Here is a 72089-nt window from a genome sequence, read left to right as displayed (position 1 = left end):
TTTGCAAAATACATACGGATCTGAATGTCGCATACCCGTTGACTAAACTTCTCTCACAAGCAAAACACGATCACACCTTAGTACTCTTTGGGTGTTAATCACATGGCGATGTGAACTAGATTATTGACTCTAGTAAACCCTTTGGGTGTTGGTCACATGGTGATGTGAACTATTGGTGTTAAATCACATGGCGATGTGAACTAGATTATTGACTCTAGTGCAAGTGGGAGACTGAAGGAAATATGCCCTAGAGACAATAATAAAGTTGTTATTTATATTTCCATATATCATGATAAATGTTTCGTATTCATGCTAGAATTTTATTAACCAGAAATTTGATACATGTGTGAATACATAGACAAAGCAAAATTTCCCTAGTATGCCTCTACTTGACTAGCTCGTTCACCAAAGATGATTAAGTTTCCTGACCATAGACATGTGTTGTCATTGGATGAATGGGATCACATCATTAGGAGAATGATGTGATGGACAAGACCCATCCATTAGCTTAGCATGTTGATTGTTCAGTTTTATTGCTATTGCTTTCTTAATGACTTATACACATTCCTTTGACTATGAGGTTATGCAACTCCTGAATACCAGAGGAACACCTTGTGTGCTATCAAACATCACAACGTAACTGGGTGATTATAAAGATGCTCTACAGGTGTCTCCGATGGTATTTGTTGAGTTGGCATAGATCGAGATTAGGATTTGTCACTCCGTGTATCGGAGAGGTATCTCTGGGCCCTCTCGGTAATGCACATCACTATGAGCCTTGCAAGCAATGTGAATAATGAGTTAGTTACGGGATGATACATTATGGAACGAGTAAAGAGACTTGTCGGTAACGAGATTGAACTAGCTATGATGATACCACGATCGAATCTCGGGCAAGTAACATACCGATGACAAAGGGAATGGCATATGTTGTTATGCGGTTTGACCGATAAAGATCTTCGTAGAATATGTCGGAGCTAATATGAGCATCCAGGTTCCGCTATTGGTTATTGACCAGAGATGTGTCTCGGTCATGTCTACATAGTTCTCGAACCCGTAGGGTTCGCACACTTAACGTTCGACGACGATCTGTATTATGAGTTATGTGATTTGATGATCGAAGTTTGTTTGGAGTCCCAGATGAGATCACGGACATGATGTGGAGTCTTGAAATGGTCGAGAGGTAAATATTAATATATTTGAAGGTTGCATATGGACATCGGAATGGTTCCGAGACGTTCGAGCATTTTTCCGGAGTACCGGGAGGTTACCGGAACCCCCTGGGGAAGTTAATGGGCCTTAGTGGGCTTTAGTGGAGAGAGGGAAGAAGGGCCACGAGGGGTGCGGGCGCAGCCCCCTCCCCCTGCCCAAACTGAATTGGACTAGGGGTGCGGGCGCGGCCCCCTCCTTCCTTCTCCTTCTCCCCTCCTTCCTTTCCCTCCGGTGGAAGAAAGGAAAGGGGGGGGAGCGAATTCTACATGGACTAGGAGTCCAAGTAGGACACGCCTGGTGCGCCCAACTGTTGGAAATATGCCCTAGAGGCAATAATAAAATGGTTATTATCATATTTCTTTGTTCATGATAATTGTCTATTGTTCATGCTATAATTGTGTTATCCGGAAATAGTAATACATGTGTGAATACATAGACCACAACACGTCCCTAGTGAGCCTCTAGTTGACTAGCTCGTTGATCAACAGATAGTCATGGTTTCCTGACTATGGACATTGGATGCCATTGATAACGGGATCACATCATTAGGAGAATGATGTGATGGACAAGACCCAATCCTAAGCATAGCTCAAAGATCGTGTAGTTCGTTTGCTATAGCTTTTCCGAATGTCAAGTATCATTTCCTTATACCATGAGATTGTGCAACTCCCGGATACCATAGGAGTGCTTTGGGTGTGCCAAACGTCACAACGTAACTGGGTGACTATAAAGGTACACTACAGGTATCTCCGAAAGTTTCTGTTGGGTTGGCACGAATCGAGACTGAGATTTGTCACTCCGTATGACGGAGAGGTATCTCTGGGCCCACTCGGTAATGCATCATCATAATGAGCTCAATGTGACCAAGTGGTTGATCACGGGATCATGCATTACGGCACGAGTAAAGTGACTTGCCGGTAACGATATTGAATGAGGTATTGGGATACCGACGATCGAGTCTTGGGCAAGTAACATACCGATTGACAAAGGGAATTGTATACGGATTGATTGAATCCTCGACATCGTGGTTCATCCGATGAGGTCATCAAGGAGCGTGTGGGAGCCAACATGGGTATCCAGATCCCGCTGTTGGTTATTGACCGGAGAGTCGTCTCGGTCATGTCTGCGTGTCTCCCGAACCCGTAGGGTCTACACACTTAAGGTTCGGTGACGCTAGGGTTGTTGAGATATTAGTATACGGTAACCCGAAAGTTGTTCGGAGTCCCGGATGAGATCCCGGACGTCACGAGGAGTTCCAGAATGGTCTGGAGGTGAAGATTTATATATAGGAAGTCAAGTTTCAGCCATCGGGAAAGTTTCGGGGGTAATCGGTATTGTACTGGGACCACCGGAAGGGTCCCGGGGGTCCACCGGGTGGGGCCACCTATCCCGGAGGGCCCCATGGGCTGAAGTGGGAGGGGAACCAGCCCCTAGTGGGCTGGTGCACCCCCTTGGGCCTCCCCTGCGCCTAGGGTTGGAAACCATAGGGGTGGGGGGCGCCCCACTTGGCTTGGGGGGCAAGCCACCCCCTTGGCCGCCGCCCCCTTGGAGATTGGATCTCCTAGGGCCGACGCCTCTTAGGGACCCTATATATAGTGGGGGAGAGGGAGGGCAGCCGCACCCTAGCCCCTGGCGCCTCGCTTTCCCTCCCGTGACACTCCTTCCTCTCCCTGAGCTTGGCGAAGCCCTGCCGAGATCACCGTTGCTTCCACCACCACGCCATCGTGCTGCTGGATCTTCATCAACCTCTCCTTCCCCCTTGCTGGATCAAGTTGGAGGAGACGTCTTCCCAACCATACGTGTGTTGAACGCGGAGGTGCCGTCCGTTCGGCGCTAGGTCATCGGTGACTTGGATCACGACGAGTACGACTCCATCAACCCCGTTCTCTTGAATGCTTCCGCGCGCGATCTACAAGGGTATGTAGATGCACTCCCCTCTCCCTCGTTGCTAGATGACTCCATAGATTGATCTTGGTGATGCATAGAAAATTTTAAAATACTGCTACGTTCCCCAACAGTGGCATCATGAGCTAGGTCTATGCGTAGTTTCTATGCACGAGTAGAACACAAAGCAGTTATGGGCGTCAATATTGTCAATTTTCTTGCCGTTACTAGTCTTATCTTGATTCGGCGACATCGTGGGATGAAGCGGCCCGGACCGACCTTACACGTACGCTTACGTGAGACTGGTTCCACCGATTGACATGCACTAGCTACATAAGGTGGCTGGCGGGTGTCTGTCTCTCCCACTTTAGTCAGATCGGATTCGATGAAAAGGGTCCTTATGAAGGGTAAATAGAAATTGGCATATCACGTTGTGGTTTTGGCGTAGGTAAGAAACGTTCTTGCTAGAAACCTATAGCAGCCACGTAAAAACTTGCAACAACAATTAGAGGACGTCTAACTTGTTTTTGCAGCATGTGCCGTGTGATGTGATATGGCCAAAACGATGTGATGAATGATATATGTGATGTATGAGATTGATCATGTTCTTGTAATAGGAATCACGACATGCATGTCGATGAGTATGACAACTGGCAGGAGCCATAGGAGTTGTTTTTATTTATTTATGACCTGCGTGTCAACATAAACGTCATGTAATTACTTTACTTTATTGCTAAAGCATTAGCCATAGTAGTAGAAGTAATAGATGACAAGACAACTTCAAGAAGACACGATGATGGAGATCATGATGATGGAGATCATGGTGTCATGCCGGTGACAACGATGATCATGGAGCCCCAAAGATGGAGATCAAAAGGAGCAAATGATATTGGCCATATCATGTCACTCTTTGATTGCATGTGATGTTTATCATGTTTTATATCTTATTTGCTTAGAACGACGGTAGCTTAAATAAGATGATCCCTCGTAATAATTTCAAGAAAGTGTTCCCCCTAACTGTGCACCATTGCGAAGGTTCGTTGTTTCGAAGCACCACGTGATGATCGGGTGTGATAGATTCTACCGTTCGAATATAACGGGTGTAAGCCAGATTTACACACGCAATACACTTAGGTTGACTTGACGAGCCTAGCATGTACAAACATGGCCTTGGAACACAGAAGACCGAAAGGTCGAGCATGAGTCGTATAGAAGATATGATCAACATGAAGATGTTCACGGATGTTGACTAGTCCGTCTCACGTGATGATCGGACACGGCCTAGTTGACTCGGATCATGTTTCACTTAGATGACTAGAGGGATGTCTATCTGAGTGGGAGTTCATTGAATAATTTGATTAGATGAACTTAATTATCATGAACTTAGTCTAAAATCTTTACACTATGTCTTGTAGATCAAATGGCCCACGCTAATGTTGCCCTCAATTTCAACGCGTTCCTAGAGAAAACCAAGCTGAAAGATGATGGAAGCAACTATACGGACTGGGTCCGGAACCTGAGGATCATCCTCATAGCTGCCAAGAAAGATTATGTCCTAGAAGCACCGCTAGGTGACGCACCCATCCCAGAGAACCAAGACGTTATGAACGCTTGGCAGTCACGTGCTGATGATTACTCCCTCGTTCAGTGCGGCATGCTTTACAGTTTAGAACCGGGGCTCCAAAAGCGTTTTGAGAGACACGGGGCATATGAGATGTTCGAAGAGCTAAAAATGGTTTTCCAAGCTCATGCCCGGGTCGAGAGATATGAAGTCTCCGACAAGTTCTTCAGTTGTAAGATGGAGGAAAATAGTTCTGTCAGTGAGCACATACTCAAAATGTCTGGGTTGCATAACTGCTTGACTCAGCTGGGAGTTAATCTCCCGGATGACGCGGTCATTGACAGAATCCTTCAGTCGCTTCCACCGAGCTACAAGAGCTTTGTGATGAACTTCAATATGCAGGGGATGGAAAAGACCATTCCTGAGGTATATTCAATGCTGAAATCAGCGGAGGTGGAAATCAAAAAGGAACATCAAGTGTTGATGGTGAATAAAACCACTAAGTTCAAGAAAGGCAAGGGTAAGAAGAACTTCAAGAAGGACGTCAAGGGGGTTGCCGCGCCCGGTAAGCAAGCTGCCGGGAAGAAGCCAAAGAATGGACCCAAGCCTAAGACTGCGTGTTTTTATTGCAAGGGAAGTGGTCACTGGAAGCGGAACTGCCCCAAATACTTAGCGGACAAGAAGGCCGGCAACACTAAAGGTATATGCGATATACATGTAATTGATGTGTACCTTACCAGTACTCGTAGTAGCTCCTGGGTATTTGATACCGGTGCGGTTGCTCACATTTGTAACTCAAAGCAGGAGCTGCGGAATAAGTGGTGACTGGCGAAGGACGAGGTGACGATGCGCGTCGGGAATGGTTCCAAGGTCGATGTGATCGCCGTCAGCACGCTACCTCTACATTTACCTACGAGATTAGTTTTAAACCTCAATAATTGTTATTTAGTGCCAGCTTTGAGCATGAACATTGTATCAGGATCTTGTTTAATTCGAGATGGCTACTCATTTAAATCCGAGAATAATGGCTGTTCTATTTATATGAGAGATATGTTTTATGGTCATGCTCCGTTGGTGAATGGTTTATTCTTAATGAATCTCGAGCGTAATGTTACACATATTCATAGTGTGAATATAGAAAGATGTAAGGTTGACAATGATAGTCCCACATACTTGTGGCACTGCCGCCTTGGTCACATAGGTGTCAAATGCATGAAGAAGCTCCATGCAGATGGACTTTTGGAGTCTCTTGATTACGGATCATTTGACACGTGCGAACCATGCCTCATGGGTAAAATGACCAAGACTCCGTTCTCAGGAACAATGGAGCGAGCAACCAACTTATTGGAAATCATACATACTGATGTGTGCGGTCCAATGAGTGTTGAGGCTCGCAGTGGCTATCGTTATGTTGTCACCCTCACTGATGACTTGAGTAGATATGAGTATGTCTACTTAATGAAACACAAGTTTGAGACCTTTGAAAAGTTCAAGGAATTTCAAAGTGAGGTTGAGAATCAACATGATAGGAAAATCAAGTTCTTGCGATCAGATCGTGGGGGAGAATACTTGAGTCACAAATTTGGCACACACTTAAGAAAATGTGGAATAGTTTCACAACTCACGCCGCCTGGAACACCTCAGCGTAATGGTGCGATCTATGATGTCTCTTACCGATCTACCGCTCTCATTTTGGGGCTATGCTTTAGAGACTGCCGCATTCACTTTAAATAGGGCTCCGTCGAAATCCGTTGAGACGACACCGTATGAATTATGGTTTGGGAAGAAACCTAAGCTGTCGTTCCTAAAAGTTTGGGGATGCGATGCTTGTGTCAAGAAACTTCAACCTGAAAAGCTCGAACCCAAATCGGAAAAATGCGTCTTCATAGGATACCCTAAAGAAACTATTGGGTATACCTTCTACCTCAGATCCGAAGGCAAGATCTTTGTTGCCAAGAATGGGTCCTTTCTAGAGAAAGAGTTTCTCTCGAAAGAAATAAGTGGGAGGAAAGTAGAACTTGATGAAGTATTACCTCTTGAACCGGTAAGTGGCGCAGCTCAAGAAAATGTTCCTGAGGTGCCTGCACCGACTAGAGAGGAAGTTAATGATGATGATCATGAAACTTCAGATCAAGTTGCTACTGAACTTTGTACGTCCACGAGGACACGTTCCGCACCAGAGTGGTACGGCAACCCTGTCTTGGAAATCATGTTGTTAGACAACGGTGAACCTTCGAACTATGAAGAAGCGATGGCGGGCCCGGATTCCGACAAATGGCTGGAAGCCATGAAATCCGAGATAGGATCCATGTATGAAAACGAAAGTATGGACTTTGACTGACTTGCTTGATGATCGGCGAGCCATAGAAAATAAATGGATCTTTAAGAAGAAGATAGACGCGGATGGTAATGTAACCATCTATAAAGCTCGACTTGTCGCTAAGGGTTATCGACAAGTTCAAGGGGTTGACTATGATGAGAATTTTTCACCCGTAGCGAAGCTGAAGTCCGTCCGAATCATGTTAGCAATTGCCGCATTGTATGATTATGAGATATGGCAAATGGACGTCAAAATGGCATTCCTTAATGGTTTCCTTAAGGAAGAGTTGTATATGATGCAGCCGGAAGGTTTTGTCGATCCTAAGAATGCTGACAAGGTGTGCAAGCTCCAACGCTCGATTTATGGGCTGGTGCAAGCATCTCGGAGTTGGAACATTCATTTTGATGAGATGATCAAAGCGTTTGGGTTTACGCAGACTTATGGAGAAGCCTGCATTTACAAGAAAGTGAGTGGGAGCTCTGTAGCATTTCTCATATTGTATGTGGATGACATACTGTTGATGGGAAATGATATAGAATTCTTGGAAAGCATAAAGGCCTACTTGAACAAGTGTTTTTCAATGAAGGATCTTGGAGAAGCTGCTTATATATTAGGCATCAAGATCTATAGAGATAGATCGAGACACCTCATTGGTCTTTCACAGAGTACGTACCTTGACAAGATATTGAAGAAGTTCAAAATGGATCAGTCAAAGAAGGGGTTCTTGCCTGTATTGCAAGGTACGAGATTGAGCACGGATCAATGCCCGACCATGGCAGAAGATAGAGAAAAGATGAGTGTCGTCCCCTATGCCTCGGCCATAGGGTCTATCATGTATGCTATGCTGTGTACCAGACCTGATGTAAATCTTGCCGTAAGTTTGGTAGGAAGGTACCAAAGTAATCCCGGCATGGAACACTGGACAGCGGTCAAGAATATCTAGAAGTACCTGAAGAGGACTAAGGATATGTTTCTTGTTTATGGAGGTGACGAAGAGCTCGTTGTAAAGGGTTACGTCGATGCTAGCTTCGACATAGATCTGGATGACTCTAAGTCACAAACCGGATACGTGTATATTTTGAATGGTGGGGTAGTAAGCTGGTGCAGTTGCAAGCAAAGCATTGTGGCGGAATCTACATGTGAAGCGGAGTATATGGCAACCTCGGAGGCAGCACAAGAGGCAATCTGGGTGAAGGAGTTCATTACCGACCTAGGAGTCATACCCAATGCGTCGGGCCCGATGAATCTCTTCTGTGAGAACACTGGAGCTATTGCCCTTGCCAAGGAGCCCAGGTTTCACAGGAAGACCAGGCATATCAAGCGTCGCTTCAACTCCATTCGTGAAAGTGTTCAAAATGGAGACATAGATATTTGTAAAGTACATACGGACCTGAATGTGGCAGATCCGTTGACTAAACCTCTCCCTAGAGCAAAACATGATCAACACCAGAACTTGATAGAGGCGAGGGTGTCCCGATCTTTCGATGAGATGATAACTATCGATTTGGTGGAGACGACTTTGACGATCTGACTACAAACGTGCACGATGTTGCGCCTTAGCAATCGCTAAACCAATCTCCTGAGGTTATTGACCATGCCGGAAGCACGATCAACCTGACCACGAAGGTCTATTCCTGCAAGCAATCGAAGAACGAGCAAGAATATGATAAAGCAATCTGAATATTGCAAATATGTATGAAGTATTGATAAAGGTGGGGATCCGAAAGCGGTCTTGGTCTGGTCGTTGGACACAAACGAAGTACACGAAGTTGCGTTGGCTAACTTTTAACTAAACAAATCCCAAGGAAAAAGCTACTAGATGGATCTACTTATATAGGAGGAAGGGGTGGCGGCCAAGGAGGTGGGAGAACGTCCCAAGGCATCCTAAAACCAACCCTAGGTCGTACAAGGCCAATGGGCCCAAGTGGAGGTGATGCAACACCTTTGGACTTGTTGTTTGACTCGGATTCTGCTGCAGCGTCTGATTGTTTCGTCGATATCTCAACGCTCCGGACGAATTTGAAGGTGAATCTAATTGGGCTGGAAAGAGCACAAAATCTAGAATCCAACAAAAAAAGAATCACCCAATTCGGAGTCCGTATGAAAAAGTTGTTGGCGTTTTGAGTCAGGTATGTCTGTGCAGTCCGAATCTGAATCCAGAACGTGAGAGACTTGGACTCTATCTTCTCTTGGCCTAAAAGTGACATGAGAGAACTTTTTGAACAGCACTTAAACATCTCTTTCTCCCTTATCTTCATATGTGAATTGTACAAATATCCCATACACCTGCAATTAGACAAAACACAAAAGTGTGTGAAGTATTTTTGTTCTGGATAACCTAAATAGATTATTGAATAGTTTGCACTAGAAATCACCTGACAAATATGCATGTATGCAATATTTTTGGTCGTATCCAAGGTAGTCATGTCCTCATCATCCTCCTCTTTTTGAAAACAAAGCCGTCCTCAGCGTTGCTTAATCTGAAATGTGGCTAACAAAAGAGACAAAGTATACATGTTGTATATGTATATGTCATCCATTTTTACTTCCCTTGATTTTTGCACATATGACACATGTATACATGAGTAACTTTCATAGATCATAAAATATAAAGCCAAAATATTATCATAAGTAGAAGACATGAAAATATTGCAACTCAGTTTGCACATATAAGTGAAGCTCTTATTCATATCAAAAGATTGACAATATTCATCATTAAACCATCCCAACATTGGTGAATAAACCTTACTTGCATCAAATTTACATGCTACAACATGCTTAAATAGGCAAACATGCAGTAAGTCATTGGACACAGAATCATCACCAAGATTAGAGGTCATATCAAAATGATTAAACATTGGTTCTTTTGCATCAATAGTTAATTCAATGGGTGCACTCAAAATTGTTGGTATTTCAGTTGTTTGATCACATGATGCATTCATGATAGTAACATGATTCTCTAAAATAGGTGGCGTGCTCAAATCAACAGGTAACTCAACACATGATGTATTTAAGTTAATTAGGGATGCATCATTCTCATGTGAAGTTATATCATCAATACCTTTACTATTACCTTGTCCCAAAGACGTAGCTGATGTCGGTATGGACAATGACAATGTACCATACACTTGAGATGATGTCGCACTCACAATCTGAGGTGTGGCTGCTCTAGTAGGTGCAACGGTGGAGGAATCAACCGATGGTAGTGAGCATGAATTGGAATAGTAGTTGTTGTAGTCACCCAATGCATCCTCCTGTAACTGTCTCTCAAAGGTACAAGCACGAACATACATACCAGTAATGCAACGAGGAATATACCTAAATCTTGCCTGAATATCATGGTTCAAACCACCAAAAAATCTATTCATTGTATCATCCTCAGATTCTTCTATGTCACGATGATGCATATAAGATTTGAACTCTTGGTAGTAAGCATGAACAGTGTTATTGCCTTGTTTAAATTGTTCAAATTTGCGAAGCAATTCACGACGATAGTAAGGAGGGAAAAATTGTTGTCTCATTACATGTTTCAAATATTTCCAAGTTGTGGGTTGGTTATCAATGTTTTTCTTACAATGCACACTCCACCAAACAGAAGCAAAACTAGTAAATGCTCTAGTGGCAGCTCGTACTCGCTCAAGTTCAGAAAAGTCATGGTAACTAAAAACTTGTTCTACTTCAAGCTCCCAATCTAGATAAATAGCAGGATTAAATCTACCCTCAAATGATGGTAAAGAGATAACCTGACCATGTGCTTGTGTGTGTTGTCCCAACTCTCGTGATGGTGAGGATGTGTTCGTCGTCCAAGAACTTCTTTCTCCGGAACCTGTCATGATTAGTAGAAACAAGAAACAAAATTCGAGAATAATGTTCCTATGAACAACTAGGATGTGGTTGTAACGTGCTCACAGTAAAGCAAATATCAATATCTTACAAGTTCTTACCATGCGACAGGTGGTGACAGGCAACCAGCGGTGTCAAATAACTCCGAAGATTGTGTAAAGCGATTGCCAGGGGAACGTACGTATACACGGTGTAGAAATATGTGGAGCTGGGTTGGCTATATATGGTAGCAAAAGATTAGCAATAATCAATTCAAAGATGCAATGTTGAATAAACGCTCAACGACGGTACTGTGCTGGTCCTAGGCTAGACCGGAACTAGAGACGCGAGCCTAGAACACTAATGAGGTCACGGCATAGCACAACTAGCATCAATGAAGGATAAGTAGCTCTGGACAGCAAGATATAAGTGAAGATCACAACGGCAGTAAAGATAATGATGAATAACAACTGCCAAGCAGGATATATAACAACTCTCTCTTCAACTTTCCTCTTGAAAAGTTTGCTACTAACTCAAGTTTTCCAATGCAAAAAGAATCACTCAATTCCGAATTGATATGAGGAGTCAATTTTAAAACTGGCCTGAAAAATTGGAACAAAGTGTATGCGCGAACTTTGGAGGGCAAAAAGACCTATTTAGAAGCTGATTTTGAGACGCCAAATATTGAACTAGCTTTTGCAACTATTCAGATGCGTCTAGTCGCTAGCTTTAATTTGAGTACTTGTGGAGCCAAAACGGAGTTCGTATGAGGAAGTTATGCCTGTTTTACTAAACAGTGCACAAAACAGATTCCAATCCGAATTCAACTACGAGATTGAGTCTAGATAGATCCGAATTTTGTTTTTTTTTCTTCTCTTTTTTTTCCTCTTTTTTTTCCTCACACTTTTTTTTTCTTTTTCTTTTCTCTGACTTTTTTTTACTTTTTTTCTCTCTTTTTTTTTCTCCGTCTTTCTTTTTCTCCTTCTTTTTTTTCTCTCTCTCGTTCCAAACAAACTAGATAAGATGCAGATTGGATCAAGCGAAGATGTGAATGATCTCAACTATGATTATGACAATGAACGGTGGGTAGCACGTGGTGGAAACTGATGGATGGATGGTGGACAGCGGAAGGGATAACGATGCAGCGGTGGCGTGACAAATGTGAACAGAACTCGAAACTCTAAACGAACTAGACACTAAGACCAGCAAGTCGACACGACGATGCAACCGATAATTCAATAGTGCATACAATGAAAAGAAAATTGCAAAGGCTCAGACTGGCTTGGACAAAGGATGAATAGATCTATCTTTTTTTGTGGCTTTTTCTTGGACAATAGGTAAGAAAATAAATCTAATCTAGGGAAAACTGGAAATTCTCACCGAGCAACCTGAAAACTGATACCACTTGATAGAGGCGAGGGTGTCCCGATCTTTCGATGAGATGATAACTATCGATTTGGTGGAGACACTTTGACGATCCGACTACAAACGTGCACGACGTTGCGCCTTAGCAATCGCTAAACCAATCTCCAGAGGTTATTGACCACGCCGGTGCACGATCAACCTGACCACGAAGGTCTATTCCTGCAAGCAATCGAAGAACGAGCAAGAATATGATAAAGCAATCTGAATATTCCAAATATGTATGAAGTATTGATAAAGGTGGGGATCCGAAAGCGGTCTTGGTCTGGTCGTTGGACACAAACGAAGTACACGAAGTTGCGTTGGCTAACTTTTAACTAAACAAATCCCAAGGAAAAAGCTACTAGATGGATCTACTTATATAGGAGGAAGGGGTGGCGGCCAAGGAGGTGGGAGAACGTCCCAAGGCATCCTAAAACCAACCCTAGGTCGTACAAGGCCAATGGGCCCAAGTGGAGGTGATGCAACACCTTTGGACTTGTTGTTTGACTCGGATTCTGCTGCAGCGTCTGATTGTTTCATCGATATCTCAACACTCCGGACGAATTTGAAGGTGAATCTAATTGGGCTGGAAAGAGCACAAAATCTAGAATCTAACAAAAAAAGAATCACCCAATTCGGAGTCCGTATGAAAAAGTTGTTGGCGTTTTGAGTCAGGTATGTCTGTGCAGTCTGAATCTGAATCCAGAACGTGAGAGACTTGGACTCTATCTTCTCTTGGCCCAAAAGTGACGTGAGAGAACTTTTTGAACAGCACTTAAATATCTCTTTCTCCCTTATCTTCATATGTTAATTGTACAAATATCCCATACACCTGCAATTAGACAAAACACAAAAGTGTGTGAAGTATTTTTGTTCTGGATAACCTAAATAGATTATTGAATAGTTTGCACTAGAAATCACCTGACAAATATGCATGTATGCAATATTTTTGGTCGTGTCCAAGGTAGTCATGTCCTCATCAGAACTGCATGGGTGTTCGATTCATCACAATGTAACTAGACTATTGACTCTAGTGCAAGTGGGAAACTGTTGGAAATATTCCCTAGAGGCAATAATAAAATGGTTATTATTATATTTCTTTGTTCATGATAATTTTCTATTGTTCATGCTATAATTGTGTTATCCGGAAATCGTAATACATGTGTGAATACATAGACCACAACACGTCCCTAGTGAGCCTCTAGTTGGCTAGCTCGTTGATCAAAAGATAGTCATGGTTTCCTAACAATGGACATTGGATGCCATTGATAACAGCATCACATCATTAGGAGAATGATGTGATGGACAAGACCCAATCCTAAGCATAGCTCAAAGATCGTCTAGTTCGTTTGCTATAGCTCTTCCGAATGTCAAGTATCATTTCCTTAGACCATGAGATTGTGCAACTCCCGGATACCGTAGGAGTGCTTTGGGTGTGCCAAACGTCGCAACGTAACTGGGTGACTATAAAGGTACACTACAGGTATCTCCGAAAGTGTCTGTTGGGTTGGCAGGAATCGAGACTAGGATTTGTCACTCCGTATGACGGAGTGGTATCTCTGGGCCCACTCGGTAATGCATCATCATAATGAGCTCAATGTGACCAAGTGGTTGATCACGGGATCATGCATTACGGCGCGAGTAAAGTGACTTGCCGGTAACGAGATTGAACGAGGTATTGGGATACCGACGATCGAGTCTCGGGCAAGTAACATACCGATTGACAAAGGGAATTGTATACGGATTGATTGAATCCTCGACATCGTGGTTCATCCGATGAGATCATCGAGGAGCATGTGGGAGCCAATATAGGTATCCAGATCCCACTGTTGGTTATTGACCGGAGAGTCGTCTCGGTCATGTCTGCGTGTCTCCCGAACCCGTAGGGTCTACACACTTAAGGTTCGGTGACGCTAGGGTTGTTGAGATATTAGTATACGGTAACCCGAAAGTTGTTCGGAGTCTCGGATGAGATCCCAGATGTCACGAGGAGTTCTTGAATGGTTCGGAGGTGAAGATTTATATAGGAAGTCAAGTTTCGGCCATCGGGAAAGTTTCGGGGGTAATCGGTATTGTACCGGGACCACCGGAAGGGTCCTGGGGGTCCACCGGGTGGGGCCACCTATCCCGGAGGGCCCCATGGGCTGAAGTGGGAGGGGAACCAGCCCCTAGTGGGCTGGTGCGCCCCCCTTGGGCCTCCCCCTGCGCCTAGGGTTGGAAACCCTAGGGGTGGGGGCGCCCCACTTGGCTTGGGGGGCAAGCCACCCCCTTGGCCGCCCCCCTTGGAGATTGGATCTCCTAGGGCCGGCGCCCTCCTAGGGATCCTATATATAGTGGGGGAGAGGGAGGGCAGCCGCACCCTAGCCCCTGGCGCCTCCCTTTCCCTCCCGTGACACTCCTCCCTCTCCCTGAGCTTGGCGAAGCCCTGCCGAGATCACCGTTGCTTCCACCACCACGCTGTCATGCTGCTGGATCTTCATCAACCTCTCCTTCCCCCTTGCTGGATCAAGTTGGAGGAGACGTCTTCCCAACCGTACGTGTGTTGAACGCGGAGGTGCCGTCGTTCGGCGCTAGGTCATCGGTGATTTGGATCATGACGAGTACGACTCCATCAACCCCGTTCTCTTGAACGCTTTCGCGCGCGATCTAGAAGGGTATGTAGATGCACTCCCCTCTCTCTCGTTGCTAGATGACTCCATAGATTGATCTTGGTGATGCGTATAAAATTTTAAAATTCTGCTACGTTCCCCAACACCAACCTGGCTGGCCTCCTCTCTCCCTCCCTCCTTTATATACGTGGCTAGGGGCACCCCAATAGCACAATAGACAATCTCTTAGCCATGTGCGGTGCCCCCCTCCACAGTTCAACACCTCAATCAGATCATCGTAGTGCTTAGATGAAGCCCTGCGCTGGTAACTTCGTCATCACCATCGCCACGCCGTCGTGCTGATGGATCTCTCCCTCGTCCTCAACCAGAACAAGAGCTCGAGGGACGTCATCATGCTGAACATGTGCTGAACACGGAGGTGCCGTACATTCGGTACTTGGATCAGTTGGATCGTGAAGACGTTCGACTACATCAACCACGTTACTAAGCGCTTCCTCTTTCGGTGTACGAGGGTACGCAGACACACTCTACCCTCTCGTTGTTATGCATCTCCTAGATAGATCTTGCGTGATCATAGGAATTTTTTTGAAATACTGCGTTCCCCAACAGTGATGGTGTTGCAAGTTTACTTATAACAGAAGGTGAATCTAAAGCAGAACTGGATGGTAGTTCCTAACCTCCCCTTGTCCTAGAGGGATAAATCTTAGTCTTAGCATCCTTCAGATTCTTCATAGTGATAAATTGATAATAATCCCAAGTGGCTCAACAAATATAGCTATGCTCCCCGGCAACGGCGCCAGAAAAAGGTCTTGATAATCCACAAGTATAGGGGATCGCAACCATTTTCGAGGGTTGAGTATTCAACCCAAATTTATAGATTCGACACAAGGGGAGCCAAAGAATATTTGAAGGTATTAGCAGTTGTGTTGTCAATTCAACCACACCTGGAGATTAATTATCCGCAACAACGTGATTAGTAGCAAAGTAATAAGATAGTTTTGATAATAGTGACAATAGTAATATTAACGATAACAGTGATAGCAGTAGTTTTGTAACAAGTGCAACAGTAACGATAGTAGTAGTAACTTAGCAAGAACAATAGAAGATAAATTCGCAGGCATTGGATCAATAATTTGTTGGATGATATTCATCATGTGACAGTCATAACCTAGGGCGATACGGCACTAGCTCCAGTTCATAAATATAATGTAGCCATGTATTCCGTAAATAGTCATACGTACTTATGGAAAGAACTTGCATGCCATCTTTTGTCCTACCCTCCCATGGCAGCGGGGTCCAATTGGAAGCTAAGGGATATTAAGTCCTCCTTTTAATAGAGAACCGGAACAAAGCGTTAGCACACGCTGAATACATGAACTCCTCAAACTATGATCATCACCGGGAGTGGTCCCGACTATTGTCACTCCGGGTTTGCCGGATCATAACACATAGTAGGTGACTATAACTTGCAAGATCGGACCTAGAACATGGATATAATGGTGATAACATAAATGGTTCAGATCTGAAATCATGGCACCCGGGCCCAAAGTGACAAGCACTAAGCATGGCAAAGTCATAGCAACATCAATCTCAGAACATAGTGGATACTAGGGATCAAGCCCTAACAAAACTAACTAGATTACATGATGAATCTCATCCAACTCCTCACGGACCAGCGAGTCCATGAAGCAATTACTCACTCCCGGTGGGGAGCATCCTCGAATTGGCGATGAAGAAGGGTTGGTGATGACGAAGAACGAAGATCCCCCTCTCCGGAGCCCCAAACGGATTCCAGATCTAGCCTCCCGATGAAGAACAGGAGGTGACAGCGGCTCCATCTCATGGATCGCGATAATTCTTTCTCCCTTAATTTTTCTCTGAATATGTGATTTTATAGTATCAGGGTTGAGGTCTGCGGGGCCACTAAGTGGACAACCCACCTGGGTGCGCCAGGAAGGGGGGGCGCCCTAGTGGGTTGTGCCCACCCAGGTGTCCCCCTTCGATGGATCTTGGTTCCAGAAATTCTCTTTATTGATATAAAAATTCCTCGCAAAGTTTCGTTTCATTCCGAGAACTTTTATTTCTGCACAAAAACAACACCATGGTAGTTCTACTGAAAACAGCGTCAGTACGGGGTTGATTTCATTCAAATCATGCAAATTAGAGTCCGAAACAAGAGGAAAAGTGTTAGGAAAAGTAGATACGTTGGAAATGTATCAGCTAGCAGCAACAACAAAAGGCAGTAGTGAGCGGCAGTGAGTGGGGGTGCGAGCAGCAGAGAAGAGCAGGAGCAGGGAGCAGTAGGCAGCATGGGCGGCTGCAGGTGCAGGAGGGCGCCAGCCGCGGGCGCAGATGGCTCGGGTCACGGCGGTGCATGGCCAGGCATGGCAGGGCAGGGGTGGCTGCAGGCGGGCAACGGTGGGAGCGGGCGTGCGCGGGAGCAAGGGCGCAACTGCAGGCGTCAGGGGCATACGGTCACGCGCGCGGACCCAGAGCTCTAGCCATGGAGTCTTGTGTTAGTGGGGAGATGACTACGGCAATGTATCGAGGGGGAAAAGCAGGGCAATCGGGGGAGGAGCTCATTGTGAGTCGAAAGGAGGGCTCAGTGGGCTTGGGGAAGTGATACTTCTCCAACGTATCTATAATTTTTGATTGTTCCATTCTATTATATTATCTGTTTTGGATGTTTTATATGCATTTACATGCTACTTTATATTATTTTTGGGACTAACCTATTAACCTAGAGCCTAGTGCCAGTTCCTATTTTTCCTTGTTTTTGAGTTTTGGAGAAAAGGAATATCAAACGGAGTCCAAACAGAATAAAACCTTTGCGGTGATATTTCTTGGACCAGAAGACAACCAGGAGACTTGGAGATGAAGTCAGAGGAGCCACAAGGCGGCCACAAGGACAGAGGGCGCGCCCAGGGGGTAGGGCACGCCCCCACCATTGTGGGCCCCTCGTGCACCTCCTAACCTAATTCTTTCCCCTATATATATACCCAAATAGCCCCAAACCAATAGGGGCATCCATGAAAACACTTTTCCACCGCCGCAACTGTGACGCCCCGAGACCGATGTGCCAGGTGTCTTCCAGTTATTCGCTGTTATTGCGTTGTCATTGCTTGCGTGTCATGCATTGCATATCATGTCATCATGTGCATTTCATTTGCATACATGTTCGTCTCATGCATCCGAGCATTTTCCCCGTTGTCCGTTTTGCAATCCGGCGCTCCTATGTCATCCGGTGTCCCTTTCTACCTCTTTTCGTGTGCGGGTGTTAAACGTTTTCGGATTGGACCGAGACTTGCCATGCGGCCTTGGTTTACTACCGGTAAATCGCCTGTCAAGTTTCGTGCCATTTGGACTTCGTTTGATACTCCAACGGTTAACTGAGGGACCGAAAAGGCCTCGTGTGTGTTGCAGCCCAACACCCCTCCAAAGTGGCCCGAAACCCACCTAAACCTCCACCATCATCTAGAGAGTTCGATCACGATCGCGTGGCCGCAAACCGCACCTCATTTGGACTCTCCTAGCTCCCTCTACATATATATATATATATATATATATATATATATATATATATATATATATATATATATATATATATGTGATCCCCTCCGAAATATTCGTGGTACAAACCCTAGATCCAACTCCCTCATCACCGCCGGACATGTCCGTCCCGCTACTGGACGTGTCCGCCGCCGCCGCCACGTCGCTCCGGCCAATACCAGGCCGCCACGTCACCGCCTCCACCGCCTCAGCCAACCACGCGCCGCCACCTCACCGCCCTCTCTCTCCTCCCATCGCGGGCCCGAGGATACCCAGATCCGGCCCGCCCGGGCCCGGATCTCGCGCACGAGCGCCGCCCGTGCCCGCGTCTCCTTTCCCGCCGGCCGCCGCCGTTCGCCGGCGCGCCTCGCCGCCGCCGCGCCATTCTCGCCGCCCATGTCGGCTCGTCCCTGACACCGCATCACCGCCTCGTCGCCTGCATCCGCGAGCCGCCTCCGACCAGCCGCGCCGCCCGAGCGCAGGAGCTCGCCTGCGCCGCCTCGAATCTTCCCGCCGGAGCCCTCCCACCGGCGACCCCGCGCCCCGCCGCCGGCGACCTCCTCCACGCCGCCCGCTCGCCCCGGTCGCCGCCACCGCACGCTACTGCCAGGCCGCGCCGCCCGCCGAGCTCGCCGGCGACTTCCCTTTTCTTCTTCGGCGACCGCGCATCTCTCCGGATGCCCCTTCTCCGTCTCCGACGCATCTCCGGTCATCTCCGTCGTCTCCGGCGAGGTCCGGTGGATCGGGACCAGATCCACCAGTTCGTCCAACCACACACCCCGCCCCAATCCGAATCTGCGCCATCCCGCTTCTCTCCATCCCGGGTTGACTTTTGCGAGGTTGAAATTCTCTAAGTCCCAGTAATTTTATGCATATTTCATCGCATCATAACTTCATCACCGTTGCTCCGTTTCATGCGTGTAGCATATCAAATGTTCGTCTCGACGAGTACATCATTTCATCTCATTGCATCATTTTCATTTGAGCTCATCTTGATGCCCGAAATGCTGTTGGAAGAGGGCTATGTGAGGTTTATGTCAGATATGTTTCAGCAAATGGCCTTTTGTCATTTTTGCCATGATTAATGTGTGCATGCTATGACCCCGAGCTCTACATGTGTTTTGTTATATGCCATGCCATCTTTACAGGGGTGTTTGCCATGTATTTTTGTGATCTTTGTGGTGACTAGCACAAACTTGCAAAGTAGCGTAATCGTTGATGCTGATTTCAGGGACTTAGAATTTCACTAAGTCCTTGTCCTGTTCTTGTTTTTATGCCATATGTTCATGTTGTTTCCTAGTGACCCGTGCCTCTTTTGAGGATGATCAGTAAGGATGTTTTGTTAATATTGTGGTGCTCTATCCATCCAAGATGTTGTTTGCAATTATGGAGCATCCTAGCTTGAGTCAATCGAGCTCTACTTTTGCTATAAAATGATCCTGGCAGATTGTTGACATGTTTAGCGATTTTGCCGAGGATGTTGCTATTGATCCGTGCATGCTACATTGTTGTTCTTGCCATGTATAGCTTCTATGCCATGTCTATTTGCTGGGTGTATGCTTAGTTTGTCATGCAATGCCTCGTAGTGAGTGCATCGAGCTCGTAAAGCATGCCTACTTGTTAACTGTTTTGCATGCTCCAGTTTTTCACTAAGTCTGAATCTGTTTATGTTTTTGCTATGTTCACATGCTTGCAATTGTACTTTTTGATCCCTTTTGGCTTATGGTCACTAAGGGACTTTTGTTATATGCTTAGAGTAGCTTCATCCCATGCCTTGATTTGCCATGATATGTTCCTGTAGTATGTAGTTTTCATGCTCTAAACATTGCTTCCTAATGATAAATTCCTGACATGTTAATTTCACTAAGTCTGAAACCTGTTATCATTTGCTCTTTTGCCATGCTTGTTTGAACCTGTTAATGGATGAATTAGCCGTAGCTCAGTGTTCATCTTTTGTCAAGCTTCATGAGTGGATCCCTGCCATGTATCTTGTTGTCATGTTTGAGTGTCGTAGCATATTTATCTTGATGCATTTAGTTGGTCACTTGTTGATTATCGCAGACCGGTGCCATATTTGTTTTGCTTGCCATTTCCAAACCGTGCATCCGATTCCAGTGATCTTTATATCGATTTCAACCGAAATCATCTCCCCTTTCTAGTGGCACTCTTGGATTTCCAATTTGAGGCCAGGTTCAATCATTCCTTGTCAAATCTTGCATATGCATCACATACCACATCCCGCATATCATACCATGTTTGCATCATGTTGTTTGAGCATTGCACGTGGTTGATTGTGTTCCGTTTGCTTGTTGTTCTTGTTTGGATAGAGCCGAGAGACGAGTTCGTGAACGAGGAGCCCGTTGAGTTCGCTTAGGAGGATCAAGTCAACTCTGAGAACTTTGCAGGCAAGATGACCATACCCTCAAAATCACTTCTATCTTTGCTTTCTAGTTTGCTCGCTCTTTTGCTATGCCTATGCTGCGATACCTACCACTTACTTATCATGCCTCTCATATTGCTAAGCCAAGCCTCTAACCCACCTTGTCCTATTAAACCATTGTTTGGCTATGTTACTGCTTTGCTCAGCCCCTCTTATAGCGTTGTTAGTTGCAGGTGAAGATGGGGGCTTGTTCAATGATTGGAACATGGATATTTTATTGGGATATCACAATATCTCTTATTTAATTAATGCATCTATATACTTGGTAAAGGGTGGAAGGCTCGACCTTATGCCTGGTGTTTTGTTCCACTCTTGCCGCCCTAGTTTCCGTCATATCGGTGTTATGTTCCTGGATTTTGCGTTCCTTACATGGTTGGGTTATAATGGGAACCCCTTGACAGTTCGCTTTAAATAAAACTCCTCCAGCAAGGCCCAACCTTGGTTTTACCATTCGCCACCTAGCCTTTTTCCCTTGGGTTAGGCCAGCCCAAGGGTCATATTTATTTTAACCCCCCTCGGGCCAGTGCTTGTCTAAGTGTTGGTCCGAAACAGAGCCACTTGCGGCGCCACCTTGAGGAAACTTGAGGGCTGGTTTTAGCTATATGTAGTGTTCATCCGGTGTTGCCCTGAGAATGAGATATGTGCAGCTCCCATCAGGATGTCGGCGCATCGAGCGGTCTTGCTGGACTTGTTTTACAATTGTCGAGGATGTCTTGTAACCGGTATGCCGAGTCTGATCGGATTGTCTTGGGAGAAGGAATATCCTTCGTTGACCGTGAGAGCTTGTGATGGGCTAAGTTGGGACCCCCTGCAGGGATTTGAACTTTCGCAAGTTGTGCCCGCGGTTATGGGCAGATGGGAATTTGTTAATGTCCGGTTGTAGAAAACTTGAAGTTGACCTTAATTAAAATGCACCAACCGCGTGTGTTACCATGATGGTCTCTTCTCGGAGGAGTCCGGGAAGTGAACACGGTGTTGGAGTTATGCTTGAAGTAGGTTGTTCTAGGATCACTTCTTGATCATAGTTGTTCGACCGTGCTTTTGCTTTCTCTTCTCACTCTCATTTGCGTATGTTAGGCACCATATATGCTAGTCGCTTACTGCAGCTCCACCTCATACCTTTTACCCTTCCTATAAGCTTAAATAGTCTTGATCGCGAGGGTGTGAGATTGCTGAGTCCCCGTGACTCACAGATACTTCCAAAACCAGCTTGCAGGTGCCGTTGAACCGTACAGGTGACGCAACCAAGCTCAAGGAGGAGCTCGATGAAGATCTTGTCATTTGTGTTGTTTCGTTCTAGTTGATCAGCAGTGGAGCCCAGTTGGGGTCGATCGGGGATCTGTGTAGCACTTGGGGTAGTCTTCTTTTATTTTGGTTCCGTAGTCGGACCTTGAGTGTAACTGGTTGATGTAATGCTTTATTCATGTAACTGTGTGAAGTGGCGATTGTAAGCCAACTATGTATCTCTTTCCCTTGTGTATTACATGGGTTCTGTGAAGATTACCTCACTTGTGACATTGCTTTCAATGCGGTTATGCCTCTAAGTCGTGCTTCGACACGTGGGAGATATAGCCGCATCGAGGGCCTTACAGCAACCTTCTGTACCAGTGAGATCCCATCTAGGGGCCTCTTCCAGCGTCCTGCCGGAGGGGCATTCGATCATGGAGGGCTTCTACATCAACTCTATTGCCCTTCCGATGAAGCATGAGTAGTTTATTTCAGACCTACGGGTCCATAGCTGGTAGCTAGATGGCTTATTCTTTCTCTTTGATTCTCAATACCATGTTCTCCTCGATGTTCTTGGAGACTATTCGATGTAATACTCTTTTGTGGTGTGTTTGTCGAGATCCGATGAATTGTGGCTTTATGATCAGCTTATCTATGAATATTATTTGAATCTCCTCTGAATTCTTTTATGCATGATTTGATATCTTTGTAATTCTATTCGAACTATCGGTTTGATTTGGCCAACTAGATTGGTTTTTCTTGCAATGGGAGAAGTGCTTAGCTTTGGGTTCGATCTTGCGGTGTCATTTCCCAGTGATAGTAGGCGCAGCAAGGCATGTATTGTATTGTTGCCATCGAGGATAAAAAAATGGGGTTTTCATCATATTGCTTGAGTTAATTCCTCTATATCATGTCATCTTACTTAATGCATTACTCCGTTCTTTATGAACTTAATACTCTAGATGCATGCTGGATAGCGGGTCGATGTGTGGAGTAATAGTAGTAGATGCAAAATCGTTTCGGTCTACTTGACACGGACGTGATGCCTATATTCATGATCTTTCTATCAATTGCTCGGCAGTAATTTGTTCACCCACCGTATTATTATCTATCATGAGAAAAGCCTGTAGTGAAACGTATGGCCCCCGGGTCTATTTTCCAGCATACAAGTTCTATTTTCCATAATATTAGTTTATGATTTACTATTTTGAAATATTTTACTTTCCGATCTGTAAACCAAAAATACCAAAAATATTTACCTTACCATTTATCTATCTCTATCAGATCTCACTTTTGCAAATAGTAGTGAAGGGATTGACAACCCCTTTATCGCGTTGGGTGCAAGTTGTTTGTTTGTTTGTGTAGGTATTCGACGACTTGTGTGTTGTCTCCTACTGGATTGATACCTTGGTTCTCAAACTGAGGGAAATACTTATCTCGACTTTGCTGCATCACCGTTTCCTCTTCAAGGGAAAAACCAACGCAAGCTCAAGAAGTATCAGGAAGGTCTATAGTCGACTGAGTGGCGATGGCGATCTCTGGCACCCAAGGTTGATGACGATGACGAAGAGCTCGTTGCAGAGGCGCCTAGCTCCCGCTGGTGACCGCAGACGGCGTAGTAGATGATGACGCTTCTCCATGACACAGTGATGTGGTGAACAAAGTGCGATGGCTACGCGGGCGACATGGCCATGGCGACGACAGAGGAGGACGAGCATTGTGGAGACGATGCAGATCTAGGAGGGGAAATAGGGGCTAGTGTTTAACCGATGGGGCAAAGGGGGGTCGGGTTCATGCTCTTGTAGTGCTGGAGGGGTACTGTTGATGTAGGGTAGGGACCCTAATCGCTCGATCTTTGACGAAAGGAGCGGAATCCCGTGAAGAACACGAAGAACACACAGGGGAAAACGAGGGAAACACAAAAGGAGACAAAGAGGAACATTCAAACCAACATGAATAGATCACACATGTGCTAGATCCTCGAATACATAAAGTAAGATACACGATCCACAATCAACTAGGGACGATACACGGTAACCGCTCTTCTCCGTGAGGAGGTCTTGATGTTCTTCCCTAAAGAGGGGTCTTGAATCCGCTTGGGGGATCTTCTCCGTAGGAGGCTCGAATCTGCGAGGATAAGGTAACCAAGTGGATGAGCAAAGCTCTCACACGGTATATGAGCTAATCCTTTGCTAACCCTAGAGAGTTGGGCGAGGTGGAGTATAAATAGTCTAGGGGGGAGAAGGGATACACGGGCCTCGCCCCTTCACTGTGTGCACACAGGGGAGGCCGGATGTCCCGGCTGGTCAGGCCGGATGTTCGGGCTTTCAGGCGATGCCGGATGTCTGGGCTGGGGAGGCCGGATGTCCGGGCTGGAGTGGTGGCATTTGTTGCTCTTGGGTTCGGAGGGGCCGGATTTCTGGGCTGGTGGCCGGATGTCCGGGGGCTCGGGAGAGGCCGGATGTCCGGGCTGTCGAGGCCGGATGTCCAGGGCCTCGGGAGCGGCCGGATGTCCGGGCTATCGAGGCCGTATGTCCGGGGCCTGTAGTTTCTGGCGGCTGTGCTGCTGTAGTGGATGACGCTCTAGGGGGCGGATGTCCGGGGTCTTGGTCGGATGTCCGGGGCCTGGGAGATGATCTTGACTCCTTCCGTTGGTTCTCCACATCCGTGAACTTGGGGACTTGTACATCTTCATGCGCATCTTCGGGAGGTTGATGAGGACATGACTACCTTGGATACGACCAAAAATATAGCATACATGCATATTTGTCAGGTGATTTCTAGTGCAAACTATTCAATAATCTATTTATGTTACCCAGAACAAAAATACTTCACACACTTTTGTGTTTTATCTAATTGCAGGTGTATGGGACATTTGTACAATCCACATATGAAGATAAGGGAGAAAGAGATGTTTACTTGCTGTTCAAAAAGTTCTCTCACATCACTTTTGGCCCAAGAGAAGATAGAGTCCAAGTCTCTGACGTTCTGGATTCAGATTCGGAGTGCACAGACATACCTGACTCAAAAGGCCAACAACTTTTTCATACGGACTTTGAATTGGGTGATTCTTCTTTTGATGGAAACTAGATTTCGTGCTCTTTCCAACCCAATTGGTTTCACCTTCAAATTCGTCCAGATCATTGAGATATCGACGAAACAATCTGACGCTACAACAGAATCCGAGTCAAACAACAAGTCCAAAGGTGTTGCACCACCTCCACTTGGGCCCATGAGCCTTGTACGACCTAGGGTTAGTTTTAGGCTGCCTTGGGACATCCTTCCACTTCCTTGGCCGCCACTCCTTGCTCCTATATAAGTAGATCCATCTAGTAGCTTTTTCCTTGGGATTTGTTTAGTTAAAAGTTAGCCATTGCAACTTCGTGTACTTCGTTTGTGTCCAACGACCAGACCAAGACCGCTTACGGATCCCCACCATTATCAATACTTCATATATATATATATATATATATATATATATATATATATATATATATATATATATTCGCAATATTCAGATTGCTTTATCATATTCTTGCTCGTTCTTCGATTGCTTGCAGGAATAGACCTTCGTGGTCAGGCTGACCGTGCTTCCGGCATCGTCAGTAACCTCAGGAGATTGGTTTAGCCATTGCTAAGGTGCAATGTCGTGCACGTTTGTAGTCGGATCATCAAAGTCGTCTCCACTAAATCGATAGTTATCATCTCATCGAAAGATCGGGACACCCTCGCCTCTATCAGGGAGGGTCCTCCTGGTACCTGATCATGCACAACATCTCAGACATAGGTACTAGCCATGTCTCATGTATAGAAAGTGGCAGTTCGAAGAGGAGTCAGTTCACCTTATCTTCGATAGCCTTGGCTCGGGCTCTTGTCATTGGTCCAAGTGGTGTCGTTGGAGGTGTCGGTGCGTCCATGGGGATGATCATGGGATGCTCCGCATCATCTCCCCTCCCTTGGGGAAGATCCGTCCTCGGATCAAATTCTTCATCACCATGGTAGGGCGAGAGATCTTTGATGTTGAAGATGTCACTCACGGAGTACTTGTCACATGGGAGGTCGATCTTGTAAGCATTGTTGTTGTATCGTGCGATCACCTTGAAGGGTCCATCCACTCGTGGTCGAAGTTTGGACTTGCGTTTTTGGGGAAAGCGGTCCTTACGAAGGTGTAGCCAAACAAGGTCTCCAATGTTGAATATCATAGGGTGCTTATTGACGTTGAGCTTGGTCACAAGGCATTGTACTTGGCGCTCGATGGTGTTTCTTGTATCTTCATGCACCTTCTTGAGATGGGTCGCTCATGCACTTGCGTCCAAATTGATGCGCTCTTGGGGTCGTAGAGGGAGAATATCCAATGGTGACAAAGGGTTGAATCCGTAGACAACCTCGAAAGCGGACTTGCTGGTTGTTGAGTGTCTTGCTCGGTTGTAGGCGAACTCGGTGATAGGTAGGCACTCCTCCCACTCGTTGATGTTCTTCTTGATGAGTACTCGAAGTAGAGTGGAGAGTGTTCGGTTGGTCACCTCCGTTTGGCTGTCGGTTTGAGGATGGTAAGCCGTGGAGAAGAGTAGCTTGATTCCGAACTTGGCACATAGGGTCTTCTGAAAGAAGCTTAGGAACTTGACGTCGCGGTCCGAGACAATTGTCTTTGGCACTCCATGTAGACGCAATATTTCCCTACAAAAGAGGTTAGCAACATGTGAAGCATCGTCTATCTTGTTGCAAGGAATGAAATGTGCCATTTTAGAGAAACGGTCCACAACGACGAATATCGAATCCTTCCCGTTTCTAGTCCTAGGCAAACGAAGCACAAAGTCTGATGAGGACATCAATACCAATGTTACACCCACAGCCCCTGCTGCTATACATACTGGACCAATTACTAGAGCTCGGGCACACCAATTGAATTATCAGGTACTTTCGTTTCTTGGTAACGATTCTAATGTTCATGAGAATATGATGCTGCCTATATAGGATACATTTGTCTTGCTTACAAATGAAGGGCCTAGCTTGGACAAGAAAGATGATCCTTGGAACAAATTCAAGCGTGGAGATGATGGCATGCGCAAGGGGATCCAGAACGTAGTTGCAAGTGATGATTTCAGGACTTTGAAGCCACCAAAAGGAGTGCATGAAGCCTTGGACGAAATATACAAGATGCCACTTCATAAATTTCGTCTAGAGGCTATTTTAGGTGCTGCGTCACCTTATTATTGGGCCAGGCCCATGTATTTTCGAAATACTTAAGGATAGGCTGTTTTTAGAGTCTGTATGTGTGGGGAACCATGAGTTAGGGTTGGTTTCGGACCCCTCTTCCAAGGGCCACGAAATTCCCCCCTCTTCCTCCATATATACAGGCCTTAGGGCGTCATTTAGACTTTGGGTTTTGTTTAGATTAAAAGTTTGCCATAGCTCCAACTTGGCGTACTTCGTTTGTGTCCAACGACCAGACCAAGACGTCACTGAACCCCACCTTGATCAATAAAGCATTCATCTTATATTCGCAATATCTAGATTGCAATCTCAGTTTCTTGCTTGTTCTTCGTTTGCTCGTAGGAAACATGCCCTCGTGGTCAGGTTGATCGTGCTCCGGCGTGGTCAATAACCCCTCGAAGTTACTTTAGCGATTGCTAAGGCGCGACGTTCTCGCACGTTCATCGTCGGATCGTCAAAGTCGACTTCCTCTAAAACAATAGCCACCATCTCATCGAAAGACGAGACACCTTTGCCTCTATCAAAGTCCATGCTAATATCTTCCCATGGTTGGAATGGAATGGGGAGAGGCATATAGAGGCCATGAGATTCAGCTTTCGACTTAGCTTTGCGACATGTAGAGCAACGGTTGGTGAAGCGATTGACGTCGCGGAACATCTTTGGCCAAAAGTAGTTCTTCATGAGCATGGCGAATGTCTTGTCTCATCCAAAGTGTCCCATTAAGCCTCCTCCATGAGATTCCTGCAAAAGCAACAAACAAAGAGAAGACTCGGGGATGCAAAGTTTGTTAGTTGTCATTAGATATCCATCCTTGATGTAATAGCATTTCCAAGAAGTATGCATCAAACACTTGGCATAAGGAGTAGCAAAAGTTGCATCATGCTCATACAAGTATTTTATATGCTCGAAGCCAGTGACATCTAACTCAAGTTGAGTGACAAGCATGCATATGCGGGAAAGGGCATTCGCTACAATGTTTTCTTTGCCCTTAATGTACTTGATGACATACGAAAAAGACTCAATAAATTCACTCCTTTTAGCATGACGCTTGTCCAACTTGGTTTAGCCCTTAGGATACTTGAGAGTCTCATGATCGGTATGAATGATAAACTCATGGGGACGAAGGTAATGTTCCCATTCATGCAAAACGCGGACTAAAGCATATAGCTCTTTGTCATAGATGGGGTAATTGAGTTGCACTCCGGAAAGTTTGTCACTAAAGTAAGCTATGGGGCGATTGTCTTGTGTTAACACACCTCCCATGCCATTACCACTAGCATCGCAATGAATCTCAAATGGTTTGTCGAAGTTGGGTAATGCAAGCAAGGGAGCATGAATAAGCAAATTTTTAAGCTCATTGAATGCGGTATCTTGGGATGGTCCCCAAACAAAAGGCGCATTCTTCTTGCTCAAAGCATGCAAAGGCGAAGCAATGGTGCTAAAATCCTTCACAAAGTGACGATAGAAACCCGCAAGTCCAAGAAAACTACGCACTTGATGCAAGTCGATTGGTTGTGGCCAAGTTTTAATAGCATTGATCTTGGACTCATCAACATGAACACCCTTAGAGGAAACAACAAAACCCAAGAAAACGAGCTTGTCAACATCAAAAGGGCATTTCTCCATATTAGCATAGAAGCGCTCTTTTCTAAGAGTTTGCAAAACGGTGCGGACATGGGTGACATGCTCTTTGACAGATTTGCTAAAGACAAGGATATCATCAAAGTAGACTACAACAAATATACCAATGTAAGGGCGAAAGACATGATTCATAAGACGCATAAAAGTGCTCGGTGCTTTCGAGAGACCCATAGGCATGACTAACCACTCATACAAACCAAACTTGGTTTTGAAGGCGGTTTTCCATTTATCACCCTCTTGTATGCGGATTTGATAGTAACCACTCTTAAGATCAATTTTGGAAAAGATAGTGGCACCGCTAAGCTCATCAAGCATATCGTCTAGGCATGGAATGGGATACCTATATCGAACGGTGATAGCATTGATAGGTCAACAACCAGAGCACATGCGAAAGCTACCATCTCGTTTTGGCACAAGAATGACCAGAACGGCACAAGGACTTAAACTTTCACGCACATGTCCATGGTCTATGAGATGTTTTACTTGCCTTTCTATTTCTTTGGTTTCTTCGGGGTTGACACGGTATGGTGCTTTGTTCAGAAGAGGTGCTCCGGGGATGAGGTCGATTCGGTGCTCAATGCCTCGTAGAGGAGGTAGTCCCGGAGGTAGCTCGTCGGGGAAAACATCTTGAGTTCCTGCAAAAGAGAAGATAACACTAAAGGTAGAGTGTGAGAGGTATTAGCTTTTGGTGCCTTATCCTTGCACAAGAGGACATAGTGTATCACACTAGATAGGTTCTCACACACTTCTCTCACGTTTGGTGGCAAATAGAACTAGGTTCTTCTTTTCACTCATCGTGGAGGCACTCGATTTGGGCTTGTGGCGATCACTCTCTTTTTGGTGGCTCTCTCTCTCACTATGATCTCCACGATGGGTGGCTTGCTTGTCGGTGATCACTTGACTTGGCGGCATTGGACGGAGAACGTACTCCTTGCCCTTCATCTTGAAGATGTAGTGGTTCATTCGGCCGTTGTGATGTAGGGTAGGAACCCTATAGCCCGATCTTTCACGAAAGGAGCGGATCCCGCGAAGAACACGAGAAACACAAAGAGGGAAACGAGGGGTGTCGGTGTCAAAACCAGCGGATCTCGGGTAGGGGGTCCCGAACTGTGCGTCTAGGTCGGATGGTAACAGGAGGCAAGGGACACGATGTTTTACCCAGGTTCGGGCCCTCTTGATGGAGGTAAAACCCTACGTTCTGCTTGATTGATATTGATGATATGGGTAGTACAAGAGTAGATCTACCACGAGATCAGAGAGATTAAACCCTAGAAGCTAGCCTATGGTATGATTGTTCTTCGTCCTACGGACTAAAACTCTCCGATTTATATAGACACCGTAGAGGGCTAGGGTTACACAGAGTCGGTTACAATGGTAGGAGATATACATATCCGTATCGCCAAGCTTGCCTTCCACGCCAAGGAAAGTCCCTTCCGGACACGGGAAGAAGTCTTCAATCTTGTATCTTCATAGTCCAGGAGTCCGGCCGAAGGTATAGTCCGGCCATCCGGACACCCCCTAATCCAGGACTCCCTCACTAGCCCCTGAACTAGGCTTCAATGACGACGAGTCTGGCGCGCAGATTGTCTTCGGCATTGCAAGGCGGGTTCTCCTCCAAATTCCGTGTACCTGTTGGATAGTGTCCAGTTTCTTGTAAATGTAATGCTCCTTGGCTTTTATGCCCAATAGTGGCCGTTTTCCACGTGTCAAACGAATACGAAAAGTCAGGGTGTTTTTTATATTTACACCCCTAGCCGCGTGAATGAGCCGCCTATTTAAGGGGACGAGGATTTAGATCCAAACCACACCTTCTCCCTTCCGCGAGTATTCATCAGAGCGTATCCGACAGAGGTCCATTCTATCATGGCTAGCCGCTGCAGCTCCTCCTCTCGCCCTTCCAGCCCTCAGCCTGGAGATTGGATGAGGTGCTCCATCCCGCACAGCGAGCTAGTGAAGCTCCAGACCAAGGGATTTCTCCCCCTGGCCTATATGGTCCCGGTTCGAGCCGGACTTGCCACCTATAACGGCGGAGAGCAAGCGGAGAGCGCCCCCAATCCCTCCAAAGGAGAGCGAGTATGCCTTGCCCCTTACTTAATAAGAGGGCTCGGATTTCCAATTCATCCGTTTCTCCGGGGGCTTCTGGAGTTCTATGGCCTCCAGCTGCACAACCTCACGCCTGCCTCCATATTGCATATTGCGGGCTTCGTAGCCCTTTGCGAGATGTTTTTGGGCTGTGAGGTTCATTTCACGCTGTGGAAAAGGCTATTCTACGTTGTGCCCCGCTTTAAGGAGGGGTCGATATATCAAGTGGGCGGAGCCGAAGTGCGGCGCATCGCCGGGACCGGATATCTATCCGGAACCCCAAAGAAGGCGTCCGAGGACTGGCCTTCAGAATGGTTTTATATAGAGGATGTTCCGCTGCCGATCCTGTCCGGATCGGCCTCCCTGAGTTCGACAGTGCTCCCCTAAAGAAGCTCCTAAGCTGGCGTCCACGGAGCCCTCAGAGGGAAAGCGACAGGGACGTTATTTACCTGATGGGTCGGATAATATTGTTAGCTCATTCCGGACTGACCATGATCGGGGTCATGGCCACATGCATCATGCGAGGGGTGCAGCCGCTTTAGTATAGAGGCCGCCCCATGTGGGACTTCAACGGGGAGGACGACGCCACCCGCTATGGCCGTAAGGGGCCGGATTTGGCTGCCGCTCTAATAAAGACCTTGTCCGCTTTGTACAAGGGAGAACAGGAGGAATTTCTCCGCGTCAACCCACGGGGTGGATTTTCTATGTACAATCCCCGAGTTGGGTAAGTGGACACTTTTACTTGCCCATTCGTTTTATATTACCATTGTTAAATTTTCAGTCTAACGACTTCAACGCAGGAACTGCGCCAGGCTGTTAAAGAAATAAACAGCCCTCCTCCACAACCCGAGGATCCGGACTTATCTGTGGAGCTGATTGATGGAGTGTTTCATCAATTGAGCAGGGACAACGCCTTGGTGGCCATTACGGCCGATTATCCAGGGCTACTCCCAGCCTCACAGGTAACTGAGATCCGAGTCTCAGCACTTTGAAAAGGGATCTGTCCTCGCGTGTTTTCCATTACCGTATGACAACCATGTTTTGCAGGGGAGGTCCTTGAGACGGGAGGCCGAGCCTGCGGCGACTAGCCAACGAGGGGCCGCAAGGCCCCGCGAGCTGAAAAGAAGTGCGGTCCGGACTGAGGCACTGGCACAAAGGTATAGCGCGCCACCTTATTCCCAGGTGTTACTCCTTCGAGGCATATTAACACTCGTGCTCTCTTCAGGACGAAGAGACCTCACCGGACTATATCCGGAGAGGCTGCCAATCGCGCCTCCACCAGCCAGGCTCCAAAGCCTGGTTCAGAAGCGAAGGCGAACACGAGGCGCGCACCGTACGCTCCTCCGACGGAGGATGCAGATAGGCTGTCTGCCACCAATTCCGAGGTGGAGAGTGCCATGAACCACAGGCGTCGCCGGACAGTTCTTCGCGACGCTTGTTTCTCCCAAGAGGCATTGGATGCCTTCAATTCGGGAGACGCATACCTCCGTGCCGCTCAAAATGGTCTAGCCAGAGCCACGGAGCAGTATGTGAAAGACATACGGGTAAGAAAATTTTGGTAATTATATATGTATACCAGTAGCCCCCGAGACTTGAAACAGTTAGAATAACTGATTTAAGGATCATCTGTTATGCAAGTTCTTACAGAAAAGAATACCCTGCTGTCCCAGGAGCTGGAAGAGTGCAAAGCCCAACGTGAGGCCGCACTAGCCGCGGCAGGGGAGCCCAAGGAGACCCCCTCTGGTAATATACGCTTCGAAAGATAAGTATTTTGCGAAGTGCGCCGTGGGTGCAAATCTGACAAATGAAATTGCAGATGGCGCCGGATTAAATCCAGAAGTGCAACAACTCCGATGCTAGCTAAAGGCTGGTGAGAGCGTGCTGACAAAGGTGAGGCGGGAGAAGAACGATCTCCAAGATGCCAACACCAAGCTAGGCGTTGAACTGAAGGACGTTCGTGCCCAGCTGTTGGACTCCATGAAGGAGAATCAGCGGCTTCGACGCGGCATATATAGTAAGTGCTTAAACGAACTTTGAAAAAAGAGTTCGTCGAGGAAGTCGACTAACAGAGTAATGTCTGTAGGTATGCTGACAGGTCGTCCTGTAGAGGAAATGCCCGGTTCTACGGGTGACCTTCTTCCCGAGCTCTCACAACTGCACGAGCGAGTTCGGCAGGTGATGCAAGGCGTTGCCCAGGCCTTGTGGCCGTCCGTCTGCATGCCCGAGGGCTTTGGAGAGCTTGTAGAGAAGCTGAAGGGAGCGTGGCGGCGCTTCCGATTGTGGAAGATGTCGGCCTGTCGTCAAGGTGCCAGGGAGGCCTGGGCCATGGTGAAGACGCGGTACACGAAGGCTGACCCAAACCACATGGCCGAGGTCGGACCCGTAGGGCCCGATGGGAAGGAGATCCCTGTGAGCTTAGTATACGGCCAAGTAGAGTTGGCCAAAAAGTATTCCCAACAGGACTGTAAACTAGACAACCTGTTAGATGGAATTGAAGAGGAATGCAATCAGTCAGATTGAGTATGTAATTTTAATTGACATGTGTAATGCCTTCTAGCCGGATTGTAGATCGTTTGTCATGGCCGACCTTTTCGCTTCAACCTCGGGACCTGACGGTCTGGAGTGTGTCCGAATACCCTCGCGGTTATATAAAAAACGGGGTATGCATGGAGACCAGGCGTAGGGGTCATTAGTGCTTGAACAGACAAGTGCCCAACTAGTTATGTTATATTACATGGTTAGTAAGAAACATCTTCCAGGGAGAATAGTTCCGTTAGGGGTTACTTTCCCTAGGAGGCATGCCCTAAAGTGCATGTCCATTCTGCGAAAAGAGATGCAGGAAAAACATCTGGGGGCGTATAGATAAATAAGTGAAAGAAAAGATCATCTTTAGTTCACCGACCGAATATTCCCTTAAGAACGCTAGCTTCCGGCTTCACACAGTCTGAGGTACACATCCGGCTGACCCGGCACTAACAATCGCAGAGGTGCTCCCTTTACCACCTAGCCGAACAATCGGGAACGTAGGGGTAAGCACAGGAGCCAGGCAACCCAGCTTGGCCAAAACTTAAGTCATATCGATGCATATAATGGCGAATAAAAGGTACATGCGGAAGTGTGACACATGTGTTGGGCATGAAGCCCGTATAAATAAGCTTATGTTTAAAGAAGCCCCTAGGTTTAATGAGCACGGATAGCGCGTCACTTTATGAGCCTTTAAAGGCTATAAGAGAGAGAGAGAGATGAGAAGGAGAGAAATGTAAGACAGAAAGTATATAAAAAATGGGCAGAGCAAGGAGACGAACACAGAGTCCGGCGCTAGTCATAGAATCTTCGTAGACGGGCTGTGTTCCATGGGTTCGGCTCGAGTCGGTTATCTGATGCATCTCGCAGGCGGTACGCTCCACCAGTTAGGACTTGGTCGATTATGAAGGGACCTTCCCACTTGGGCTTGAGTTTGTCCTTTTTCTTCTCCGGCAGGCATAGAACTAATTCGCCAACATTGTAATTTTTGGCCCGTACTTCTCTGCTTTGGTATCTTCGAGTCTGCTGTTGATAGAATGCGGAACGGGCTTTTGCCACATCACGCTCTTCCTCCAAGGCGTCGAAACTGTCCTGCCAATCGAGGTCGGCTTCTCTTTCTTCGTACATGCGCACTCGAGGTGAGTCATGAATTATGTCGTAGGGCAAAAACTGCCTCTGTGCCGTACACCATGAAGAATGGTGTGTATCCGGTGGTGCGATTCGGCATGGTCCGCATCCCACAGAGTACGGAGTCGAGCTCCTCTACCCAGTGCGTATTAGATTCCTTAAGGGACCGCACTAATCTGGGTTTGATGCCACTCATGATAAGACCATTTGCACGTTCGACCTGGCCGTTGGTTTGTGGGTGATAGACGGAAGCATAATCGAGCTTGATGCCCATGTTTTTGCACCAGGGTTTTACCTCATCGGCCGTAAAGTTCGTGCCGTTATTAGTGATGATGCTGTGGGGGACGCCATAACGGTGTACAACCCCGGATATAAAGTCTATCACCGGTCCAGATTCGGCCGTCTTAACAGGCTTGGCTTGTATCTGATGAGGACATTAATACAATTGTTACACCCACAGCCCCTGCTGCTATACATACTGGACCAATTACTAGAGCTCGTGCACACCAACTAAATTACCAGGTACTTTCGTTTCTTGGTAATGATTCTAATGTTCATGAGAATATGATGCTGCCTAAATTGGATACATTTGTTTTGCTTACAAATGAAGGGTCTAGCTTGGAGAAGGATGAACATTGGAGCAAGAACAAGCATGGAGATGATGGCATGCACAAGGGGAACAAGAACGGAGTTACAAGTGATGATTTCAGGACTTTGAAGCCACCATAATGGGTGCATGAAGCCTTGGACGAAATATACAAGATGCCACTTCATAAATTTCGTCCCGAGGCTATTTTAGGTGCTGCGTCACCTTATTATTGGGCCAGGCCCATGTAATTTCGAAATACATAAGTATAGGCTATTTTTAGAGTCCGTATGTGTGGGGAAACAAGAGATAGGGTTGATTTCGGACTCCTCCACCAAGGGCCACGAAATTCCCCCCCTCTTCCTCCATATATACAGCCCTTAGGGCATCGTTTAGACTTTGGGTTTTGTTTAGATTAAAAGTTCGCCATAGCTGCAACTTCGCGTACTTCGTTTGTGTTCAACGACCAGACAAAGGCGTCACAGAACCCCACCTTGATCAATAAAGCTTTCATCTTATATTCGCAATATCCAGATTGCAATCTTAGTTTCTTGCTTGTTCTTCGTTTGCTCGCAGGAAACAGACCCTCGTGGTCAGGTTGATCGTGCTCCGGCGTGGTCAATAACCTCTCGGAGTTGGTTTAGCGATTGCTAAGGCGCGACGTCCTCGCACGTTCGTAGTCGGATCGTCAAAGTCGACTTCCACCAAAGCGATATCCATCATCTCATCGAAAGATCGGGACCCTCGCCTCTATCAAGTGGTATCAGATTTCCAGGTTGCTCGGTGAGATTTTACAGTTTTTCGTAGTTTAGATCGAGTCTGTTCTTCATACCTATAGTCCACGAAAAAGCCAAAAAAAAAATTAGGGTTAGTTCATCCCATCCGAACCAATCTGAGCCTTGCATAATCTTTTCTGTATTTGCTTTGTTGAATTTGCGGTTGCATCGTCGTGTTCAGTTGCTGGTCTTAGCGTCTAGTCTTTTAGAGTTTCGAGTTCTGTTCACAAGTTGTCACGCCGTCGCCGCACCATCATCATCGCCCTGCCATCTACCACCACCGCTCCGAATCCGTATCCATATACCACCACCAATCCGTGTCCATATACCACCACCGATCCATATCCATATACTACCACCGCTGCCATATACCACCACCATATATCCACCACCAATCCGAGTTCCTTGCTTATTAGGTTTGTTTTCGGGATCAATCTAGATTCCGATTCGTGTTTCCTTGCCGGAATAGGTTTCGGAAAAAAAAAAAAAAAAAAGAGTCGGGTAGCCACGCTCCGTTTAGGCCCAAAATTTTTCGAAAACGCATTTTTCGAAAAATTTTCTGGCTATCCTATTTTTAGGTGTTTCTGAGTGTTTTGAGACAGGTGCCATTATAGGAAGTTTTTTTTGACCCGTTTCCAGTTTTTGGGTCCGGGCAGTCGAAAAAAAAAAAAAAAGAGCGCAAAAAAAAAAAAGAGAGCGAAAAAAAAATTCAGAGTGTGCTTTTCCCTTGTTTACGTGCCGCGCCGTGATTTTGTTGGTGTTCTAGGCTCGCGTCTCTAGCACAGTCTAGCCTAGGACCAGCACAGTACCGTCGTTGAGCGTTTATTCAACTTTGCATCTCTGAATTGATTATTGCTGACCCTTTTTGCTACCATATTATAAGCCTTCCCAGCTCCACATACATCTACGTCGTGTGTTTGACTCTCCCTGGTAATCGCTCTATCCAAGCTTTGAGAGTTTTTGACTACAACGGTTGCCGATCACCGCCTGCTGCTGGGTAAGAACTGGTAAGAATTTGAGATTTGCTTGACGGATTTGTGACACCCACCACCACCACTTGTTCGTAGTCTGTAGGATCATATTCTTGTGTGTTTCTATTGCTGTTAACCATGCCAGGATCACAAGCCGACGAGATTGACTGGGAGAATTTATCGAACAAGGAGCTTCATGATAAGTTTCAGCAAATGATGACTGAACAGGTGCAAGATGTGCTGAACAATTTTGAAGAAGCCATGGAGAAGATCACTGGCTTTGAGAAGACGTTCGAAACAAAGCTCGATAACAAGTTTAATGAATTGCTCGCGCGTCTTCCACCACCACCACCCGCTGCAGCTAACGCACCTCTCCAACAACAACAACAACAACGACTACCTCCACGTCGCGAAGCAGACCTCCGCCGAGCAAGCCGTGTTCCTCTTGCGTTTGGCCAAACTGTTGGTGCTGCTGTTGATACTTCTGTGGCTCCTGCTGCTGATGCGGAGGAGGATGATTATGTGGGAGACTATGAGGATGAGGTTGATCAAAATCAACACTACGTGCAGCCACCTGTACCACCACCAGCAGGTCGACCTCAGGTATATCTTCGTAATGGTAGGCCTGCACCACCACCTCAGGTACGAGATGATGTCCATATTCCTAAACTGAAATTGAATATTCCACCATTTGAGGGTAGATATGTTCCTGATATATATCTTACTTGGGAGTTAGAAACTGAACAACGATTTACATGTTTACAATATCCTGAGGAGAGACGAGTTGCTGCTGCCGTTTGTGCTTTCACTAGTTTTGCATGTGTATGGTGGTCTGAACATTGTAGATTATATCCTATTCCAACTACTTGGGCTGCTTTGAAAACTGCTATGCGTACGCGTTGGGTTCCACCATATTATCAACGTGAATTGCTTCAAAAATTGCAGCGTTTAAGACAAGGGAAAAATTCTGTAGAAGAATATTATCAGGAATTACAAACTGGCATGATTAGATGTGGTATTGTTGAGGAGAATGAAGCTATGCTTGCACGTTTTCTGGGTGGATTAAATAGAGAGATTCAGACCATTCTAGACTATAAGGAGTATACTAATATCACTCGTTTATTCCATCTTGCTTGTAAAGCTGAACGTGAAGTGCAGGATCGACAAGCATTGGGGCGAACTAACTTTTCTGCAGGCCGACCTTCATCATGGACACCACGTGCATCTTCTACTTCAACTGCACCAGCACCTCCATCCGGTGCCACCTCCAGCCGTGATACAAGAAAACAGGCACAACCACCATTATCTGCCAAGAGCGCACCTGCGGGGCCTGCACAGCGTTCTTCTTCTTCCATGGCATCAACAGGGCACACAAGTGATATTATTTGTCGTCGTTGTAAGGGAGGAGGTCATTATGCGAGGGAATGCAAATCTCCGCGTGTGATGATTGCTACCGCGGATGGTGGATATGAGTCCGCTAGTGACTATGATGAGGAGACATTGGCTCTTATTACACGTGAAGAACATGGTGGAGATGATTCTGATCATGAGACGCAATACATGGCTCCTGAAGACGCTGACAGGTATGAATGTTTAGTTGCTCAACGTGTTTTGAGTGTGCAGGTCACACAAGCTGAGCAAAATCAGAGGCACAATTTGTTCCATACCAAGGGAGTTGTGAAGGAACGTTCTGTGCGCGTCATAATAGACGGAGGGAGCTGCAACAACTTGGCTAGCATGGAGATGGTGGAGCAGCTTTCTCTCACCACAAGACCACATCCACATCCTTACTACATCCAATGGTTCAACAACAGCGGCAAGGTTAAGGTAACACGTACTGTTCGTGTGCATTTTAGTATCTCTACATATGCTGATTATGTTGATTGTGATGTGGTACCTATGCAAGCATGTTCCTTATTACTTGGTAGACCATGGCAATTTGATAAAAATTCTGTACACCATGGTAGAAACAATCACTATACTCTTGTTCATAAGGATAAAAATATTACTTTACTTCCTATGACTCCTGATTCCATTTTGAAAGATGATATTAATAGAGCTAATAAAGCACAACAGGAGAAGAATAAGAGTGAAAATCAGATTGTGGCAAAAGAATTTGAGCAACAATTGAAGCATCATAATAAACCATCTAGTGTTGCTTCTGAAATTAAATTGAAAAGTGCATGTTTATTTGCCACCAAATCTGATATTGATGAGCTAGATTTCAGCAAATCTGTTTGCTATGCTTTTGTGTGCAAAGAGGCATTATTTTCATTCGAGGACGTGCCTTCCTCTTTGCCTCCTGCTGTCACTAACATTTTGCAGGAGTTCGCTGACGTTTTTCCACAAGACGTGCCACCGGGATTACCGCCTATTCGAGGGATTGAGCATCAGATTGACTTAATTCCCGGTGCTTCACTGCCAAACCGTGCACCATACCGTACCAATCCAGAGGAGATGAAGGAGATTATGCGTCAAGTACAAGAGCTTCTCGACAAAGGTTATATACGCGAATCCCTTAGTCCTTGTGCTGTTCCTATTATTCTAGTGCCGAAAAAGGATGGTACATCACGTATGTGTGTTGATTGTAGAGGCATTAATAATATTACTATTCGTTATCGTCATCCTATTCCTAGGCTAGATGATATGCTTGATGAATTGAGTGGCTCTACAATATTCTCCAAAGTTGATTTGCGTAGTGGCTACCATCAAATTCGTATGAAATTGGGAGATGAATGGAAAACAGCATTTAAAACTAAGTTTGGATTATATGAGTGGTTAGTCATGCCTTTTGGATTAACTAATGCACCTAGTACTTTCATGAGATTAATGAACGAAGTTTTACGTGCTTTCATAGGACGATTTGTGGTAGTTTACTTTGATGACATATTGATTTATAGCAGATCTTTGGAGGAACATTTGGAACATTTACGTGCTGTTTTTATTGCTCTACGTGATGCACGTTTGTTTGGTAACCTTGGGAAGTGCACCTTTTGCACCGACCGAGTATCTTTTCTTGGCTATGTTGTTACTCCACAGGGAATTGAAGTTGATAAAGCCAAGATTGAAGCTATTGAGAGTTGGCCGCAGCCCAAAACGGTCACACAAGTGAGGAGTTTTCTTGGCCTCGCTGGATTCTATAGGCGTTTTGTGAGAGATTTCAGCACCATTGCTGCACCTCTCAACGAGCTTACAAAGAAGGATGTGCCTTTTGTTTGGGGTACCGCACAGGAAGAAGCCTTCACGGTATTGAAAGATAAGTTGACACATGCTCCTTTACTCCAACTTCCTGATTTTAATAAGACTTTTGAGCTTGAATGTGATGCTAGTGGAATTGGATTAGGAGGTGTGTTATTACAAGATGGCAAACCTGTTGCATACTTTTCTGAAAAATTGAGTGGGCCTAGTCTGAATTATTCTACTTATGATAAAGAATTATATGCTCTTGTTCGGACTTTAGAAACATGGCAACATTATTTATGGCCCAAAGAATTTGTTATACATTCTGATCATGAATCTTTGAAACATATTAAAAGTCAAGCTAAACTGAATCGTAGACATGCTAAATGGGTTGAATTCATTGAGACTTTTCCTTATGTCATTAAACACAAGAAGGGAAAAGAAAATGTTATTGCTGATGCATTGTCTCGCCGCTATACTATGCTTTCACAACTTGACTTCAAAATATTTGGTTTGGAGACCATCAAAGATCAATATGTGCATGATGCTGATTTTAAAGATGTAATGCAGAATTGTAAAGAAGGAAGAATGTGGAACAAGTTCGTCGTTAACGATGGATTTGTGTTTCGTGCTAACAAGCTATGCATTCCAGCTAGCTCCGTTCGTCTTTTGTTGTTGCAGGAGGCGCATGGAGGAGGATTAATGGGACACTTTGGCGTGAAGAAGACGGAGGACGTACTTGCTACACATTTCTTTTGGCCAAAGATGAGACGGGATGTTCAGCGTTTTATTGCTCGCTGCACTACATGTCAAAAAGCTAAGTCACGACTCAATCCTCATGGTTTATATATGCCCTTGCCTGTACCTAGTGTTCCTTGGGAGGATATATCTATGGACTTTGTTTTAGGTTTACCTCGAACAAAGAAGGGGAGGGATAGCATATTTGTTGTCGTGGATAGATTCTCGAAAATGGCACACTTTATACCATGTCATAAAAGCGATGATGCTGTTAATGTTGCTGATTTGTTCTTTCGTGAAATTATTCGCTTGCATGGTGTGCCAAATACTATTGTTTCAGATCGTGATACTAAATTTCTTAGCCACTTTTGGAGATGTTTATGGGCTAAGTTGGGGACTAAACTGCTTTTTAGTACTACTTGTCACCCCCAAACTGATGGACAAACTGAAGTAGTCAATAGAACGTTGTCTACTATGCTTAGGGCTGTTTTGAAGAATAATAAGAAAATGTGGGAGGAATGCTTGCCTCATATTGAATTTGCTTATAATCGTTCAATGCATTCTACTACTAAGATGTGCCCTTTTGAAGTTGTGTATGGTTTCCTACCTCGTGCACCTATTGATTTGTTGCCTCTTCCATCTTCGGAGAAGGTTAATTTTGATGCTAAACAACGTGCTGAATTGATTTTAAAAATGCATGAGTTAACTAAGGAAAACATTGAGCGGATGAATGCTAAATATAAACTTGCTGGAGATAAGGGTAGAAAACATGTTGTGTTTGCACCTGGAGATCTTGTTTGGTTACATTTGCGTAAGGATAGATTTCCTGATTTGCGCAAATCAAAGCTAATGCCACGTGCTGATGGTCCCTTTAAGGTGTTAGAGAAAATAAATGATAATGCATATAAACTTGAGCTGCCTGCAGATTTTGGGGTTAGTCCCACTTTTAACATTGCAGATTTGAAGCCTTATTTGGGTGAGGAAGATGAACTTTCGTCGAGGACGACTTCATTTCAAGAAGGGGAGGATGATGAGGACATTAATACAATTGTTACACCCACAGCCCCTGCTGCTATACATACTGGACCAATTACTAGAGCTCGTGCACGCCAACTAAATTACCAGGTACTTTCGTTTCTTGGTAATGATTCTAATGTTCATGAGAATATGATGCTGCCTAAATTGGATACATTTGTTTTGCTTACAAATGAAGGGTCTAGCTTGGAGAAGGATGAACATTGGAGCAAGAACAAGCATGGAGATGATGGCATGCACAAGGGGAACAAGAACGGAGTTACAAGTGATGATTTCAGGACTTTGAAGCCACCATAATGGGTGCATGAAGCCTTGGACGAAATATACAAGATGCCACTTCATAAATTTCGTCCCGAGGCTATTTTAGGTGCTGCGTCACCTTATTATTGGGCCAGGCCCATGTAATTTCGAAATACATAAGTATAGGCTATTTTTAGAGTCCGTATGTGTGGGGAAACAAGAGATAGGGTTGATTTCGGACTCCTCCACCAAGGGCCACGAAATTCCCCCCCTCTTCCTCCATATATACAGCCCTTAGGGCATCGTTTAGACTTTGGGTTTTGTTTAGATTAAAAGTTCGCCATAGCTGCAACTTCGCGTACTTCGTTTGTGTTCAACGACCAGACAAAGGCGTCACAGAACCCCACCTTGATCAATAAAGCTTTCATCTTATATTCGCAATATCCAGATTGCAATCTTAGTTTCTTGCTTGTTCTTCGTTTGCTCGCAGGAAACAGACCCTCGTGGTCAGGTTGATCGTGCTCCGGCGTGGTCAATAACCTCTCGGAGTTGGTTTAGCGATTGCTAAGGCGCGACGTCCTCGCACGTTCGTAGTCGGATCGTCAAAGTCGACTTCCACCAAAGCGATATCCATCATCTCATCGAAAGATCGGGACCCTCGCCTCTATCAGTATCCATTTGGTGAACTTATCCACCATGACTAGTAAGTATTTTTTCTTGTGGGTTCCGCCTTTAAGGGGTCCAACCATGTCAAGCCCCCAGACCGCGAAGGGCCAAGTAATGGGGATAGTTTGGAGGGCGGTGGGTGGCATATGGCTTTGGTTTGCAAAAAGCTGGCAACCGACGCATCGTTGGAGTAAGTCCTGGGCGTCTGCCCGGCCATCGGGCAATAAAAGCATGTATGGAAGGCTTTCTTACAAGGGACCGAGCTGCAGCGTGATGTCCGCCGAGTCCGGCATGAATTCCAGCCAGGAGGTTCCGCCCTTCCTCTTTGGAGATGCACCTTTGAAGGACTCCAGTAGTGCTTTTCTTATAAAGCTCTCCCTCATGGACTTTATAGGCTTTAGATCGCCGCACTATGCAGCGTGCCTCATTTTGGTCCTCAGGGAGTTCCTGTCTGGTAAGGTAGGAGAGGAATGGTTTTGTCCATGGGGCGATGACGGCCATTATTACATGGGATGAAGGTGTTATTTCATTGGCAGAGCCTCCAATTGTGTCAGAGTGTTCGGTGTCGGGCAGTGCGGTTGGGTCCGGGCTGCTATTGCCAGGTTCCCCTTCCCATACTACGGACGGCTTGAACAGCCGTTCCAAGAAGATGTTGGGGGGGACTACATCGCGTTTTGCATCGATGCGTGCCAGGACATCTGCCGCCTGATTATTTTCCCGGGCTATATGGTGAAATTCGAGCCCTTCGAACCGAGCTGACATTTTTAGGACGGCGTTGCGATAAGCTGCCATTTTTTGATCCTTGGCATCAAAGTCTCCATTTATTTGGGATATTGCGAGGTTCGAGTCCCCGCGCACCTCTAGGCGTTGAATGCCCATGGATAGTGCCATCCGGAGACCATGTAAAAGCGCCTCATATTCGGCTGTGTTGTTGGAGTCTGTGTACATTATCTGGAGTACATATTGAACTGTGTCTCCTGTGGGGGACGTCAAAACGACGCCAACCCCTAGACCGGCCAACATTTTGGAGCCGTCGAAGTGCATGACCCAGTTTGAATATGTGTTGTACTCTTTAGGGAGTTCGGCCTCCGTCCATTCTGCGACGAAGTCGGCCAAAACTTGCGACTTGATACCTCGCCGTGGCTTGTAAGTTATGTCAAACGGGAGGAGCTCAATGGCCCATTTTGCAATCCGGCCCGTCGCGTCGCGGTTATTTATAATGTCGTTAAGTGGCACTTCCGAGGCTACTGTTATTGAACACTCTTGAAAGTAGTGTCGCAGCTTTCGGGATGCCATAAATACCGCGTACGCAATCTTTTGATAGTGTGGGTACCGTGACTTGCACGGAGTAAGGACAGTGGACACATAATAGACCGGCTTTTGAAGGGGGAATTTGTGTTCGTCCATTTCTCGTTCGACGACGAGCACTGCGCTTACGACCTGATGGGTTGCTGCAATGTATAATAGCATTGGTTCGCCAATGATTGGCGCGGCCAGGACTGGGTTTGTTGCCAAGATGGCTTTTATTTCGTCGAGTCCGGCCGTGGCAGCATCCGTCCACTCAAAGTGTTCGGTGCGCCGAAGGAGGCAGTAAAGGGGTAGGGCCTTTTCTCCTCAGCGGGAGATAAAGCGGCTTAGAGCCGCCACGCATCCGGTTAATTTTTGTATTTGTTTGAGGTCCTTCGGGATATCCAATTGTGACAGAGCTCGGATCTTGGCTGGATTTGCTTCAATTCCTCTACCAGATACAATGAAGCCCAAGAGCTTTCCGGCTGGAACGCCGAAAACATAGTTTTCCGGGTTGAGCTTGATGTCGTATGTTCGGAGGTTATCGAATGTTAGCCTAAAGTCGTCTACTAGAGATTCGACATGTCTTGTTTTAACGACCACATCATCTACGTATGCCTCCACTGTTTTGCCGATCTGGTTTGCCAGACATGTCTGAATCATGCGTTGATATGTTGCGCCGACGTTTTTGAGCCCGAAGGGAATTGTGTTGAAGCAGAATGGGCCGTATGGTGTGATGAATGCCGTTGCGGCTTGGTCTAACTCTGCCATCTTTATTTGATGGTAGCCGGAGTATGCGTCGAGGAAACACAACGAATCGTGTCCTGCGGTAGCGTCGATAATTTGATCGATGCGGGGGAGCGGGAAGGGATCCTTTGGGCAAGCCTTGTTAAGGTCTTTGAAATCAACGCATAGGCGCCAGGATTTGTCCTTCTTTGGTACCATCACCAGGTTTGCTAGCCAGTCCGGATGTTTGATATGTTTGATGAATCCGGCCTCCAATAGCTTGGCTAGTTCCTCTCCCATGGCCTGTCTCTTAGGTTCAGAAAAACGCCGAAGAGCCTGTTTGACTGGCTTGAATCCTTTTAGGATATTTAAGCCGTGTTCGGCCAGCCTGCATGGGATTCCTCGCATGTTTGAAGGGTGCCAGGCGAAAATGTCCCAGTTCTCTCGTAGGAACTCTCGCAATGCGGCATCTACATCAGGGTTTAACTGTGCCCCGATGGAAGCTGTTTTATTGGGGTCCGTTGGATGGACCTGGAATTTGACTATTTCGTCCGCCGGTTTAAAGGAGGTGGACTTGGATCTTTTATCGAGTATCACATCGTCCCTATTGACCATGGAGTGCAGTGCAGTCAGTTCCTTAGCCGCTAGGGCTTCGGATAGCGCCTCGAGGGCCCGTGCGGCTGTCTTGTTTTCGGAGCGGAGTGCTATGTCCGGATCACTAACGAGAGTGATGATTTCGTTAGGCCCGGGCATCTTGAGCTTCATGTACCCGTAATGGGGTATTGCTTGGAAGACTGTAAACGCTTCCCGCCCTAGCAGAGCATGATATCCGCTACTGAACGGGGCCACCTGGAATGTGACCTCTTCGGACCTGTAATTATCCGGCGTGCCGAACACCACATCTAGTGTGATTTTTCCTGTACATCGCGCTTCCCGACTAGGGATTATTCCTCTAAAGGTTGTGCTGCTTCGCTCAATGTGGTTCCAGTCTATTTCCATTTTTTGAAGGGTTTCCTCATAAATGAGGTTCAATCCGCTGCCGCCATCCATGAGTACCTTGGTAAGACTAAAGCCGTCCACTATTGGACTGAGGACCAATGCGGCTGGTGCTCGGGCTGTTTGGAATTTAGGTTCATCACTGACGTTAAAAGTAATAGCCGTGTCACTCCATGGGTTTATTGTTGCTACTTGGTAGACTTCGGCAAGGCCGCGGAGTGTTCTTTTTCGCATATTATTTGATGCGAAAGTCTCGAAGACTCTTAATACCATACTGGTTTCTCTGGGGTGGCCTTCTGTGGCTTCTGGAATTAGAAGATCTTCGCCAATTTTTGCCACCTGCCGGAGTATCCAACATGCTCTAAGGCTGTGAGTTGGTGTGGCGCCCTCTGCACTGTGAATTTTACAGGGTCCATCAAGCCATCCTTCCAGTACGGTTCCATGCCCTGTAGAGGGCTTTTGCTTTTTGGTATTGAACCCGGGTGTCTGACGATGATGCACCCTTTTATTTCGAACCGGGTTTGTATTCAAGGCCGGATTGTCACAAAATTTTGTTTCGGTTTTCCAGGCGCTTTCCATCGCACAGTACTTTCGTACTATGGACGCCAAGTCAGCAAAGCGTGTAATATCACGGCGACTTATGGCATTGAGGATTCCCTTGTCCGTGCAATTATTACAGAAGAATGAAATTGCGTCTTCCTCGCGGCAGTCCTTTATCCTGTTCATAACTAGGAGGAATCCGGCCCAGTAATGATGTACTGTTTCTTTGGGCTCTTGCCTAATTTGGGATAGATCGCTTATGTACAGGTGGGTGGGTGGAATCAAATCCGAAACCTCACCCAATCTGAGACCCAGGGGCCAAGGAGTTTCCGAACTCGGACATTGGGATTCTTGGATGCGGCCCAATGAATCTAGTCCGTTGCCTGACTTTAAGTTCAGGTCTTGAGTGATATCCTCCCCTCCGCGGGTATCCGGCTTGGAGGGATCGGGAATCTGGACATAGCTAGTCCTTAAGATAGATGAAGGGTCGCCGCACTGTCCCTCTACCACGGCAACATGATGGGTGACCTAGGGAGAGTTAATCTCTCTCAGATCGGGTTTAGGCCCAATCTGGTCGTAATCCATAGCGACTCCCAGGGCGGCGATGTGATCCAAGAGCTCGTTTAGGGAAGAGAGCTCCATTGGATCTAGCTGCTCAGCAAATTCTGAGCTAACGTGAAGATTGCTTTCGATGACCCAAGAGGTCATCGTCGGCGCAGCAGCCGAACAGGCGGTCATAAGGAAACCGCCTAGCTAGAGATTTTGGCCGACAGCCAAAGCTCCCTTAGCAACGGTGCCGTCTTTAAAGACGGGATGAGGCATCCTTCCTGATGGCGACGGCACAGAGGAACTCTCAATGAAAGCACCAACGTCGGTGTCAAAACCGGCAGATCTCGGGTAGGGGGTCCCGAACTGTGCGTCTAGGTTGGATGGTAACAGGAGGCAGGGGACACGATGTTTTACCTAGGTTTGGGCCCTCTTGATGGAGGTAAAACCATACGTCCTGCTTGATTGATATTGATGATATAGGTAGTACAAGAGTAGATCTACCACGAGTTCAGAGAGGTTAAACCCTAGAAGCTAGCCTATGGTATGATTGTTCGTCGTCCTACGGACTAAAACTCTTCGGTTTATATAGACACCGGAGAGGGCTAGGGTTACACAGAGTCGGTTACAATGGTAGGAGATCTACATATCCGTATCGCCAAGCTTGCCTTCCACGCCAAGGAAAGTCCCTTCTGGACACGGGACGAAGTCTTCAATCTTGTATCTTCATAGTCCAGGAGTCCGGCCGAAGGTATAGTATGGCCATCCGGACACCCCCTAATCCAGGACTCCCTCAAGGGGAAACAGGGGAAAACACACGGGGAAACACAAGAGGAACACTCAAACTAACAAGAACAAGTCACACATGTGCTAGATCCTCGCGTACATAGAACGATACACGAATCCACGGACAACTAAGCACGATACAAGGGTAGCCGGTCTTCTCCATGAGGAGGTCTTGAAGTTCTTCTCCAAAAGGAGGTCTTGAATCCAAAGGGATCTTCTCCGAAGAGGTCGCGGTCTCTCACAAGGAGTAGATCCGATGTGGATGAGCGAAGCTCTATCTCTAAGTATGAGCTAAACCAACGCTAACCCTAGAAAGTTGTATGAGATAGAGTATATATAGTCTAGGTGACGAAAGGGTACACGGGTCTCGGCCCAAGTGGCTGCGCGCAGGCAGGGCCGGAAGTTCCGGGCTAGGCCGGAAGTTCCGGGCGCCGGAGGATCCGGCCTAACTAGAGAGTTGGCACGGTGGAGATGTGTTGGCATCCGGGGGCCGGAAGGTCCGGGCAGGCCGGAGGTTTCGGGCGCCGGAAGGTCCGGGACGGGGTCCGGGCTAACCCGAGAGTTGGCACGCCTGGGCTGGTCGAAGTCATCGGCGGCCGGAAGCTCCGGGTCGATCGGAAGGTCCGGGGGCCGGAAGTTTCGGGCTCTGGCCGGAGGTTCCGGGCTGTCCAGAGTGTTGACGCCTGTCTCTTATTCTACAGTCCTCGGCTCCGAGTCTTGAGCGTTGTACCTGATGACACATAGTATCTCGAACTTAGGCAGTAGCCATGTCTCACTTGAAGAGGGGGAAAACTCAAGTAGGAGTGATGTCACCTCGGATTGAATAGCACGTGCCCTAGCCCTTGTCATGGGTCCACTTGGGGCTTGGATAGTTGAGGTGGCGTCCATGGGGATGGTCATGGGATGCTCTGCATCATCTCCCCTCCCTTGGGGAAGATCCGTCCTCGGATCGAATTCTTCATCACCATGGAAGGGAGAGAGATATTTGATGTTGAAGATGTCGCTCACGTTGTATTTGTTGCGCGGGAGGTCGATATTGTAAGCATTGTCGTTGTAGCATGCGAGCACCTTGAAGGGTCCATCTGCTCGAGGTTGAAGCTTAGACTTGTGTTCTTGTGGAAAGCACTCCTTGCGAAGGTGTAGCCACACGAGATCACCAACGTTGAAGACCATTGGTTGCTTGTTGACGTTGAGTTTGGTCGCAAGGCATTGTTCTTGGCGCTCGATGGTGTGTCTTGTATCTTCATGCACCTTCTTGAGATGGGTCGCTCGTGCACTTGCGTCCAAATTGATTCGCTCTTGGAGTGGTAGAGGTAGAATATCCAATGGTGACAAAGGGTTGAATCTGTAGACGACCACGAAAGGGGACTTGCCGGTTGTTGAGTGTCTTGCTCGGTTGTAGGCGAACTCGGCGATGGGTAGACACTCCTCCCACTCCTTGATGTTCTTCTTGATGAGTACTCGAAGTAGAGCGGAGAGTGTGCGGTTTGTCACCTCGGTTTGGCCGTCGGTTTGAGGATGGTACGCCATGGAGAAGAGTAGCTTGATTCCGAGGTTGGCGCATAGGGTCTTCCAAAAGTAGCTAAGGAACTTGACGTCGCGGTCCGAGACAATTGTCTTTGGCACACCATGGAGAAGCAATATTTCCCTACAAAAGAGATTAGCAACATGTGAAGCATCGACTATCTTGTGACAAGGAATAAAATGTGCCATTTTGGAGAAACGGTCCACAACGACAAATATGGAATCTTTCCCATTTCGAGTTCTAGGCAAATCAAGTACAAAGTCCATGCTAATGTCTTCCCAAGGTTGGTATGGAATTGCTAAAGGCATATAGAGACCATGAGATTGAGCTTTGGACTTAGCTTTGCGACATGTAGAACACCGGTTGGTGAAATGATTGACATCCCAAAACATCTTAGGCCAAAAGTAGCTCTTTGAGAGCGTGGCGAACGTCTTGTCGCATCCGAAGTGCCCCATTAAGCCTCCTCCATGAGATTCCTACAAAAGCAACAAACAAAGAGAGGACTCGGGAATTCAAAGTTTGTTAGCTCTCATAAGATAGCCATCTTTGATGTAATAGCATTCCCAAGATGTGCATCATGCTCATATAATTCTTTCATGTACTCGAAGCCAATGACATCTAACTCAAGTTTCGTGACAAGCATGGAAATGCGGGAAAGAGCATCCGCTACTATATTTTCTTTACCCTTGATGTACTTGATGACATAGGGAAAAGACTCAATAAATTCACTCCATTTAGCATGACGCTTGTTCAACTTGGTTTGACCCTTAAGATACTTGAGGGTCTCATGATCGGTATGAATGATAAACTCATGGGGACGAAGGTAATGTTCCCATTCATGTAAAACACGGACTAAAGCATATAGCTCTTTGTCATAGATGGGGTAATTGAGTTGCGCTCCGGAAAGTTTCTCACTAAAGTAAGCTATGGGGCGCTTCTCTTGCGTTAACACACCTCCTATGCCATTACCACTAGCATCACAATGAATCTCAAAAGGCTTGTCGAAGTTGGGTAAAGCAAGCACGGGAGCATGAGTAAGCAAATTCTTAAGCTCATTGAATGCGATATCTTGGGATGGTCCCCAAATAAAAGGCGCATTCTTCTTGCTCAAAGCATGTAAAGGCGAAGCAATGGTGCTAAAATCCTTCACAAAGCGATGATAGAAACCCGCAAGACCAAGGAAACTACGCACTTGATGCAAGTTGGTTGGTTGCGGCCAAGTCTTAATAGCATTGATCTTGGACTCATCTACGTGAACACCCTTAGAAGAAACAACAAAACCCAAGAAAACAACCTTATCAACACCAAAAAGGCATTTCTCCATATTAGCATAGAGGCGCTCCTTTCTAAGAGTTTGCAAAATGGTGCGGGCATGGGTGACATGCTCTTTGATAGATTTGCTAAACACAAGAATGACATCAAGGTAGACCACAACAAATATACCAATGTAAGGGCGAAAGACATGATTCATAAGGCGGATAAAAGTGCCCGGTGCTTCCGAGAGACCCATAGGCATGACTAACCACTCATACAAACCAAACTTGGTTTTGAATGGGTTTTCCATTCATCACCCTCTTGTATGCGGATTTGATAGTAACCACTCTTAAGATCAATTTTGGAAAATATGGTGGCACCACTAAGCTCATCTAGCATATCATCTAGGCGTGGAATGGGATACCTATAGCGAACGGTGATAGCATTGATAGGTCGACAATCGGAGCATATGCGGAAGCTACCGTCACGTTTTGGCACAAGAATGACCGGTACAGCATAGGGGCTCAAACTTTCAAGCACATGTCCATGGTCTATGAGATGTTTTACTTTCCTTTGAATTTCTTTGGTTTCTTCGGGGTTGACGCGGTAGGGAGCTTTGTTCGGAAACGGTGCTCCGGGGATGAGGTCGATGCGGTGCTCAATGCCTCATAGTGGAGGTAGTCCTGGAGGTAGCTCATCGGGGAAAACATCTTGAAATTCCTGCAATAAAGAAGATAACACCAAGGGTAGATTGTGAGAGGTGTTAGTTTGTGGTTCCTTGTCCTTGCACAATAGGACATAGTGTAGGACACTCGATGGGTTCTCACACACTTCTCTCATCTCATGTTTGGTGGCAAATGGAACTAGGTTCTTGTTTTCGCTCATCGTGGAGGCACTCGATTTTGGCTTGTGGTGCTCACTCTCTGTTTAGTGGCTCGCTCTTTCACTATGATCTCCACGATGGGTGGTATGCTTGTCGGCGATCACTTGACTTGGCGACAGTGGACGGAGGACGTACTCCTTGCCCTTCATCTTGAAGATGTAGTGGTTCGTTCGGCCGTTGTGGATGACTCCTCTATCGAATTGCCATGGCCGTCCAAGGAGAAAATGACAAACAGTCATTGGAACGACGTCACACTCCAAGGTGTCTTCGTAGGCACCGATCTTGAAGGAGACTTGTACTCGGTGCTCGACTTGGATAGTGCCGGAGTCACTAAGCCATTGCACTTTGTATGGATGTGGATGCTTCGTCTTGGACAATTAGAGCTTGGAGCAAAGTTCTTCACTTGCGAGATTGTGACAACTCCCTCCATCGATGATGACCTTGACGGATCGTCCATTGATGCCGGCCTTGGTGTGGAATATGTGGCATCGTTGGTCTTCTTCTTGGTGATGTTGGAGAGTCAAGACTTTGGAGACAACAAGTGCGGGACTTGAGTCTTCATCACAAAAGACTTGTTCTTCTTCATTGTTCACTTGGCAGTGCATGGCGACTTGCTCGAGGGCTTCCATTTCGCCATCGCTCATGGAGTCATAAGTGCCATCATCATTGAAGACCACGGATCACTTGTTGGTGCACTCGTAAGACTTGTGGCCTTGGACTCCGCAAGTGAAACACTTGAAGGAACTCGTCTTGATGGTCTCATCGGTTTGGGTTGATGATGATGAAGCTCTCGGCTTGAAGTTGCTCGTTGGAGGATGGCTTGTAGTTGACGAAGCTTTCTTGGAAGTTGACTTGTCGATGTTGGAAGTAGAAGGTCTTGTGGTCGGTGTTGGAGTCGTTGAAGCTTGGTTATTGGAGAAGCCGTAGGACTTGGATGAGAACTTGACATACTTGAAATCATCTTGCACTTGGCGTTCCGCTTTGGTAGCTTGGTGCACTAGCTCGATGAGATTTGAGTATGGTTGGAAGTCGGCGATCTTCTTGATAGGATGATTAAGTCCATTCAAGAAATGTGCCATTGTTTGCTCATCATCTTCCGTGACAATGGCTCTTACCATTGCAATCTCCATCTCCTTGTAGTATTCTTCAACGCTCTTGGTTCCTTGCTTGAGTTGTTGGAGTTTATTGAAGAGATCGCAGTTATAGTAGGTAGGTATGAAGCGTGCTCTCATTACATCCTTCATTTGCGCCCAAGTAGTGATGGGTGGTTCACCTCTTGCCTCTCGGCGCTCTATGATTTGTTCCCACCAAATGAGGACATAATCTTGGAACTCAAGGGATGCCATTGGGATCTTCTTCTCTTCTTCATAATTGTGCAAACGGAATATCTTGTCAACTTTCAATGCCCATGAAAGGTACTCTTCGGGATCGTTGCTTCTGTTGAACTTGGGCATGGTGAACTTGAGCTTGTCGTAGTGTTGCTCTTCATTTTGTTGGGGTCGGGGATGATGACGCCCATGTTGTAGATGATTGTTCAACTCATGGTGCTCTTGACGCGGAGGGTTGATACCCTCATGTTGCTCTTGTCGTGGAGGATTTCCGTTGTCTTCATGCTCTCGATGAACTTGATGGTGTTGGCGAGCTTGTGGAGGATCTTCGCGAGCTCGAAGAGGAACTTGACGATGCACGCGAGCGTGAAATCTTTGTTCTTGAATTTCTTCGCGATGTGCTTCCTCTTGTTCACGGGCTTGTCGGCTTCGGTTGGCAACGGCTCTACTCGAATCGCGTAGAGCTTGTTGCGCCGCAAGTGCTTGAGCATCATGGAGTTGTTGTGCTTGACGTTGTGCCTCGGCCTCTTGGGCATTTTGGTGTAGACGCGCTCGCTCTTCCTCTTCATGTTGGCGTGGTCGTTGCCGTTCTCGTGCAAGCGCAAAGGCTTCTTGAGTTTGACGTTGTCGGCGCTCTTGAGAGTCGGTGTCTCTTAGGGGATTGAGGCTTGCTTGACGGTCGGCGCGCGCGGCTCGACGAAGAGTGTTTGATGTCAGAGTACTTGAGCCGGAGAGTGTAAAGTCAGAGTGGCGGCTTGAATGGCTCATTCTTGAAGTGGAAGACGAGCGGTTGAGCAACAAAACACGAATTTCGTCCATCCTTGCGTCATTCTCTTGCTTGTGGTCGTCGAGCTTGTGGTCAAAGTAGTCCCTTGTATGTTGCTTGGAAAGTCGCACGTCGGCGGCAAGGTTGTCGATGCATTCACTCATCGCTTGTTGCTCTTGATGCAAAGCACGTTGTGCACCAAAGAGGTGACTCTTGGTGATGAAGGAGTTCATGTCGTCGTCTTGCTCCATGAGGAGTGGGTTGGTAGAAGTACTTGGCCTATCCATCATTCCAAGACAAATGTGAGTGGTAGAAAGAGAAGAACGAGTACCAAATGTACCTTGACCGAAGTTGAAAGTGGATCGAGGATCACTCCAATGTAGGACAAGGAAATAGGACAATTGGTACGAGTTCTTGTCGGTTTCTCACACCTACACAAGTAAAAGCTTTTGGTGGAGCTTGGTTAGGATGGTGGCACAAAATTTGATGTAATTGTAAGTGAGCTTCAATAATGTTGGAAAAGATTCGCAAGATGCAATGTGACAAGTACACCAAGCATATAAGGTACACGGAAACACACGCGCAAAAAGATGAGTGGGGTTGTGCAACCAAGGGTGAGCCAAAATGTGGAATCCACAAAAATGCTCTTGTTGCACAACACTAGAGAGACGCTAGCACAATTGCACGATAGGCGGATACAAGAACTTGTGCACAACCTACTTAGCAAAAATGCAACGACTTCTATCCCAAATATTTTGTATGCAAGGTGTTGCTATGATATGATCCAAGATGATCGAGTATGACAATCTTAGTGTTGTATGATGCTATGGTTCTTGCTTAAAAGCTCTTTGCTTATCTTTTCTCTTTGCTTAAAAGCTTGTTTGGCTCTTTGATGTTTGAGCTCTTTTCTCATGCAATGCTTGACGAACCAAGATAGCAAGTGAGTATGCGAGGACAACTTTGTGACACAAGAGATGATACCAATATAGGAAACAATGATGTATGTACGATATGGGAAGTATGATCACTAATGTGCACAAGTCTCGTTGCCGGCAATACTCAATGGCTAGTCTCGATGGGTAAGCAATGCAAAGGAGTAAGGCTATGATGGCTATCAATGTAATGACAAGAGTGATATGTCCAATACCAAGATGAGGTTACCGGTCTTGCTTCCGGTATGGTGTCAAAATGGTGGAACAAATACCAAGATGTAGTCGAGGTGGTCGTTGTTGATGACGCGTCTGTGGCAAAGATGAGCGGCGGTGATGTCGATGTCGAACCGTACCTAGATAGCCGAAACACAAAAGGATACGGTACCGCAACTCAAATTCTCAAACCTCAAAGTAGCAATTGTGTCAGAGAGCGAAACGGTCCAAAAATAGTTGGGTTATGCGGAAGTGGTGGAGGTATGCGGAAGTATATGTGGTATATGGTGAGCACCGGAACAAAATTTGGTGGAAATTGGGCGGAGTTGTGGAAGTAGTGCGAACTTTCTGTCTAAGCCGGAAGTTCCGGGCAAGACGGAGGGTCCAGGATCCGGAGTTCCGGGGAAGGCCGGAAGGTCCGGGGGCTGGAATGTCCGGGCTAGACCGGAAGTTCCGGTGGTCGTGATTCTGCCAAGAACAGAGACTTCGGGATCGTGGATTTGGGCGGAAAAAGTTGGGGAAAAGCCCAAATCCGAAGGGGAAAAAGAAGAAATAGGAGGAAAAGAAAGGTGGGGGGGGGCTAGATCTACGAGCCACACACAAAATTCGCGGATCAAAACCAACAAAATCTCAACACACCAACAAATCACACACAAAAAAAATTTGGGGCTATTTTTTTGGGGGATTTTCGGATTAGGACGAAAAACAACAAAATTAGGCTAGAAAACGAAGAAGGGGGCTCCGAAATCGTGATCAACCTTGCTCATGATACCAAGATGATGTAGGGTAGGAACCCTATAGCCCGATCTTTCACGAAAGGAGCGGATCCCGCGAAGAACACGAGGAACACAAAGAGGGAAACAAGGGGAAACGGGGGAAAACACACGGGGAAACACAAGAGGAACACTCAAACTAACAAGAACAAGTCACACATGTGCTAGATCCTCGAGTACGTAGAACGATACATGAATCCACGGACAACTAAGGACGATACAAGGGTAGCCGGTCTTCTCCGTGAGGAGGTCTTGAAGTTCTTCTCCGGAAGGAGGTCTTGAATCCAAAGGGATCTTCTCCGAAGAGGCCGCGGTCTCTCACAAGGAGTAGATCCGATGTGGATGAGCGAAGCACTATCTCTAAGTATGAGCTAAACCAACGCTAACTCTAGAAAGTTGTACGGGATAGAGTATATATAGTCTAGGTGACGAAAGGGTACATAGGCCTCAGCCCAAGTGGCTGCGGGCAGGCAGGGCCGGAAGTTCCGGGCACTGGAGGTTCCGGGGAGGGTCCGACCTAACCAAAGAGTTGGCGCGATGGAGATGTGTTGGCATCCGGGGGCCGGAAGGTCCGGGCAGGCCGGAGGTTCCGGACGCCGGAAGGTCCGGGACGGGGTCCGGGCTAACCCGAGAGTTGGCACGCCTGGGCTGGTCGAAGTCATCGGCGGCCGGAAGGTCCGGGGGCCGGAAGTTCCGGGCTGTCCAGAGTGTTGACGCCTGTCTCTTCTTCTATAGTCCTCGGCTCCGAGTCTTGAGCGTTGTACCTAGTATCTCGGACTTAGGCTGTAGCCATGTCTCACTTGAAGAGGGGGAAAACTCAAGTAGGAGTGATGTCACCTCAGATTGAATAGCACGTGCCCTAGCCCTTGTCACGGGTCCACTTGGAGCTTGGATAGTTGAGGTGGTGTCCATGGGGATGGTCGTGGGATGCTCCGCATCACGTTGTCGATGACTCCTCTATCGAATTGCCATGGGCGTCCAAGGAGAAGATGGCATACGGTCATTGGAACGACGTCGCACTCCAAGATGTCTTCGTAGGCGCCAATTTTGAAGGAGACTTGTACTCGGTGCTCGACTTGGATGGTGCCAGAGTCGCTAAGCCATTGGACTTTGCATGGATTGGGATGCTTCGTCTTGGGCAATTGGAGCTTGGAGCAAAGTTCTTCACTTGCCAAGTTATGACAACTTCCTCCATCGATGATGACCTTGACGGATCGTCCATTGATGCCGGCCTTGGTATGAAAGATATGGCATCTTTGGTCTTCTTCTTGATGATGTTGTAGAGTCAAAACCTTGGAGACAACAAGGGCAGGACTTGAATCTTCATCGCCAAAGACTTGTTCCTCTTCATCGTTCACTTGTCGGTGCATGGCGACTTGCTCAAGGGCTTCATTTCGCCTTCACTCATTGAGTCATAAGTGCCATTGTCGTTGAGGATCATTGATGAGGACATCAATACCATTGTTACACCCATAGCCCCTACTGTTACATATACTGGACCAATTACTAGAGCTCGCGCACGCCAATTAAATTACCAGGTACTTTCGTTTCTTGGTAATGATTCTAATGTTCATGAGATTATGATGCTGCCTAAATTGGATACATTTGTTTTGCTTACAAATGAAGGGCCTAGCTTGGAGAAGGATGAACATTGGAGCAAGAACACGCATGGAGTTGATGGCATGCGCAAGGGGATCAAGAACGGAGTTACAAGTGATGATTTCAGGACTTTGAAGCCGCCATAAGGAGTGCATGAAGCCTTGGACGAAATATACAAGATGCCACTTCATAATATTCGTCCATAGGCTATTCTAGGTGCTGCGTCACCTTATTAATGGGCCAGGCCCATGTAAGTTCAAGCATGGAGATGATGGCATGCGCAAGGGGAACAAGAACGGAGTTACAAGTGATGATTCCAGGACTCTGAAGCCACCATAATGAGTGCATGACGCATGGGACGAAATATACAAGATGCCACTTCATAAATTTCGTCCAAAGGCTATTTTAGGTGCTGCGTCACCTTATTATTGGGCCAGGCCCATGTATTTTCGAAGTACTAAAGTATAGGTTGTTTTTAGAGTCCGTATGTGTGGGGAAACAAGAGTTAGGGTTGGTTTCGGACCCCTCCACCAAGGGCCACAAAATTCCCCCTCTCTCCTCCATATATACAACCCTTTGGGCACCGTTTAGGCTTTGGGTTTTGTTAGATTAAAAGTTCGCCATAGCTGCAACTTCCCGTACTTCGTTTGTGTCCAACGACCAGACCAAGACGTCACAGAACCCCACCTTGATCAATAAAGCTTTCATCTTATATTCGCAATATCCCGATTGCAATCTCAGTTTCTTGCTTGTTCTTCGTTTGCTCGCAGGAAACAGACCCTCGTGGTCAGGTTGATCGTGCTCCGGCGTGGTCAATAACCCTCGGAAGTTGGTTTAGCGATTGCTAAGGTGCGACGTCTCGCACGTTCGTAGTCGGATCGTCAAGGTCGACTCCCACAAAAAACGATAGCCACCATCTCATCGAAACATCGGGACACCTTAGCCTCTATCAAGTGGTATCAGATTTCTAGGTTGCTCGGTGAGATTTTACAGTTTTTCGTAGATTAGATCGAGTCTGTTCTTCATACCTACAGTCCACGAAAAAGCCAGAAAAAAATTAGGGTTAGTTCATCATATCCGAACCAATCTGAGCCTTTGCATAATCTTTTTAGGGTTTTGGCTTTGTTGAATTTGCGGTTGCATCGTCGTGTCAAGTTGCTGGTCTTAGAGTCTAGTCTTTTAGAGTTTCGAGTTCTGGTCATAAGTTGTCACGCCGCCGCCGCACCATCATCAGCGCCTTGCCATCTACCACCATTGCTTCTCCGCCACTGCTCTGAATCCGTATCCATATACCACCACCAATCCGTATCCATATACCACCACCAATCTGTATCCATATACCACCACCGCTACCATATACCACCACCGATGCCATATACCACAACAATATATCCACCACCAATCCGAGTTCTTCTCATATTAGGTTTGTTCTTGAGATCAATCTAAATTCTGATTCGTGTTTCCTTGCCCGCGTAGGTCTCGGAAAAAAAAGAGTCTGGAGACCCCCGGGCAGTTTTTAGGCCAAAATTTTCACGGGCATTTTTTTCCCTATCCTATTTTTAGGCTTTTTTGAGTCTTTTGAGCCACGAGCCATCATAGTGATTTTTTGTCGCACTTTTTCGTCGTCGCTGCCCTGATTTCCGAAAAAAAGTGAAAAAAAATTTCGTGCCCATCCTATCAGTTTGACGAGGGAAGAGTTTTGAGACACTCGCCATTATAGTGATTTTTCGGGAAAAAAAGAGGAGCGCAAAAAAAAGGAGCGCAAAAAAAGAGCAAAAAAAAGAGTTCCAGAGTGTGCTTTTCCCTTATTTACATGCAGCGCCGTGATTTTGTTAGTGTTCTAGGCTCGCGTCTCTAGCACGGTCTAGCCTAGGACCAGCACAGTACCGTCGTTGAGCGTTTATTCAACTTTGCATCTCTGAATTGATTATTGCTGACCCTTTTTGCTACCATACTATAAGCCTGCCCAGCTCCACATACATCTACGTCGTGCGTTTGACTCTCCCTGGCAATCGCTCTATCCAAGCTTTTGAGAAGTTTTGACTACAACGGTTGCCGATCACCGCCTGCTGCTGGGTAAGAACTGGTAAGAATTTGAGATTTGCTTGACGGATTTGTGACACCCACCACCACCACCACTTGTTAGTAGTCTGTAGGATCATATTCTTGTGTGTTTCTATTGCTGCTAACCATGCCAGGATCACAAGCCGACGAGACTGACTGGGAGAACTTGACGAACAAGGAGCTTCATGATACGTTTCAGCAAATGATGAGTGGACAGGTCCAAGATGTGATAAACAGATTTGAAGAGGCCATGGAGAAGATAGATGATTTGAAGAGGCCATGGAAAGATAGATGGCATGGAGAAGACGTTTGAAACAAAGCTCGACAACAAGTTTGCTTAATTGCTTTCGCGTTTTCCACCACCACCATCGGCTGCTCCTGCCGCACCTCTGCAACAACAGCAACAACATCGACTACCTGCACGTCGGGAAACAGCCCTCCGCCGAGCGAGCCGTGTCCCTCTTCAGTCGGGCCAAACTGCTGGTGCTGCTGTTGATACTTCTGTGGCTCCTACTGCTGATGTGGAGGAGGATGATTATGTGGGAGATTATGAGGATGAGGTTGATCAAAATCAGAACTACGTGCCACCACCAGCATAGCAACCACCAGGTCATCCACATGCAAATAATGGCAATGGTAGGGCTCACCCTCAGGTACGAGATCATGACCATCTCCCTAAACTAAAATTCAATATTCCACCATTTGAGGGTAGATATGTTCCTGAGATATATCTTACTTGGGAGTTAGAAACTGAACAACGATTTACATGTTTACAATATCCCGAGGAGAGACGTGTTCCTGCTGCTGTTTGTGCATTCACTAGTTTTGCATGTGTTTGGTGGTCTGAGCATTGTAGATTATATCCTATGCCGGCTACTTGGGCTGCTTTGAAAACTGCTATGCGTACTCGTTGGGTTCCACCATATTATCAACGTGAATTACTTCAAAAATTGCAGCGCTTAAGACAGGGAAAAAATCCTACAGAAGAATATTATCAGAAATTACAAACTGGCATGATTAGATGTGGTATTGTTGAGGAGAATGAAGCTATGCTTGCACGTTTTATGGGTGGATTAAATAGAGAGATTCAGACGATTCTAGAGTATAAGGAGTATACTAATATCACTCGTTTATTCCATCTTGCTTGTAAAGCTGAACGTGAAGTGCAGGATCGACAGGCATTGGCGCGGACTAACTTTTCTGCAGGTCGACATTCATCATGGACACCATGTGCATCATCTACTTCCACATGTTCTGCTACACCGGCGCCTCCGTCGGCTGCCACCTCCAACCGTGATACAATAAAGCAGGCACAATCACCACTATCTGCCAAGAGCACACCTTCTGGGCCTGCAAAGAGCTCTGCTTCATCCATGGCATCAACAGGGCAAACACATGATATTATTCGTCGACGTTGCAAGGGTGGAGGTCATTATGCGAGAGAATGCCCATCTAAGCGTGTGATGATTGTTACTGAGGATGGTGGGTATGAGTCCGCTAGTGACTATGATGAGGAGACTTTGGCTCTTATTACACGTGAAGAACACGGTGGAGACGATTCTGATCATGAGACGCAATACATGGCTCCTGAAGATGCTGACAGGTATGAATGTTTAGTTGCTCAACGTGTTTTGAGTGTGTAGGTTACACAAGCTGAGCAAAATCAGAGGCATAATTTGTTCCATACAAAGGGAGTTGTGAAGGAACGTTCTGTTCGCGTGATCATAGATGGAGGGAGCTGCAATAACTTGGCTAGCATGGAGATGGTGGAGAAGCTATCTCTCACCACAAGACCACATCCACATCCTTACTACATCCAATGGTTCAACAACAGCGGCAAGGTTAAGGTAACACGTACTGTTCGTGTGCATTTTAGTATCTCTACATATGCTGATTATGTTGATTGTGATGTGGTACCTATGCAAGCATGTTCCTTATTACTTGGTAGACCATGGCAATTTGATAAAAATTCTGTACACCATGGTAGAAACAATCAGTATACTCTTGTTCATAACGATAAAAACATTACTTTGCTTCCTATGACTCCTGATTCCATTTTGAAAGATGATATTAATAGAGCTAATAAAGCAAAACAGGAGACGAATAAGAGTGAAAAACAGATTGCGGCAAAAGAATTTGAGCACCAAATGAAGCCTAATAATAAACCATCTACTGTTGCTTCTGAAATTAAATTGAAAAGTGCATGTTTACTTGCCACCAAATCTGATATTGATGAGCTAGATTTTAGCAAATCTGTTTGCTATGCTTTTGTGTGCAAAGAGGCATTATTTTCATTCGAGGACGTGCCTTCCTCTTTGCCCCCTGTTGTCACTAACATTTTGCAGGAGTTCGCTGACGTCTTTCCACAAGACGTGCCACCGGTATTACCACCTATTCGAGGGATTGAGCATCAAATTGACTTAATTCCCGGTGCTTCGCTACCCAACCGTGCACCATACCGTACCAATCCAGAGGAGACGAAGGAGATTATGCGTCAAGTACAAGAACTGCTCGACAAAGGTTATATACGTGAATCCCTTAGTCCTTGTGTTGTTCCTATCATTTTAGTGCCAAAAAAGGATGGTACGTCGCGTATGTGCGTTGATTGTAGAGGCATTAATAATATTACTATTCGTTATCGTCATCCTATTCCTAGGCTAGATGATATGCTTGATGAATTGAGTGGCTCTACAATATTCTCCAAAGTTGATTTGCGTAGTGGATACCATCAAATTCGTATGAAATTGGGTGATGAATGGAAAACAGCATTTAAAACTAAGTTTGGATTATATGAGTGGTTAGTCATGCCTTTTGGGTTAACTAATGCACCTAGTACTTTCATGAGGTTAATGAACGAAGTTTTACGTGCTTTCATTGGACGATTTGTGGTAGTTTACTTTGATGACATATTGATTTATAGCAAATCTTTGGAGGAACATTTGGAACATTTACGTGTTGTTTTTATTGCTCTACGTGATGCACGTTTGTTTGGAAACCTTGGAAAGTGCACCTTTTGCATCGACCGAGTATCTTTTCTTGGCTATGTTGTTACTCCACAGGGAATTGAAGTTGATAAAGCCAAGATTGAAGCTATTGAGAGTTGGCCGCAGCCCAAAACAGTCACACAAGTGAGGAGTTTCCTTGGCCTCGCTGGTTTCTATAGGCGTTTTGTGAGAGATTTCAGCACCATTGCTACACCTCTCAACGAGCTTACAAAGAAGGATGTGCCTTTTGTTTTGGGTACCGCACAGGAAGAAGCCTTCACGGTATTGAAAGATAAGTTGACACATGCTCCTTTACTCCAACTTCCTAATTTCAATAAGACTTTTGAGCTTGAATGTGATGCTAGTGGAATTGGATTCGGAGGTGTGTTATTACAAGATGGAAAACCTGTTGCATACTTTTCTGAAAAATTGAGTGGGCCTAGTCTGAACTATTCTACTTATGATAAAGAATTATATGCTCTTGTTCGGACCTTAGGAACATGGCAACATTATTTATGGCCCAAGGAATTTGTTATACATTCTGATCATGAATCTTTGAAACACATTAAAAGTCAAGCAAAACTGAACCGCAGACATGCTAAATGGGTTGAATTCATTGAGACTTTCCCTTATGTCATTAAACACAAGAAGGGTAAAGAAAATGTTATTGCTGATGCCTTGTCTCGTCGTTATACTATGCTTTCACAACTTGACTTTAAAATATTTGGTTTGGAGACCATCAAAGATCAATATGTTCATGATGCTGAATTTAAAGATGTATTGCATAATTGTAAGGAAGGGAGAACTTGGAACAAGTTCGTTCTTAACGATGGATTTTTGTTTCGTGCTAACAAGCTATGCATTCCAGCTAGCTCCGTTCGTCTTTTGTTGTTGCAGGAGGCGCATGGAGGAGGATTAATGGGACACTTTGGCGTCAAGAAGACGAAGGATATACTTGCTACACATTTCTTTTGGCCAAAGATGAGACGGGATGTTGAGCGTTTTGTTGCTCGCTGCACTACATGTCAAAGAGCTAAGTCACGACTCAATCCTCATGGTTTGTATATGCCTTTGCCTGTACCTAGTGTTCCTTGGGAGGATATATCTATGGACTTTGTTTTAGGTTTCCCTCGAACAAAGAAGGGGAGGGATAGCATATTTGTTGTCATGGATAGGTTCTCGAAAATGGCACACTTTATAACATGTCATAAAAGCGATGATGCTGTTAATGTTGCTGATTTGTTCTTTCGTGAAATTATTCGCTTACATGGTGTGTCAAATACTATTGTTTCAGATCGTGATACTAAATTTCTTAGCCACTTTTGGAGATGTTTATGGGCTAAGTTGGGGACTAAGCTGCTTTTTAGTACTACTTGTCACCCCCAAACTGATGGACAAATTGAAGTAGTCAATCGAACATTGTCCACTATGCTTAGGGTTGTTTTGAAGAATAACAAGAAAATGTGGGAAGAATGCTTGCCTCATATTGAATTTGCTTATAATCGTTCATTGCATTCTACTACTAAGATGTGCCCTTTTGAAATTGTGTATGGTTTCCTACCTCGTGCACCTATTGATTTGTTGCCTCTTCCATCTTCAAAGAAGGTTAATTTTGATGCTAAAGAACGTTCTGAATTGATTTTAAAAATGCATGAGTTAACTAAGGAAAACATTGAGCGTATGAATGCTAAACATAAACTTGCTGGAGATAAGGGTAGAAAACATGTCGTGTTTGCGCCTGGAGATCTTGTTTGGTTACATTTGCGTAAAGATAGATTTCCTAATCTGCGCAAATCAAAGCTAATGCCACGTGCTGATGGTCCTTTTAAGGTGTTAGAGAAAATAAATGATAATGCATACAAACTTGAGCTACCTGTAGATTTTGGGGTTAGTCCCACTTTTAACATTGCAGATTTGAAGCTTTATTTGGGTGAGGAAGATGCGCTTCCGTCGAGGACGACTTCATTTCAAGAAGGGGAGGATGATGAGGACATCAATACCATTGTTACACCCACAGCCCCTACTGTTACATATACTGGACCAATTACTAGAGCTCGCGCACGCCAATTAAATTACCAGGTACTTTCGTTTGTTGGTAATGATTCTAATGTTCGTGAGATTATGGTGCTGCCTAAATTGGATACATTTGTTTTGCTTACAAATGAAGGGCCTAGCTTGGAGAAGGATGAACATTGGAGCAATAACACGCATGGAGTTGATGGCATGCGCAAGGGGATCAAGAACGAAGTTACAAGTGATGATTTCAGGACTTTGAAGCCGCCATAAGGAGTGCATGAAGCCTTGGACGAAATATGCAAGATGCCACTTCATAATATTCGTCCATAGGCTATTCTAGGTGTTGCGTCACCTTATTAATGGGCCAAGCCCATGTAATTTCGAAATACTTAAGTATAGGCTATTTTTAGAGTCCGTATGTGTGGGGAAACAAGAGTTAGGGTTGGTTTCGGACCCCACCCTCAAGGGCCACGAAATTCCCCCCTCTTCCTCCATATATACAGCCCTTAGGGCGTCGTTTAGACTTTGGGTTTTGTTTAGATTAAAAGTTCACCATAGCTGCAACTTCGCGTACTTCGTTTGAGTCCAACGACCAGACCAAGACGTCACAGAACCCCACCTTGATCAATAAAGCTTTCATCTTATATTCGCAATATCCCGATTGCAATCTCAGTTTCTTGCTTGTTCTTCGTTTGCTCGCAGGAAACAAACCCTCGTGGTCAGGTTGATCGTGCTCCGGCGTGGTCAATAACCCTCGGAAGTTGGTTTAGCGATTGCTAAGGCGCGACGTCTCGCACGTTCGTAGTCGGATCGTCAAGGTCGACTCCCACAGAAAACGATAGCCACCATCTCATCGAAACATCGGGACACCTTAGCCTCTATCAATCATGGTTCGCTTGTTGGTGCACTCATAGGACTTGTGGCCTCGGCCTCCGCAAGTGAAACACTTGAAGGAACTCGTCTTGACGGTCTCATCAGTTGGAGTTGATGATGATGAAGCTCTCGGCTTGAAGTTGCTCATAGTAGGATGACTTGTAGTTGACGAAGCTTTCTTGGAACTTGACTTGTCGATGTTGGTAGTAGAAGACTTTGTAGTCGGTGTTGGAGTCCTTGAAGCTTGGTTGTTGGAGAAGCCGTAGGACTTGGATGAGAACTTGGCGTACTGAAATCATCTTGCACTTGGCGTTCCGCTTTGGTAGCTTGGTGAACTAGCTCGATGAGATTTGAGTATGGTTGGAAGTCGGTGGTCTTCTTGATGGGATGATTGAGTCCATTCAAGAAACGTGCCATAATTTGCTCATCATCTTCCGCGACATTGGCTCGTATCATGGAAATCTCCATCTCCTTGTAGTACTCTTCAACGCACTTGGTTCCTTGCTTGAGTTGTTGGAGTTTCTTGAAGAGGTTGCGGTTTTAGTAGGTAGGTACGAAGCGTGCTCTCATGACATCCTTCATTTGTTCCCAAGTAGTGATGGGTGGTTCACCTCTTGCCTCACGGCGCTCGATGACTTGTTCCCACCAAATGAGGACATAGTCTTGGAACTCAAGGGATGCCATCGCGATCTTATTCTCTTCTTCATAGTTGTGAAAACGGAAGACTTGTCAACCTTCAATGCCCATGAAACGTACTCTTCGGGATTGTTGCTTCCGTTGAACTTGGGCATGGTAAACTTGAGTTTGCCATAGCGTTTCTCTTCATTGTGTTGGGGTCGGGGATGATGACGCCCATGTTGTTGATGATTGTTCAACTCGTGGTGCTCTTGGCGCGGAGGGTTGTCATCCTCATGTTGCTCTTGTCGTGGAGGATCTCCATTGTCTTCATGCTCTTGATTGACTCGTTGTTGTTGGCGAGCTTGTGGAGGAGCTTGTCGAGCTCGAGGAGGAACTTGACGATGCACGCGAGCTTGAAATCTTCGTTCTTGAACTTCTTCGCGAAGTGCTTCCTCTTGTTCACGGGCTTGTAGGCCTCAGTCGGCGATGGCTCGACTTGAATTGCATAGAGCTTGTTGCGCCGCAAGTGCTTGAGCGTCACGAAGTTGTTGTTCTTGACGTTGTGCCTCGGCATCTTGAGCATTTTAGTGTAGACGCGCTTGCTCTTCCTCTTCATGTTGGCATTGTCGTTGCCGTTCTCGTGCTAGCACAAAGGCCTCTTGGGTTTGACGTTGTCGGTGCTCTTGCGAGTCGGTGTCGCGTAGAGGATTGAGGCTTGCTTGATGCTCGTTGCGTGCGGCATGACGAAGAGTGTTCGATGTCGGTGTACTTGAGCCGGAGAGGGTGAAGTTGGATTGGCAACTTGAACGGCTCCTACTTGAAGTGGAAGAAGAGCCGTTGAGCAACAAAGCGTGAATCCCGTCCATCCTTACGTCATTCTCTTGCTTGTGATCGTCGAGTTTGTGGTCGAAGTAGTCCCTTATACGTTGCTCGGAGAGTCACAAGTCGGTAGCGAGGTTGTCGATGCAGTCAATCATGGCTTGTTGCTCTTGATGCAAAGCACATTGTGCACCAAAGAGGTGACTCTTTGTGACGAAGGAGTTCATGTCGTCGTCTTGCTCCATGAAGAGTGGGTTGGTAGAAGTACTTGGCCTATCCATCATTCCAAGACAATTGTAAGTGGTAGAAAGATAAGAACGAATACCAAATGTACCTTGACCGAAGTTAAAAGTGGATCGATGATCACTCCAATTTAGGACAAGGAAATAGCACAATTGGTACCAATTCTTGTCTGTTTCTCACACCTACACAAGTAAGAGCTTATGGTGGAGCTTGGTTAGGTTGGTGGCACAAATTTTGATGCAATTGGAAGTGAGCTTCCATAATGTTGGAAAAGATTCGCAAGATGCAATGTAACAAGTAGACCAAGCATATAAGGTACACGAAAACACACACGCAAAAAGGTAAGTGGGGTCGTGCAACCAAGGGTGAGCCAAAATGTGGAATCCACAAAAATGCTCTTGTTGCACAACACTAGAGAGACGCTAGCACGATTGCACAAATAGGCAGATACAAGAACTTGTGCACAACCTACTTAGCAAAAATGCAACGACTTCTATCCCAAGTATTGATGAGGACATCAATACCATTGTTACACCCATAACCCATGCTGCTATACATACTGGACCAATTACTAGAGCTCGCGCACGCCAATTAAATTATCAGGTACTTTCGTGTCTTGGCAATGATTCTAATGTTCATGAGAATATGATGCTGCCTAAATTGGATACATTTGTTTTGCTTACAAATGAAGGGCCTGGCACGGATAAGAGGGATGAACACTGGAGCAAGACCAAGCATGGAGATGATGGCATGCGCAAGGGGATCAAGAACGGAGTTACACGTGATGATTTCATGACTTTGACGCCACCATAAGGAGTGCATGAAGCCTTGGACGAAATATACAAGATGCCACTTCATAAATTTTGTCCAAAGGCTATTCTCGGTGCCGCGTCACCTTATTATTGGGCCAGGCCCATGTATTTTCGAAATACTTAAGTATAGGCTGTTTTTAGAGTCCGTATGTGTGGGGAAACAAGAGTTAGGGTTGATTTCGGACCCCTCCTCCAAGGGCCACGAAATTCCCCCGTCTTCCTCCATATATACAGCCCTTAGGGCGTCGTTTAGACTTTGGGTTTTGTTTAGATTAAAAGTTCGCCATAGCTGCAACTTCGCGTACTTCGTTTGTGTCCAATGACCAGACCAAGACGTCACAGAACCCCACCTTTGATAAATAAAGCTTTCTTCTTATATTCGCAATATCCAGATTGCAATCTTAGTTTCTTGCTTGTTCTTCGTTTGCCTGCAGGAAATAGACCTTCGTGGTCAGGTTGATCGTGCTCCGGCGTGGTCAATAACCTCTCGGAGTTGGTTTAGCGATTGCTAAGGCGCGACGTCCTCGCACGTTCGTAGTCGGATCGTCAAAGTCGACTTCCTCCAAAATGATAGCCACCATCTCATTGAAAGACGGGACAGCTTTGCCCCTATCAAGTGGTATAAGATTTCCAGGTTGCTCGGTGAGATTTTACAGTTTTTCGTAGTTTAGGTCGAGTCTGTTCTTCATACCTACAGTACATGAAAAAGCCACAAAAAAATTAGGGTTAGTTCATCATATCCGAACCAGTCTGAGCCTTCGCATAGTCTTTTCAGTATTTTGCTTTGTTGAATTTGCGGTTGCATCGTCGTGTCTAGTTGCTGGTCTTAGAGTCTAGTCTTTTAGAGTTTCGAGTTCTGGTCATAAGTTGTCACGTCGCCGCCACACCATCGTCATCGTTCCAACCATATACAACCACCACCAACATATTCCTTACCGCTGCCATATACATCCACCTGTCCACCACCAATCCGAGTTCACATATACATCCACCTGTCCACCACCAATCTGAGTCCACATATACATCTCTCTGTCCACCACTAATCTGAGTCCACATATACATCCACATGTCCACCACCAATCCGAGTCCACATATACATCTGCCTGTCCACCACCAATCCGAGTTCTTTTCATATTAGGTTTGTTTTCGAGATCCATCTAGTTTTCGTTTTGTGTTTCCTTGCCTGAGTAGGTCCCGGAAAAAAAAATCGGCGACCAAAAATATTTTTTCCCTATCATATTTTCAGGTCCCACGGAGCGTTTTGAGACACTCGCCATCATAGTGATTTTTTGTCACATTTTTTTCGTCGTCGCTGCCCTGATTTCCGAAAAAAAGTCAAAAAAAAAATTCCGTACCCATCCTGTCAGTTTGACGACGGAAGAGTTTTGAGACACTCGCCATTATAGTGAAATTTCGCAAAAAAAAAACAGGAGCACCCAAAAAAATAGAGCGAAAAAAAATTCTAGAGTGTGCCTTTCCCTTGTTTACGTGCAGCGCCGTGATTTTGTTATTGTTCTAGGCTCGCGTCTCTAGCACGGTCTAGCCTAGGATCAACACAATACCGTCGTTGAGCGTTTATTCAACTTTGCATCTCTGAATTGATTATTGCTGACCCTTTTTGCTACCATATTATAATCCTTCCCAGCTCCACATACATCTATGTCGTGCATTTGACTCTCCCTAGTAATCGCTCTATCCAAGCTTTGAGAGTTTTGACTATGATGGTTGCCGATCACCGCCTGCTGCTTGGTAAGAACTGGTAACAATTTGAGATTCGCTTGACGGATTTGTGACTGTCCACTACACCACCACCACCACTTCCTAGTAGTCTGTAGGATCATATTCTTGTGTGTTTCTATTGCTACTAACCATGGCAGGATCACAAGCTGATGAGACAGATTGGGAGAACATGACGAACAAAGAGCTACATGATAAATTTCAGCAAATGATGAGTGGACAGGTGCAAGATGTGCTAAACAGATTTGAAGAGGCCATGGAGAAGATACATGGCATGGAGAAGACGTTCGAAACGAAGCACGATAACAAATTTAATGAATTGCTCGCGCGTCTTCCACCACCACCACCAGCTGCACCTAACACACCTCTACGACAACAACAACAACATCGCCTTCCAAATCAAGTGGGACGGGCACTGCGCATTCCCCTTGAGCCTGGTCAAAATTCTAGTGCCGCTGTTGATGCTTCTGTAGCTCCTGCTACTACTGCAGAGGTGGAGGACCATTACGAGGATGAGGTTGATCAAAATCAGAACTACGTGCAACCACCAGCACCACCGCCACCAGGTCGTCCTCATGCATATCATCGCAATGGTAGGGCTGCAAAACCACCTCAGGTACGTGATCATGACCATCTCCCTAAACTGAAATTGAACATTCCACCATTTATGGGTAGATATGTTCCTGATATATATCTTACTTGGGAGTTAGAAACTGCACAACGGTTTACATGTTTACAATATCCTGAGGAGAGACGTGTTCCTGCTGCTGTTTGTGCTTTCACTAGCTTTGCATGTGTTTGGTGGTCTGAACATTGTAGATTATATCCTATTCCAGTTACTTGGGCTGCTTCGAACACTGCTATGCGTACTCGTTAGGTTCCACCATATTATCAACGTGAATTACTTCAAAAATTGCAGCGTTTAAGACAAGGAAAATATTCTGTAGAAAAATATTATCAGGAATTACAAACTTGCATGATTAGATTTGGTATTGTTGAGGAGAATGAAGCTATGCTTGCACGTTTTATGGGCGGATTAATAGAGAGATTCAGACCATTCTAGAGTATAAGGAGTATACTAATATCACTCGTTTATTCCATCTTGCTTGTAAAGCTGAACGTGAAGTGCAGGATCTACAGGCATTGGCGCGAACTAACTTTTCTGCAGGTCGATCTTCGTCTAAGACACCACGTGCATCCTCTACTTCCACTACACCAGCACCTCCATCAGGTGCCACCTCCAGCCGTGATACAAGAAAGTAGGCACAACCACCACTATCTGCCAAGAGCACACCTGCCGGACCTGCGCAGAGCTCTTCTTCTTCCATAGCATCAACAGGGCACACAAGTGATATTATATGTCGTCGTTGTAAGGGAAGAGGACATTTTGCGACAGAATGCAAATCTCAGCGTGTGATGATTGCTACTGAGGATGGTGGGTATGAGTCCGCTAGTGACTATGATGAGGAGACTTTGGCACTTATTACACATGAAGAACACAGTGGAGAGGATTCTGATCATGAAATGTAATACATGGCTGCTGAAGATGCTGATAGGTATGAATGTTTAGTTGCTCAACGTGTTTTGCGTGTGTAGGTAGCACAAGCTGAGCAAAATCAGAGGCATAATCTGTTCCATACAAAGGGATTTGTGAAGGAACGTTATGTTCGTGTCATCATAGATGGAGGGAGCTGCAATAACTTGGCTAGCATGGAGATGGTGGAGAAGCTATCTCTCACCACAAGACCACATCCACATCCTTATTACATCCATTGGTTCACAACAACGGCAAGGTTAAGGTAACACGTACTGTTCGTGTGTATTTTAGTATCTCTACATATGCTGATTATGTTGATTGTGATGTGGTACCTATGCAAGCATGTTCCTTATTACTTGGTAGACCATGGCAATTTGATAAAAATTATGTACACCATGGTAGAAACAATCAGTATACTCTTGTTCATCAGGATAAAAAAATTACTTTGCTTCCTATGGCTCCTGATTCCATTTTGAAGATGGTATTAATAGAGCTAGTAAAGCAAAACAGGAGAAAAATAAAAGTGAAAATCAGATTGTGGCAAAAGAATTTGAGCACCAAATGCAGCCTAATAATAAACCATCTACTGTTGCTTCTGAAATTAAATTGAAAAGTGCATGTTTACTTGCCACCAAATCTGATATTGATGATTTAGATTTTAGCAAATCTGTTTGCTATGCTTTTGTGTGCAAAGAGGCATTATTTTCATTCGAGGACGTGCCTTCCTCTTTGCCTCCTGCCGTCACTAACATTTTACAGGAGTTCACTGACGTCTTTCCACAAGACGTGCCACCGGGATTACCACCTACTCGAGGGATTGAGCATCAAATTGACTTAATTCTTGGTGCATCATTACCCAACCGTGCACCATACGGTACCAATCCAGAGAAGACGAAGGAGATTATGCGTCAAGTACAAGAACTGCTCGACAAAGGTTATATACGTGAATCCCTTAGTCCTTGTGCTGTTCCTATCATTTTAGTGCCGAAAAAGGATGGTACATCGCGTATGTGCGTTGATTGTAAAGGCATTAATAATATTACTATTCGTTATCGTCATCCTATTTCAAGGCTAGATGATATGCTTGATGAATTGAGTGGCTCTACAATATTCTCCAAAGTTGATTTGCGTAGTGGATACCATCAAATTCGTATGAAATTGGGAGATGAATGGAAAACAACATTTAAAACTAAGTTTGGATTATATGAGTGGTTAGTCATGCCTTTTGGGTTAACTAATGCACCTAGTACTTTCATGAGGTTAATGAACGAAGTTTTACGTGCTTTCATTGGACGATTTGTGGTAGTTTACTTTGATGACATATTGATTTATAGCAAATCTTTGGAGGAACATTTGTTACATTTATGTGCTATTTTTATTGCTCTATGTGATGCACGTTTGTTTGGTAACCTTGGAAAGTGCTC

This window comes from Triticum aestivum, chromosome 1A (genome assembly GCF_018294505.1).
Source record: "Triticum aestivum cultivar Chinese Spring chromosome 1A, IWGSC CS RefSeq v2.1, whole genome shotgun sequence".
NCBI lineage: Eukaryota > Viridiplantae > Streptophyta > Magnoliopsida > Poales > Poaceae > Triticum > Triticum aestivum.
The sequence above is the reverse complement of the archived record's forward strand: the minus strand, read 5'-3'. Positions refer to the sequence as shown.